At 42.8% G+C, this 52,888-nt stretch overlaps 1 protein-coding gene across 2 annotated transcripts; it reads right to left on the reverse strand.

The window, feature by feature from the left end:
• Nucleotides 1-3,416: 3,416 nt before the first annotated feature.
• Nucleotides 3,417-52,661, reverse strand: LOC128686935 (uncharacterized). 2 transcript variants are annotated; one of them, XM_070082619.1, is made up of 12 exons: nt 52,586-52,661; nt 50,513-52,080; nt 26,616-27,761; nt 26,027-26,184; nt 21,955-22,726; nt 20,871-20,968; nt 15,385-15,529; nt 14,664-14,807; nt 12,723-12,923; nt 12,099-12,194; nt 9,944-10,162; nt 3,417-5,994 (listed from the first exon to the last, which is right to left on the reverse strand). In XM_070082619.1, the coding sequence occupies exons 3-12, from the start codon at nt 27,733-27,735 to the stop codon at nt 5,948-5,950; spliced, it is 3,000 nt and encodes a 999-aa protein (XP_069938720.1). In that variant the 5' UTR covers nt 27,736-27,761; nt 50,513-52,080; nt 52,586-52,661; the 3' UTR covers nt 3,417-5,947. The 2 variants fall into 2 exon arrangements, with proteins under 2 accessions (XP_069938720.1, XP_069938719.1); XM_070082618.1 differs by lacking the exons at nt 50,513-52,080; nt 52,586-52,661 and adding an exon at nt 30,086-30,213.
• Between the last annotated feature and the right edge of the window lie 227 nt (nt 52,662-52,888).

Genomic DNA, 52,888 nt, shown 5'->3' on the forward strand with positions numbered 1-52,888 from the left:
AGACTGATAGATCGATGCAAGAGAGAGTATGAGTGCGAGGATCAAAATGGGTGGGAGAACCCGTATTTAAAACATGGAGGGGGTGAGAGGCGAGAAAAGCCTCCAACTGGATGCCACATGAGTCGCAATGAGACCCCCCAGAGGAAATGGTGGGCATTAAAATCACCAAGTAACAGAAGTGGTGGTGGTAAGGATGAAACAAGAAAGGCAAAGTCTGGGATAGAAAATGCTCGAGAAGGAGAGAGATATAAAGAACATATTGTAAACCACTTATTCAAGTGGATACGGGCTGCAGTGTAATGCAGCGAGGTATGGACAAATAGTTGACAGTACGGAATATCATTGCGTAGAAGAAGGGCACTTTCATTAAAGGTCCCATCTGAGAAAGGATCCGAAGAATACAATAAATTATAGCCTGAGATAGGTTGGAAAACAGCCGAGTGTAATTTTGGTTCTTGTAAGCAAGCACCAACAGGGGAAAACCTGGAAAGCAACATCTGAAGCTCACCCCGATTACCCCTGAGGCCGCGGATATTCCACTGTAAATAGGCCATGATTGGCGATGAAGAAAATACCAGGAATCTGTAGGTAAAGGCACCTACGGACTAGAGGGGTTAGAAAAGTCAATGTGTGGTGGCATTGGAAGACGTTCAAGTAGCGAAGGAACGGAGCGTTGCGAAGAATGGGGTTGTGAAGATGGAGGAGAGGGAAGAGAAGGAACAGGAAGTGAATCAGTGTCCATTGAAGGTTTAGTCTCTGCAATATATTCTGAAATCGCTTCAAGTGTTTCAGAATTCAAAGATGTATGGGAGACCATATTGGAGATAGAAGGAGGAGGGTGAGTAAAGATTGGGACAGTAATGGACTGTACCAAAGTAGAGGGGGAGGGAAGAGTGTAAGGGACTGGAGATGAAGTGTGGGGGGGACAGAAGAGGCAGAAACCTGGGAGGTGGCAGAAGAGGGAGAAACTTGGGAGGGGACGGGGGTGGAAGGCATAGTACGAGGAGGAGGGTGAATCTCCACACTTGTAATAGAGCCAGAGAGAGGGGAAGAACTAGGTACAGAGACTGGAAAGGTAAAGTGTGGTGGTGGAAGAAGGGAAGGAAGGGGCAAAGAAGATTTGAGCAATGTGGATTTTTTGGACTTCTGAGAAGTAGAGGGGCGATTGGTATTAGGTGTCGTACGAGGTCTTGTCGATACTGGGGCTTGTGAGGAAGGACGCGAAGATGTGAGAACAGACTGAGTTGTAGTCGGGACGTCAGAGCCAAGGACAGCAAAAGGATTAGATGCCGTAGTGGCTATGGGAGGGGTAACAACAGAGGAGGCTGCAGAAGATGGGACCCCAGAAGTGGGGGGATGTTTGGAAACACGAGAATAAGAAACACGAGGTAGTCTCCCTTGGAGGCGGAGATGAGTAACTGCCATAGCATAAGGGAGACCTTCTGCCTCTTTGAGGCAACGGATTTCACGTTCATTTTAGACCTGGCAACGGCGGGAGTACGAAGGGTGAGCTTCATTACATTTAAGGCAAGATGGAGGTTGACTGCAAGATGTATTAGAATGGTCGTCGGCACCACAGACTGGGCATTCGGCAATAGATCTGCAATATTTCGCTGGGTGACCAAAACGCCAGCAATTTCTACATTGTTGCGGTGTAGGTATCACCTTTCGAACTTGTAACCGATGTCCCGCGACATATACAGAGGACGGGAGTTCTCGGCTGTCAAAAGTTAAATGAGCCACATTGCAAGGGTAACGTCTCCGACCCCGGGCAGGAAGGACATAAGTGTCTACTTTGAGGATTGGGAGATCCTGGAGCTCCAGCTGTTCAAAAATGTCATTGCCACACAACTGGAAATTCTGTTGGACTATGGTATGGGGCAGAATGACAGTACCACAACAAGAATTGAGAGAAAGATGGTTTTCAATAGTGATAGGAGTAGTATCGATATTCGAAAGGAGAGAAAGATCATGAGCTTGGGTAGCATTCTGGACAGTGACGATGCGCGTACCGCTCTTGAGAGCATGAAATGAAATATCTCTACCAACATGACGCAGGAGCGCTTTGCCAATACTATGGTCAGAAAGGTAAGCAGAAGAAGAAGTCGGTCTTAAAGTAAAGAATTTAGTCCATTGTGTGGTCCGAAACTGATCGAGGAGAGGGAGTGCTTGACGTGTCGGTCTTTTCCGAGTAGAATGGGAAGGTAACGAAGGAGCATCATCAGGAGATTGACATTGGCGTTTAGGAGTAGGACTGGAGTTGGTCCGGCGTGAAATGGGCGGGCGATTCGAAAATTGCCGTACCGTAGAGGGAGAAGCCGGAAGCATAGTCAAAGGAGAGCGGAGTTCAGACAAATCGAAGGAGTCAGTCGAAGCCCCGGTACCTGAAGCGGGTGAGGAAACAGCATCAGCAAGAGGTACAGGGGCATCAGGAGTGTCCGAAGAGTGGTCTAAACACAAGGCAGGGTCAGAATGGGGTGCGGTATCAAGAAGGAGCCCGGGGGTAGTGGGTTGATGGACTAGGGCTGCCATGGTTAGGTTACTCCTTTGCTTTTTGTTTTTAAGAAAAAAAAAGAAGAAAAGAAAATAAAAATAAAAAAAGAATAAAAAAAGGGGGGAGCGGAGAGGAATAGTTCCCAGGAGGAATGAAAGGGCCGGAAATCTCCCTCCGCGCCCAAGAGGACCTCAGCACCGCTAGTAGCGCAGATGCAGCATGGAACCCGTGCCATACCCTACCCTTCATGCCAGTAAACCAGCAATCCGGGATAGCAACCTCACATCTGCCGAGCTACCTCGGTGGACAAAAGAGGGCGGCCGGATATCCGCCACAAAGCATACCTCCTTCGGCCACCACCCCCGGAATCCGAAAGGTGGCTTCCAGAGATACACCCCTCGCCCGAAAGACACCCAAAGCTACTCCGGGATACCGGAGAGGGATTGGGACATCCCCAGGCAATCCAGATTCCACGGCAAACTACGCCACCGCCAAGAACCTCAACGGAATGGGATGGACCCTGGTGTCCTTTCCCCTACCTAGGAACTAGCGTGCCTGTGGGAGAAATCCCAAAGGCCAAAAAGAGGAAGGGCAAAAGGGAGGGGTGGGGAGGAGGAGGAGGAATGGAAAAAAGGGGAGGATGGGATAGGGGAGGGGAGAATGGGGGGTAATTAGGTTCGGTCTGAGGAAGAAGATCGACAGGGCTAATTCCTCAGACCAAGAGCCTCTTCACCACGCCAAGGAGCCCCCCTTGAAGAGGTGTAAACAAAGAGCATGAAAAAAACTGCATTTCTTAACAGCATATCATGTGGCTCTCTAAGGCCTATCACCTATTAATGAGATCAAGTAACCAAGCCTGCCCAGCCTCATTCAATGAGCTCTAAAGCTTTGTATCATATGCCTGAATAATTTAAATAAAAAAAGCCTAAAGCACATTTTACTTAGCAGTTTTATATTTTTCAACAAATGATAAATTTCAGATAATTTGACATATTGCTTAACCTTTCTGCTAGGTAAAAAGAGCATCCATGAAATATTATTTCACATAAACCTAGTAATTATAAGACTATAAGATGATTTATTTATACAAGGCATCTTACACATGATCTGAACATAAAGGCACAGTTCACAGCCAAAAATACCTAGTTACTGTTAACCTATTTTCCTCTAAACCATAAGTCATGTTAATAAAAAAAATTGCAGTTGCACTCCTGACAAGAACGTAAGTACAAGAAGGAGCAATACAATGCTATGCTGTAGTCCACCTTATAATCTTCAAACATATACATGGCACCTCGTAAGAAAATGAAGAAATGAAGAAACGAATATCAAGAAACATCAGCACAGAGTAATGAAATAAGCCAAATATTCTTAATACAGTGGACCCCCGGTTAACGATATTTTTTCACTCCAGAAGTATGTTCAGGTGCCAGTACTGACCGAATTTGTTCCCATAAGGAATATTGTGAAGTAGATTAGTCCATTTCAGACCCCCAAACATACACGTACAAACGCACTTACATAAATACACTTACATAATTGGTCTCATTCGGAAGTAATCGTTATGCGGGGGTCCACTGTATTATATTTTCAAAAATGGTAAATAATGGATATACAGTATTAACAAGTAAACAAACATTGTAGTAAAATTTAACAATTTGCATACCAACCCAATCATCTAATTTAGCCTTTTTAAATTAGCCTAATATTGTAATGCCTAACATTTGTAGTACCAGCTTAAAGTCGGTACATCATCATTTAACACAAATACATTTGTTTCACGATATGCCACCTGATTTTTGGGGTTATAGCAAAAATGAACAAACCTGGCTTCTTTGGCAATTATTATTATTATAAAAAAACAAGCACCAAACCTACAAGGGTCGCTTCTTCAGCAATATAATTCTCAGATAAGCAAAGTCGGCAAATTTTAGATAAAAACCATATGTGCTGCACATCCTTATTTTTGATATAGAACTTCAGGCTCTACATAAAAGTACGTAATTGGTCTCAACCTTTTTCATAATACGCAAAATTTTAGCTTCTTAGATTTAAAAGTATAATTGTAGATGACAGACACTGAAAGCCATAACTGGAAACCTTATTCAGATGATGATGGACTAAAATTCTCAATTACTGCTTTTAGTGTATCATCATGACTAGTACCTAATGCCATAGTGGTAAATTTGCTCATCCATGAGTCTCTCTCATCCCACTGTAAACATTCTATATTTCACTACTTGTGAAGTGACTTTGTGATCAATGCAGTTATTACAGCATTATAATTATTTTTTTTTACAACAAACCGGCCATATCCCACCAAGGTAGGGTGGCCCAAAAAGAAAAATGAAAATTTTTCTTTTTACATTTAGTATTTTATACAGACGAAGGGGTTACTAGCTCCCATTATTATTATTGCAATATTATTATTACTATTATAATCAAAGGAAAGTGCTAAACCTATAAACATTTAGAATATTATTCCCCGATGTATTGTTCATACTGGCTATATGGCTGAGCAAGAAAGCAGAACGGTTCAATATTTAAAAGATCTGAATACAAGGACCAGCATGCCTGCCAAGTTTCCGCTTCCAGATCAGCTAATGTCTGAACACTTTGTTATTAGTACTAAGAATTCTCTATCACTGGATTTAAACTTATCTGCAAGATGTAAAAGATAAAAAACAATCTTCATCATTGTATTCCACTTCCCCAAACAAACACGGTAGTAAATCTCTGGTGTAGTGCTCAACGCTTCAAGTAATTTAAAGCCAATTTTAAAATATAAATATGCAACATGTATGACTATATATTTTGATCTTATAAACAGAATTTTGAAGTTGTATTTTTTGCTTTCAGTCCAATAAATTAAGTGTTATATAGTGTCATACAGCCAGACTTAAAATCAGTGGCCTAGGTACAAAAAATTAAATATTTGCGATATTACCTATACATCGTTACATTTGCATTGCTTAGAAGAATACGAGTACAAGCTGACAGGATGTTGTGTCTGCATGTTCTACACCTAGTCTCTCTAAGGCAATGAAAATGATAAATATTTGACAATGTACCTTATGTGATATTAAAAATGGTATCACACCATCAGCTACTACATGGATCCTCCACTAAACCTAAATATTAAAATGAAATGTGGATACAATAATGCTGTGTAGTTGCAGATGTTTTAGCATGAGGTCATGAATGCTCCGGAGAGAAAATTTTAGTACATTAATATATTCATGGGGAAGCACTAAACCACTAGGGGTCACAGCACCTGAAGAATGGCAGGCAATCAGGTTTGATCCAAGGAAATGGAGGGTAGCTTCAATTCTTTGGATCAAGAGCCCTACACTAGCATCAAGACACCTCCCATGTAGGAAAAGGTTCAGCATAACTTTGGATGAGCTAAGACAATGCAGGACAGTGTACCACACTGAGGTTTCCCGGCATTGTTTACACCCAGACTTTTTTTCTTATCTTACCGCTCATGTTGCCACCACCTGAAATATAAATTGTAATATTGTATTTAATATCCCTTTAGCCTGTTACAATTTAATCTACTTATTTTACTCAGTTCAAGATGCAAAACTATTTCTCTTCATTCTCTGTTCACTAATTGTTCACCTTTTATCTGCAGCAGCAGTCTAATGTCCTTAATTTAAAAGATTATTATATTATTTTTTAACTTTAATCACCTGCCAAGATGGGTGATTCAAAGAAGAAAACACATTCATCAACATTCACTCAACTGCTATCTTTACAGATGTGTGCTGACATCACAATCAAATTATTACCACTTATTATTATTATTAAAATTACTGTTACATGTGTAATATAAAGAAGAGAAGAGAAGATGTAAACTAGAGATGGGAAGGAAGAAGGATATGGAAGGATGGAAATAACTGGAAAAGGATGGGGAGGAGGGGAAGAGGAGGAATCAAGGCAAGTGGCCCAACCACCTTGGGACATGTGGTACAAAAGTACTGGAGATGTCGATAGAGAGGCTTGACTGATGTCATTGCTTGGCTCCCTAGGAGAGGATGGCGAAGGCAGCGGTAGGAGCTGGGAGTGTCAGAAGGCAGCAAGCAGGATGAGTTGGTTATGGTCTTAAACCGTTTATCAGTGCGGTAAATTGTTTTCGGGAGAGTTGTATCACACTTATGGGAGAGCTGTAGTAGTATTCGTTGGTTTGGAGTTGGTGGAGTATCTGGTTGTAGGTAGGGAATGGTCTTTCTTCGCTTTGGTACGATACAGTGTTGTCTTGGAGATGTTGGACGAGTTCTAGGCGAGTCATGCTTGCAGGGTACAGCCTCGTGGTGTAGAATACGAGTCCTTTGTGTTTAACCCGTGGTGTTCCAGGTAATCGACGTGAGCTAAGTAGAGAAGGCGGTGGTGGAGTAGAGGAAGGTGGTGTTGCTTCGTTTTCAACTTCAGTAGACGAATTAGAAGGTGTTTCTGGTGGTAAGGCTTCTGATTAGTTGGATTCAGTGAGAGGTGGTGGTGGTGGAGGCTTCTCATTGGTCGTTGTTGGATTGGCATCACTAGTTGGTGGTGTTGATGGAACTTCTGCAGAAGAGTTGGCGATTAAGTTTTTGGTGAATTTGAGAATTTCTTCAGAAGGTGGAGATGCTGAAAATGTAAATGAAGGCATGTTATTTAATGCAAATAACTCGTTGATGGTAGAGTTAAATGATCCAGGTACAGCCATGTTTTGCATATGAGCGTATAGTAGACAGTAGTGAATCTTCGTTACGTCACATGTTGGAGGAGTGATGGTAGTGGTGGTGGTGGAGGCGGGCTGAGTAGATGCTTGAAGTAATTTTGTAGTGTCTGCTTGTATTTTTGCAATTGCTGCATACGTTGGAGTGTTGCTAGTAGGTTATTTCTTTGCTGCATCTTGTGTTTTCTTCATAATATCCTTTCTTGTAGGACATTTTGCTGCCAGTGTATCGTGATCATTACTCTTGCAGTTTAAGCACGCTGGTTGTGTTGGAGCAGCAGCGGTGCAGGAACTGAAGGCGTGTCCCTCACTACCACATGTAGTGCAGAACTTCTTGTCTTTTACTGGACATGTTTTGGTGGTGTGATGGTATGAATAACAGTTCCAGCAATGTTGGATGTAGTGATATCTCTCTGCTTCAATGTAGGTAGGGCTGATGTAGTAGTAGTAGACAGCAAGACCTTCGTTCAGTGCAGTGGCAGCCATGTTCACGTCGGTGAAGGTGACCTTGATCATGGACGTTGCATTTGGGATTTTTGTAATGCTGTCAACAGTAGCCCAAGTATTTTGCGTCTCGATGGATGACTTGAGTTCAGCAGGTGTTTGAGACGTCAGAATCTTGTCCAGTTTTTTTAGGAATACTGATTTCCTTGCCCTGAGGGCAGGAGATGACGTAACAGTAAACCCTTGAGTAGTAAGAGTAGTAAGAGTGATGGCTTCTGTAGTGAGTAGCTTCTCTGCTTCAGCATCATCGTGACAACAATGAATGCTTCTTTCAGTGACAATATGGTGTTGAATTTTACTTCCAGTGCTCCCTGAACAACAGTTGCAAGAGCAATCTTCGTTGAATCATCAACGGTACCATTTCTTGGTTTGATCTTTACACGATTTGCGTAGCTCATCGTGTAAGTAAAGGTGAAGACGATGCAGGTAAAGGTTCCCCTCCCCAACGGGGATCGTAGGGAGACAGAGTAAGTAAGGAGAGCTGCTATGACCTGCCTGGGCGAGAGTCAAGAGCAGAATCACGCTCCCTATACAGGCAAAGACGAAGAGTCACAGAGCTGCTGGGGGGCCAGTATATTTGTTAGCAGCAGACTGATGAATAAAGGTAGTTGAAAAAAGACTACTTAGGCCAAGAAAAGTGTGAGAGAGAGAGACAAGTTAACACAATGTTGTGTTTCCCTCTCTTCTGTAATATAAATGAGTGCTAAAACTTCTCCTTCATTCAAAAGCACTGCAAGTTTAGAAAAAATCTGAATGTTGAGAGTTTTGTGATTATTTATCTATGCAACTATTAATGAAAAGTTGGTAATAAGTCAACCAATTTCATTATTATACAAACAGAAATTACTCCACAGGGAAGTGGAACAGAATTCTTCCTCCATAAGCCATGTGTGTCATAAGAGGTGACTAAAATGCCGGGAGCAAGGAGCTAGTAACCCCTTCTCCTGTATGCATTACTAAAGTTAAAAAGAGAAACTTTTCTTTTTCTTTTTGGGCCACCCTGCCTCGGTGAGATATGGCCCGTTTGTTGAAAGAAGAAAGAAGCAGAAACGAGTTTAATGTTAAGCAAAGTTGCTCACTGAAATTCACAATGGCCTGAGAGGAACCCTTAAAATCATGTGTTGTGGGATCAGCTTCAAAATGATTCTGAGTTCAGTGAGTGTGCAGTACTCTGATTTTGGAAGAGATTTGTCACTATTTAAAAATATTTTTGTTTCTATTAAGGCAGTATTAATTACATGTGTTTTTTATGAACAGTATTTACTGAAAAATGTATAGCAAATAAGACACAAACAATCAGGAAATTTGCTCCATACCTTCAATAACTTTACAGAAAATTTAATATTCTACTGAATGCTCTTGCAGTTTTATGTTCTTAGTTCATCAAGCACTACTCACATTAATAACAAAAATATATAGCATATGAATACTTGGTAATAATTTTTACTACTCTAACATATTTGATCCATTATCATAAAACATATACTGCACTGCATTTACAAAAAAAAAAAAAAAAAGAGAAACTTCAAATATACAGTAAACCTATAATGAAAACCTATAATGACTGTACTAAGGAGTTATGTTGCAAGTATTGCAGTTTTTTAACACTACAGCTGTCTCCCACAAGGGTAGGTGACCTGACAAAGAAAACATTTTTTCACTTGCACTCAATTACTGTTTTGCCAGAAGTGTGCCAACACAAAATTTCAGATGACCCTCCAGACTACACCTCCACCCCTCATTCAGGGTGCAGGCACTGTACTACCTACCTCCAGAGCTTAAGTCCAGTTAACTGGAACCCCTGAATCCTGCTCACACTCCAACAGCACTTCAAATCATAAAAATCACTTGCCTCACTCACTCCTATCTAAAATGTTCACATAAGCCTTGTGGCTGCCAAAGTCCCTAGCACTCAAAACTTCCTTTGCCCCCCTTCCTCCACTTCCAACCTATCTTAGGATGACTCCTACTCCTCCTTTCTTCCACCCTAGATTCACATGCCCTTCAAGTAATTCTATTTTTTTCCATCCTCTCTAAATATTCAAACCACCTTAAACTCTCCTCAGACCTCTAAATAATACTTTTTGGTAACTCCACAATTGAAATGATAATGAAATCAGATTTACAAATCCACCATTATAATATAAATTACTGTTCCAAGTCTTCTAAACCAACTAGCTTCAGAGGGTTCAAATAACACAAACTTCCTTACTGGTAATACTTACGCCTGCGACACCAGCGACCCGTGTAGCCTTCATGGCAGTAACAGGTAGTTTTCTTGCAAGTGCCATGGCGGCAGCGTCTGGTGCAACGTGTTGTAGCTGATGCTTCGACGTTTTGTCCCAACACCACTTCACAATGATCACCAGCAAAACCACGTGGGCATCGACACTTGTTGACATCGCGACAACGACCACCATTGATACAAGGGATCACACACTTACCTGGGGATTATTACTGACTGAAGAATATGCTGCTGCATAAAACCATTTTGAAAGATGCATATCAAACTGATTTAACTCATTAATTTGGTGAGTCATATTAGATTTCATTTGCAAAGTTTTCTATGTACAGGAGGGTTCTGCTTATATGGCGAGTTAGGTTCCAGGCTATTGCTATAAAGAGAGTCACTTTTTTCTTTTCACTGCATATAAATGCTTGATAACACATTTACATTATCATATATTAATTAAAAGAGCAATAGAACTAAGAATAAAAAGAGATAAGTAAATGCACATACAGTACACTCATTAACATAAGAACATAAGAAAGGAGGAACACTGCAGCAGGCCTGTTGGCCCATACTAGGCAAGTCCTTTACAATCCATCCCACTAACAAAACATTTCCCCAACCAATTTTCAATGTCACCCACTCATATGCAAGTCCCACTTAAATCCAACCCCTCTCACTCGTGCATTTATCCAACCTAACTTTGAAACTATCCAAGGTTTTAGCCTCAATAATTACTTACTTTAAAATATTTGTAGTCTTAATATAGGGTGAAAGATGAGTAGAATTTACTGTAGAAAGTCAGGTGGTGTGATAGCCCACCTGGCTACCATGTTTAACAATTATGTTTATTTGTTTTAATTTGTTTATGTGATATGTAGTGTTTTATATAATTTTGAAAAAAAAAAAAAGTCACAGATGGATTAATGAAAATGTTTACAACATAATATATGACATTTAAAGCACCCCAGAGTGATTATTATTATTATTATTGCCATGGATACATCTTGCTCACCAAGTTTAATAATTTCTAACTTGGCATTTAAAGTAAGAGGCTTACAGCCTCTCTTTTATCACAACTATCCTTAGATGCCATCATAAACGAGAGAGAACAAGAGAGTGAATGGGTGATGGGCGGTCAGACGAACGCACATTAACACCCATCTACTTTCTGTTGATACATGTTCATTTCGCATTATGCATGCATTTGTGGAGCTTTTTTTTTTTATCTTCAAAATACAAACACTTTACATTGTGTACAAGCTGTCATGTTGGTGCAGTAGAATAAATAACAGCAATACTCCCTTTCTCATGCAACACACCCCATTTGGAGTGAATAATGCTATGAGTGAAGACACATGAAAGGAATATTTTTCTACAGTTACCCTCAGTAATACTTTACTGTAAACAGCTTCTCACAGATTGATTAATGAAAATATCTATGATAATATACAACATTTAAAGCACCCAAGAGCAATTATTATTACTATTATTATGCTTACTGTGTCAACACTAGTGAGACACTAGGTTAATGAAGAGGGTGTACAAGCCTGGGGTGGAAGAAAGAAGGGGATGGGGTTATCCCAAGAATGGTTGGAGGAAAAGGCTACAAGAGACTTTGAGCTTTAGGATCTTGAGCATTAAGCAGGCTTGTGTAAGTAAGTTAGATAGGAGTGAATGGGGACAAGTGGTTTTTAGTAGACATGTTGCTCAAGTGTAAGTAGGAGAACTTTTATGGAGGGATTCAAGGAAGCCAGTTAACTGGACTCGAGTCTGGAGGTGGGAAGGGCAGTGCCTGCATGCAAAGGAAAAGTAGGAATGTTGTAGTCAGAGGAGTAATCTGACTGTGATGTCAGCACACTTCTGAAAATACAGTGAGTGAGTAAATGTTGGTGAAACTGTTTTCTTCTTTGGGTCACCCTGCCTTAGCAGGAGGCAGCCAATGAATTAAAAAAAAAAAATAGTTTTAAGTGCTAAACCTATAGGGAATATAATGTGCCCAAGTAATGGGAGGGAATAATTAGGTTTGATCTGAGGAAAAGGAGGGTAGCTCAATTTCCTAACCTCAATAGCTCTTCCCCGGCATTAAGGCACACCATTGAAGAGTTCTAGTCTCTGAATCTGCACATTACAACAAAAACCATACTTACTAAACTCGCATCTGTTGCCATAGTAACCTCTGCGACAGTCACAGGTATCCTTCTGTACACATTTTCCACCGTTCTGACACTTATCTTGGCATATTCCTGAAAGAATAAACTTTTTTCAGGATACAGTAATGTGTCAAGTTTAAAAGAAAAGGACAACAGATTTCTCACACATCTCAAAGCCCATTCAAAACCAACTTATTTTTATATATCACGGAAAGAAAGCAACAAAAATTAGAAATGGATGTACAGCACTTCTAAGCTTATGCTACCCACTGCATGTACAATACTAATACATGTATATCTTGCATACCAAATTTCATGTTTACATAGTCTGTTCGGATTATAGGGTAGAAATACTCTGTCAAGTTAATTACTGTAAGAGTTTGATTATGTTATGAACAGTTTCTGATACCTATATATATCTGATGGACACAGTTTTTAATATATTCCTACTATCAATTTCCTCTGATATAACAGTACATTCATCACTGGTGGTCTTCTGGAAAGAAAAGTCTTGAAAAAAGGACAAATGTTTACACCTTTGAACTGGTATACAAAATAGTCAAAAAAGTCATTGCTGAATTACCAGCTATCAAACAATTGCTGAAAATATAAATCTCTCACCTCCTTCGCAATGACGACCCTGGAATCCAGGAGGGCAAGAACAGCGGCCTGGCGTAGTGCAAGTTCCACCGTTCATACACTGGGGGTAGCAGAGTGCAGTGTTGCAATACTGCCCCATGTATCCTTCAGGACACAGGCATCGCTGTCCTTCATCACAAACTCCTCCATTCTCACATTTTTGATCACACTCAGGATCAGGGCCTATTAAGGGCATTATTTATCATATTCTGCTGATCACAAAAAAACAAAATTAAGCAATGATATATTTGTCAGTGAGCAAGTTATTTCTGATGTTAATGCTATGCATCTAACCATGCACAAATATAAAACCTACATTTATGTTAATAAAAGTTAGCCGTTAGAATGGGTACAGTTTGCCTGAGCACAAGCGTATAAGTATACATTTTTTAATTTTATTTGGGTTGAAAGTGCTAAACCAGCAAGGGTCATACAGTACCTGGGAAATGGAAGGTAAACAGGCTCAATCCACAAAAGAAAACAACAATTCCTTGAATCAAGAGCCCCTTAACAGTATCAAGGAACCTCCCTCAAGGAGAATATACAAGACTTACAAATATGCTAATATAGAACAGAAAGTGTTGTGCACACACTGTGGTTGAGAGCAATCATTCCTCACACCAAAAATGCACACTTTTAAATATTTTCTTTGTTTCTTCAAGGGTATACCATGATTCTCGTGAAGATCTTTCGGTCTAAAGAATTAAAAGCTAACGGTACCCCTCCCTTTCCTCAGATGAAAAGAGATCATCTCCCACTCCTACCATTCCCTAGGTGCTGTGTAATCTATATGTATTTGATCAAAAGCTTTCCCATAGATATAATGAGAAATCTCTGTCTGTTTATTTTAGGTTAGGCTGTTTTATGACAGCTTAGTTTTACCAAATAGAACAAGGTAAATTCAATGTTCTAAGAACTCTGCAAAAATCAATCTGATGATCACTAAATTAACATTAATGATCACCTCCCAAAACAAACACATACACACACATACAAAAAAGTGTGTATACATGACAATTTTGATGACCCTCTGAACAGTAAGATCCCTACCCCTCATTTGGAGTGCAAGCAATGTACATCTCTTTTTAGAAGTACGGCTAACTGGTTTCTCTGAATCATTTGTTACTTTGCTCACGTACCAACAGCATATCAGAATTTTTTTTTTTTTTTTTCAACAAGTCGGTCGTCTCCCACCGAGGCAGGGTGACCCAAAAAAGAAAGAAAATCCCCAAAAAGAAAATACTTTCATCATCATTCAACACTTTCACCACACTCACACATTATCACTGCTTTTGCAGAGGTGCTCAGAATACATATATATAAAAAAACCTGTCTCTGCTCACTCTAAGATGCTCATGCATACCTGATAGATGCTCAAATCTCTACCACTTACATCTTTCATTCCCCTCACTCCAACCTTTCCTGGGACGACCCCACTGCCTCTTTCCTAACACCCAAAACCTATTTTAGGTCTTTTGGATTTTTTGACCAACTCCCTAAAAATTATGGGATACAGTAGTGTATAATGTACATACAGTATCTGTATATAATTAAACAGTAATAAGCAAATTACATGTTAAGCAATGAGGTGTTTGTGAAGCACGAGACGGCACCTGAAGAAGGTTGTGTCATTAAATAACCATTCATTTTGTATAGTGTGAGGATACACTGCTGAAAAAATCTCTAGTAGTGCACTTTACAAAAAATAAAGCAACTTCATTTACTTTAATTTAGTACAGCAATACAAAAAATTAAGATTTAAATAAACTCAATGTGAAGCATATTTCACCAAGTAAAATTTTAATACATCACTAAGCAAGCTACATACATGCCACTACACATTCTCCAAACACATACATACTGCACCTGTCTTTCAAAACACATGCACACACTTATCAAACTGCCTAAACATATTAAACTGACCTATTTGGGTACATTCCTTCCGTAGCTTGAGTCTCAAGGGAGTACCTGGTAGTGGTCTGCCAAGACGTGTCTGGATGAGAAGACCAATACCAAAGGTGGCAATCCCTGAAGCATTTCCAGTACAGTGGATCTTCACAGAGAATACTGCAAATTGTAGGTATCTCAAATAAAGAATAAATTTTGAACCTATCAGTTAAAATGCCAACCACCTCTTAAAAATGGAAAGAAAATACCTGTATCACATATATGTACAACACTGATGCATGAAAATTTAAAAAAAAATTTTTTTTTTTTTTTACCATACTGAGCATTTCCCACCAAGGCAGGTTGTATCAAAGAAAACACATTCATCAATCTTCCTTTAACAGCTGTCTTGCCAGAATTATATGGACATCATAATGCCAGTGATCCACAACACGTGTACTCACACCAATCCTGTAATTTATCTATTTTACAAACTTGCAGAAAACACACAGCTTTCAGTATTGCATATTGCAATATACTTGAAATTTTTTATCCAGGCATATTGCAACAGTACCAAAGTACCTTGTGAAATACTCCTTTACAGAGGAATCAAGGAGCTATTTCTCAAAGCTGTAACATTTTTCTTCCTTTTGCTGTTCTAAAATACTAACTGCAAGAATAAATAGTGTCTCTTTTCTTTATAATAGGCCTTTAATGTCACATTCAAGAAATACAAAAGTTTGTTTTTTATTGTTACCTTTAGGTTTCTTGGGCACCCGGCCATGAGTTGGCAGTGACAAGACAGGCACCTCGAGCACAACCTCGTCCTGCGAGTAAAGACGATCAAAGGTATAGTAGTACCTCTTGCTGCCAGCACTCCAGGTGAAGTTCACATTCTCCACCTGAAGCCAAATGGAGGGATTTGAGCTGCAGTTGTTGAGGCAAGGACGCATGTTGAAGTAGAGATGCTGGCCCTGACCTCCCCTATTTTGTTCTTATTTAACTGATACAAGTGCCTCTGAGTATGCTGTACACTGTGAACCAAAATCAAAAGTAAAAACTACTTTGAATACTAGAAAAAATACTGAACTATGAGTGTAAAACAATTTCAATACACTATTTTGTGCAGTACACTAGGAAGACAAAAGAAATGGTACTGTAGTTTGTATTTAATTTTTTTTATTTCTTTCTATCTAATCAATGCTTATATCTATTTTGATGCACTTGCCTTATTTTAACATTTGTTAATTTTACATTATTTCACAATTCAAATTCCTAATTAGTTAAAATTATTTCATTAATAGATATACAGTGGACCCCCGCCTTACGAACGCATCGCGTTACGTTAAATCCGCCATACGAAGCATTTGAACACAAAAATTTTGCCTCACCTCACGATAAAAAACTCGCCCAATGTGACCAAACCTGTCCGTTCAGCCTGAGTGCCTCAGCTGCCCTGCCTTCATTGTTTACAATCCAGGGTGGCCAGTTGCATGCATACATTCGATACATTTTGTATTATTAAATTGTTTATAGTGCTTGTAACTGCTAAATAAGCCACCATGGGCCCAAAGAAAGCTTCTAGTGCCAACCCTGTGGTAAAAAGGGTGAGAAATACGTACTATCGTACCACGATCAGCTGCTGCTGCACCACCATCAGCTGTTGCTCCACCACCGTCAGCTGTACTACTCGAAGATGTGGAGTGTGTGTTGTTGGTGTGGCTTAACGGGAAACAATTACTGAGAAACAATTAACCCCAGATGGTTAGCCACCCAGGATAACCCAAGAAAGCCAGTGCATCATCGAGGACTGTCTAACTTATTTCCATTGGGGTCCTTAATCTTGTCCCCCAGGATGCGACCCACAACAGTCAATTAACACCCTGGTGAACAGGAAAAAATGCCTGGAACTAGTGCTCATATTGGTGAATTTAAGGCCAGCAAAGGTTGGATTGAGAGATTTAAAAATTGTAGTGGCATACACAGTGCGATAAGGCATGGTGAAGCTGAAAAATTCCAACCCCAACAAGCGTTCAATTGTGACGAAACAGGCCTATTCTGGAAGAAAATGCCAAACAGGACCTACATTACTCAGGAGGAAAAGGCACTCCCAAGACACAAGCCTGTGAAAGACAGGCTAACTCTCATGTTTTGTTGTAATGCTAGTGGGGATTGCAAAGTGAAGCCTTTACTCATGTATCACTCTGAAAATCCCAGAGTGTTCAAGAAAAACTGTCATCACTCATCAATACTCTTTAAAGGTAAGTGTCATTTTAACATTTATTTATATAGTTAGTGTGCATGTCTCATTCTTTTCTTTGTAGGGAAATGTATATTCCATGAGAAAATTTTTTTTTTAATGCTTTTGGCTGTCTGGAAACGGATTAATTGGATTTCCATTATTTCTTATGGGGAAAATTAATTCGGCTAACGATAATTTTGGCTAACAATGAGCTCTCAGAAGCAGATTAATATCGTTTGGTGAGGGTCCACTGTATTTTCCCTATTTTCATGTGTTATTTTTCATGTGTTATTCACCCTGCCTCGGTGGGAGACGACCGACTTTTTTAAAAAAAAAAAAAAAAAAAAAAAAAAAAAAATTATACATTACTGTACACATCAGTGCTAGTGCTCTGTTACCATAATTTGTCTAAAGCACATCAAATTGTCTATAATGCATAATGAATATTCTTGAATATTCATATCTGGACATAATTAAGAACAAAATTATTTAATATATAGTCCAGCAGTGAGTGAGAGTGTGAGTGTGTGTACTCACCTAATTGTACTCGCCTAATTGTGGTTGCAGGGGTCGAGACTCGGCTCCTGGCCCCGCCTCTTCACTGATCGCTACTGGATCCTCTCTCTCTCTCTGCTTCCTGAGCTTTGTCATACCTCTTCTTAAAACTATGTATGGTTCCTGCCTCCACTACTTCACTTGCTAGGCTATTCCACTTGCTGACAACTCTATGACTGAAGAAATACTTCCTAATGTCCCTGTGACTCGTCTGAGTCTTCAGCTTCCAGTTGTGACCCCTTGTCCCTGTGTCCCCTCTCTGGAACATCCTATCTCTGTCCACCTTATCTATTCCCTGCAGTATCTTGTATGTCGTTATCATGTCTCCCCTGACCCTTCTGTCCTCCAGTGTCGTCAGTCCAATTTCCCTTAACCTTTCCTCGTACGACATTCCCTTGAGCTCTGGGACTAGCCTTGTTGCAAACCTTTGTACTTTCTCTAACTTCTTGACGTGCTTGACCAGGTGTGGGTTCCAGACTGGTGCTGCATACTCCAGTATGGGCCTAACATACACAGTGTACAGTGTCTTGAACGATTCCTTATTAAGGTATCGGAACGCTATTCTCAGGTTTGCCAGGCGCCCGTATGCTGCAGCGGTTATTTGGTTGATGTGTGCCTCCGGTGATGTGCTCGGTGTTATGGTCACCCCAAGATCTTTCTCCCTGAGTGAGGTCTGTAGTCTTTGTCCACCTAGCCTATACTCTGTCTGCGGTCTTCTTTGCCCCTCCCCAATCTTCATGACTTTGCATTTGGCTGGATTGAATTCGAGAAGCCAGTTGCTGGACCACATGTCCAGCCTGTCCAGGTCTCTTTGCAGTCCTGCCTCATCCTCGTCCGATTTAATTCTTCTCATCAACTTCACGTCATCTGCGAACAGGGACACTTCAGAGTCTATTCCTTCCATCATGTCGTTCACATATATCAAAAATAGCACTGGTCCTAGAACTGACCCCTGTGGGACCCCGCTCGTAACAGGCGCCCACTGTGATACCTCTTCATGTACCATGACTCGTTGCTGCCTCCCTGTCAGGTATTCCCTTATCCATTGCAGTGCCCTCCCTTTTACATGTGCCTGATCCTCCAGCTTCTGCACTAATCTCTTGTGGGGAACTGTGTCAAAGGCCTTCCTGCAGTCTAGGAAAACGCAATCTACCCACCCCTCTCTCTCGTGTCTTACTTCTGTTACCTTGTCATAAAACTCCAGGAGGTTTGTGATACAAGATTTGCCTTCCATGAACCCATGCTGGTTTTCATTTATAATCTTGTTCCTTTCCAGGTGTTCGACCACTCTCCTCCTGATAATCTTCTCCATGACTTTGCACACAATACATGTCAGAGACACAGGTCTGTAGTTTAGTGCCTCGTTTCTGTTTCCTTTCTTAAATATGGGGACTACATTAGCTGTCTTCCATTTCTCAGGTAGTTGCCCAGTTTCAAGGGATGTGTTGAAGATTGTGGTTAGAGGCACGCACAGCCTCTCTGCTCCTTCTCTAAGGACCCATGGGGAGATGTTGTCTGGTCCCATCGCCTTTGAGGTGTCAAGGTCACTTAAGAGCTTCTTCACCTCCTCCTCAGTTGTTCGTATGTCATCCAACACTTGTTGGTATATTCCCTCTTGATGTTCCCTTCTGTGCTGTCTTCCCACAGCCCTTCCTGTCTCTACTGTAAAAACTTCCTTAAATCTCCTGTTCAGCTCCTCACATACCTCCTGATCATTTCTTGTGAGTTCTCCACCTTCTGTCCTTAATCTGATCACCTGGTCTTTGACTGTTGTCTTCCTCCTTATGTGGCTATACAACAGTTTCGGGTCAGTCTTGATTCTCGATGCTATGTCATTTTCATACTGTCGTTGGGCCTCACTCCTTACCTGTGCGTACTCATTCCTGGCTCTGCAACTGATCTCCCTATTTTCGTGTGTTCTCTGCCTTCTGTACTTTTTCCATTCTCTATTGCATTTTGTTTTTGCCTCCTTACACCGTCGGGTAAACCAGGGGCTCGTTCTGGTCTTCCCGTTGTTACTGTTGCCCTTGGGAATAAACCTTTCCACTGCCTCCTTGCATTTTGTTGTTACATATTCCATCATTTCATTTACTGGCTTTCCTGCCAGTTCTCTGTCCCACTGGACCTCCCGCAGGAAGTTCTTCAACCCTATGTAGTCCCCTCTTTTATAGTCAGGCTTTTCCCATTCAACTCCTGTTATTCTCTCCACTTGCAGCTCTACTATGTATTCAAAGCACAGAACCACGTGGTCGCTAGCTCCTAGGGGACTCTCATACTTGATGTCCTCAATGTCTGAGCTGCCCAGGGTGAACACAAGGTCCAGTCTTGCTGGTTCATCCTCCCCTCTCACTCTGGTAGTGTCCTTAACATGTTGGTGCATGAGGGAGGGAGGGAGAGAGAGAGTGTGAGAGAGAGAGAGAGAGTGTGAGAGAGAGAGAGAGAGTGTGAGAGAGAGAGTGTGTGTGAGAGAGAGAGAGTGTGTGAGAGAGAGAGAGAGTGTGTGTGAGAGAGAGAGAGAGAGAGAGAGAGAGTGAGAGAGAGAGAGAGAGAGAGTGTGAGAGAGAGAGAGTGTGTGAGAGAGAGAGTGTGAGAGAGAGAGTGTGAGAGAGAGAGAGAGAGTGTGAGAGAGTGTGAGAGAGAGTGTGAGAGAGAGAGAGAGAGTGTGAGAGAGTGTGAGAGAGAGTGTGAGAGAGAGAGAGAGAGAGAGAGAGAGAGAGAGAGAGAGAGAGAGAGAGAGAGAGAGAGAGAGAGAGAGAGAGAGAGAGAGAGAGAGACCAAGACAAGTAGAATCTTTGAGTTTAGTACATATCCGTTTTTCTTTATAATCTGCTAGTTTCTTGTTTAATGTCAGAGAACCCTATCAGATGCATACATTATTCCAGGACCTGCAATGCACAGCACCAAGCTTTCCTCTCAGTTACTCTGCCATCATGGAATTTATTCCTCTGTAAGCCAGAAACACAGCAGGTAATATATGAAGACCCAATTTTCCCCTTTACCCTTTATTTTTGTATGCATGCAACACTTAGCAGGATCCCAAACACTACTGTTATTACCTTTGATTTTATCTGATCATAAAACTTTCACATACACAATATCTCAAGCTATACTGCTTTATGGAAACTGTTTACTCCCTGTGAATGTATGGTAGGGAGGCTGCAGAGGAGGACTGCAGGTTGGTTGCAGAGGAGTAGTGTAGGTTGGTTGCAGGAGTGCAGGTTGGTTGCAGAGAAGGGTAGTAGGGAGAGTACTATGAGTAAGTGACAGGGAATTTTTACAGGAAAAATATTCAAGTAAAAATAACTTACACCAGATGAAAAGATGAAACTAGAAAATTATAAAAGAAAGTAATTAAAATTAAAAACAAACGAAACACATAAATGGCATAACAAAGGAAAGAGGGTGAGGACAAAGCACAAATCATAACACAAACTTAAACAACTTACCTCAGATGGGATGACAGGCAGCTGCTTCTCAAAGTTGGGATCAAGGATGTAGGGCAGAACTCGGCCATTGTGGATGGCATATATCTCCATCATGTAACCTGTTATGACACAGTGACTTCAAACTATGTAGGATCTCTAGTCAAGCTTAGAAAAAAAAAAAAAGCAAACTAAGTGTGAAAGACAAACATACAAATAATGAATATCAACACAATCACAAAATCCAGAGGAAGAATCATGTGAAATACTGTAATATAGTCACAGGGTACAGCATTTCACTGCTTAATCCACAATCAAGTCCTGTTGTAGATCTTATTAATAAAGCTACTATGCTCTAAATGTTCCCAAGTCCACATACAGGTACTCCTCAACTTTTGATATTTTGACTCTACGATGGTACAAAAGCAATTACACTTTGGAGATGAAACTGAAGTTAGCTACCCAGCATGAAGTTGGCAAGTCCGTAATGTGTATTCATTTGCTTTTCAATACTGGTATTCAGTACCAGTAATTATTTGTTAATTTACTTATTCAGTGACAGTACGACCTTTCCTCACTTAGCGACGTACTCGTTTACCGATGACTTGGACTTACAATGGGCTCTCTGACCAGTATGCCTACCTAAATACATGTAATGTGTATTAGAGCTGATTTCCTCTATTCTATTTACATATTACAATATACAGTACACTGCTGTATAAACATTTAAAAAATATACCAGAAATGTTATAAATGGTACAAAGGTGACATTAAAACAATATAGATGGTTGACACAAACCCACTACCATTATGGTATGCTCCTCACTTAGTGACGAATTCGTTTACCAACGTGGTCTTAGGAATGGAACTCCATTGTTGAGTGAGGAGAGGCTGTCATTATTTACTTACTTATTTAGCAAATCATATTCATATTCAACTTACGATATTTTTGACTGATGATGGGTTTATTGGAACATAACCCAATTTTAAGTCAAGGAGCACCTGTACATTTAGAGTACTTTAGAGTCTTTTGTGTTGCTTCGATACAGTGCCAGATTAGACACATTTATATGCATGATGCGATAAAATATAAATGAAGGAAACTTACCACTAAATATCTTTACTTGTTTTCTATCTATCCATAGTGAAAAATCTCTGTTGTGCTCTTCCTGTCCACGATTCTTTCGTCTGCGATCCAGGCGTCTATATTCACGCCCTCGGCGCATCCGTCCCTGTTTGCTAATTTTACTCTTACTCTTTTGCTCTTTATCACTGTTAACATTGGTGCTGATTTTACCTTGGAGAGAAGTGTTAACACCTAAGTTTTCATCTCTTTTGTTACTGGTCACTTTGTTGCTGCTGGTTGTGTTGTCACTGTAACTTCTGTTCTCTCTCACTGTAGTGATATCACTCATGTTTACTACATTACTCAGATGTGAATCTTCATTCATGGTGTCAGTTCTTGCACTACGTTTAAAAATGCAATTTTTGTTGAAGCTTTTAGTACACTTGTTATCAAGCAATCTTAAACTACCAGCATTTGTCATTCCTGCCTCATTATTAGGTACAAGAACATCTCTAATATTATTCATCTTTAAAAGTGTATTAGTTTTGCTCAATGAATTATTGCTGCTGTTCAGGACTTCACTATCCACATTAAAAGTTTCATTATTACTGTGTTGAGAATTACCGTTTTTCAGTAACATGTTCTTAGCATGATCAGAGATGACACCTTCACTCCTGACTCTGTTAGGCTCATTAAAACTTGTAAGCCTACTGTTCATATTACTGAAGGAGGGTAGGATCCTTATATTCTTAGTAAGGTAGAAATACAGCGACTTTCTTCCATTACTCTTGCATGTGCTTCCATTGCAATTTTTCTGAAAAAATATAAAAATATAACAAGTTTAAAGGAAAAGTAGAGCACTAAAGTTTAGTCACTATCATCTGCATCAACATACTTGTTAAAAAAAAAAGTATGATACTGTATACGTACAGTGGACCCTCGACCAGCGATGGCATCGATTAACGATAAATCTGACTAGCGATACATTTTATCGCAAAAATTTTGCCTCGATTAGCGCTAAAAAACTCGACCAACACTATTGGTTCCGTCTGAGACGCATGCACTTCTGGCCAGTATTTAGAAGCCAGCCAGCCAGCCACCGCGGTTGCTTCCAAGCATACAATCGGAACGTTTCATATTATCACAGCCTTTTTAGTGATTGCACCTTCAAAATAAGTCACCATGGGCCCCAAGAAAGTTTCTAGTGCCAACCCTACAGCAAAAAGGGTGAGAATTACTATGGATATGAAGAAAGAGATCATTGCTAAGTATGAAAGTGGAGTGCGTGTCTCCGAGCTGGCCAGGCTGTACACAAAACCCCCAATCAACCATCGCTACTATTGTGGCCAAGAAAACGGCAATCAAGGAAGCTGTTCTTGCCAAAGGTGCAACTATGTTTTTGAAACTGAGATCGCAAGTGATAGAAGATGTTGAGAGACTGTTATTGGTATGGATAAACGAAAAACAGATAGCAGGAGATAGCATCTCTCAAGCGATCATATGTGAAAAGGCTAGGAAGTTACATGACGATTTAATTAGAAAAATGCCAGCAACTAGTGGTGATGCGAGTGAATTTAAGGCCAGCAAAGGTTGGTTTGAGAGATTTAAGAATCGTAGTGGCATACATAGTGTGATAAGGCATGGTGAGGCTTCCAGTTTGGACCAAAAAGCAGCTGAAAAATGTGTGCAGGAATTCAAGGAGTACATAGACAGTGAAGGACTGAAACCTGAACAAGTGTTTAATGGTGACACTGACAATGTTGTGAAACACTTTAGGAATGTCATAAAGGAACGGGAGGTACAGGCCTCTATGGGCAGATATGTTGTGCGACAGAGGTCCAGTGACTCTCAAGCTGGTCCTAGTGGCATTAAAAGAAGAAGGGAAGTAACCCCAAAAAAGGACTTGCCACCTCAAGTCCTAATGGAAGGGGATTCCCCTTCTAAACACTAAGACCATCAACACACTCCCCTCTTCCCATCCCATCAATCATCACCAGATCTTCAATAAAGGTAAGTGTCATGTAACTGTGCATGTCTTCTTCAGTTTGTATTAAAATTAATATTTCATGTGTTAAAAATTTTTTTTTTCAATACTTTTGGGTGTCTTGCACGGATTAATTTGATTTCCATTATTTCTTATGGGGAAAATTAACTTGACTAACGATTATTCTGACTAACGATGAGCTCTCAGGAAAGGATTAATAGCGTTAGTCGAGGGTCCACTGTATATATATACAGTACAGTATATATATATATCCACAGGGGATATGCTTCAAGGACCTGCCATGGATATCGAAACCATGGATAGTAGCAAACTCTATATAGTATGTATAAACATTTAAAAATATACCAGAAATGTTATAAATGGTGCAAATGTGACATTAAAGCAATATCTAAAGATGGTTGATACAAACCCACTACCAGTATAGTATGCTCCTCACTTAACCCTTTCAGGGTCGACAGGCCCTCTCAGAGACTTGTTCTCAGGGTCGGCCAAATTTAAAATAAAAAAATTATTTTTTTTTATGAAAAGATAGAGCATCTTTTCCTGATCATAATGACACCAAAAGTATGAAATTTGATGGAAAACTTAAGGAATTATGCTCTCGCGAAGTTAGCAGTCTAGACGATGTTTATGCATCGACGATTTTGCCCACTTTGAGCCCTATTTTCGGCCAATTCCAGTGTACTTGACAAAAATCATAACTATTTCGCTAGAACTCCAATTTTTCTATCGAATGAGTACAAGAAACCACCCATTTACCGATTTCAACTATCCAATACAGTGGTCAGAATTTAGCAATTTTGCCAATTTCACACAAATTTCAAAAGATGCCAATTTCCGAATAGGGTCCAGAATAAACAAGAAAGACATTCCTGGCACTAAAATAACATTTCCTCTGTTCATTAGTCACATCCCCAGGCTCCTCTTACATTCTTTTGCTTTCCACTTTGAATTTTTATTCTCAAAAAAATAATAGAAGATTTACTGCTATTCAGACTACTGCATTGGTGTAGAAATGGTATAAATACTATCAGCGCACTTGTGAAAGAATATTAGACTCACCAGTTGACGTGTATTGGACGCATAGCATGATTTGTTTACTTTTGAACTTTGGTAAAAATCGAACATTTCTGCTACTTTGAGCGCAATTTCAAGGTAGTTTTCTTTGTAAAACCAGTCAAAATCATCTCAATTTCTGTAATATGTCTTCCATTCTATAAAATGAGACCAGGAAAACTAGAATACAACAATAAATACCATACGAAAATACGGTGCGAAGTCGCTGTTTTAATCCAAAAACACGGTCAGTTTTTTTTTTTCTCATTACGCACCGTGTGCTGCAGGATTTTTTTGTACCACACACACTGACCACATAGACCCATTCTTTCATATATAGGCCCACCAGCTTTCTCTCACTAGATTTGAGGGCGCTAGAATTTAGGCGTACTAGTACGTCAAAAACCCTGGTGCATAAGCCGTACTAGTACGGCCGAAACCCTGAAAGGGTTAAGGACCAATTCGTTTACTGACCTACCTTTAGGAACGGAACCCAGTTAAGTGAGGAGAGGCTGTATATGTATAGGCATTTTTATTTATTTATTTATTTATTTATTTTTTGCAGCTGGGGGATTATTTTCATATGCAAGCCCTAAACCTATATGGGTCATATAGGACCTGGAGAATGGGAGTTAATCAGGCTTGATCCAACAAATGAGAAGGTAGCTCCAGTTACTTGGATAAAGAGGCCTACATGAGCAACAATATGCTCTTCTTGAAGAGCACACTGGGAAAAATGGAGTGATGATTTTTTTTTTTTTTTACACAAATCAATTTTCACAGGCTAAGAGCTGTTATCCTACCTCAGCTCATTTCAAAGCCCAGTCCAATCTAAAATATACCACCACTCCCCAGGATGCAACCCACACCAGTTGGTTAACACCCAGGTACTTATTTACTGTTAGGTGAACAGGGACAGCAGGTGTAAAGAAACATGACCAACATTTCCACCTGTACCAGGAATCGAACCCTAAGCACACTTCGAGTGACCCACGTGGAAACATCTCTTAGTACCTCAAGCTTTTAACACTTCCTTCTAACAGTCATACTCACTGGAGTTGTGAGAAATGAAGGTGATTGAAGAGTATGATTTAACACTGACACTTGTTCTGCTTTCTCCACAGATATCTGGCTTAATGGTATGGATGTCTCTACACCAACATTGGAAGAAAGGGGCACAAGTGGAACTCGAGCTTTAATTTTGCGAATGTCTGCAAAGGATTACATATTTTAGTCACACGAGATTAATTAGGAGCACCCACTATCATGGCTCATTAAAAAGTAGCTCTAAGTTACTCTTTATTGTCAATGGAACTATAATCCTTAGTAATCAAAAGCTAATATTGATTTTACTGATACGTAGTTTCAACTACTGATTAATAACAACAGCCTAGGTAAATTCAATGAATTTTCTTTATTAGCAGCTCTTCTGATTTGATCTCACTACTCACTCTCTCAATCTTTGTTGCATTCTGAAGCTTAAAATGCTGTTGCCGAGCATTACTCAAGCTCAAAAGCTGATTTTAAAAGATATTCAAGAAATATTTCAGAATACAGAGATTAAATTAACTCATTGCAAATAATGTGTTTTATTCATTTAGAAATTCAGATTTAACACAAAATTTTGAAGCATCAAACAAACCTGAGGATCTCTTCAGCTTCTGTTGCCACCCATCCTTCTGTGGATCCACATGGAATTTTGGTGTCTGTTTGTTGATAGGTGACTGTATCTGGTCAATTTGTGCTTTGATGTCAATTGGTGCTGTGGCCTTTAGTAAATGAGTGATCATATCTGTGGAGGTTTGTGGCTTTAGTTTCTCTGTAAGCACCTGTGATATTTGTTTGCTATTCTCAGAGGATGTTAGTATCTGTACTTCTTGTTCCTTAATCGTGGACTTCTGCAACTGTGATAATTCATCTTTTAATTTGATGGGTGACTGCATCTTTAGACTGTGTTTACATTTATTAGTGTCTTTTCCAGAGTGCAACGTCAGTTTACTACTCTCTCTCTCTTTTTGTGGTCTATCTTCGTTTTTGTTTATGGGTGTTTGTGTTACGGGCACGAGTAGATGTTGTGTCTGTACATGTGTTGTCAAAATTTCATCATAATTTTCTATTGGTTCTTGTGGTTGAGCATTTTCTATGGGTATACGATTCCATTGTATTGGCTCATTACGATTTGTGCTTGGTCGAGAATTTGAAATCTGTTTGTCAGTTTCTTTATTTATTTGCACTTGTACCTGGTTTCTGTTAGTGTATGGCCATAATAAAGGCTGTGCATGCCTAAAGTGGACTTGTATTGAATCTTTCATATACTTGGCTTGAGGTGTACCTGTTGGTAAAGGTGGAAAAGTTGGTTTCATAATGCTTGAATGAATGCACATCCACAAGTGGGACTGCCAAATCTGATTCCACGAACTTGTATAAGTGTGTGTTTTGTTATCTTTGTTTGTCTGTAATAATGACAAGAACAATAAGAGGTTGTCCTTGGACTGTAGTGTTGGGTAGTAATTATCAGACTGCTGACATTGCAAAATAGCATGAGCTATGTTAGGGAAATTAATAGAAGGCAAAGGTGATGCTGGAGAGGTAACAGGTGTGGTTTGTATGGTAGAGGTGGATATGGAGACAGAATGAGGTGCTAGTGTGTGACCAAGAGGCGAGGGTGCAGCTGGCAGCGAGGGTACAGTAGAGTGCACTGCAGGCGTGGCGTCAGAGGGCGTGAGGACTACAGCAGACAAAACCACAACCAGGTGTATCATGGTGATGCCTCATGTCTCCCACAGCTCTGGAAATAGATGAAAATTGTTGTTAGACAAGGGATTTCACCATATAATGCACTATTCTAGACCTAGAATGAGAAACATGACTCATACTTCCTCAGAACTCTGTGCAGTTATTATTGTATTATGAAATATCATGGGAAGCACTACCCTATAATAACCTGTAAGAAACTGCCTTTGCACCTGGGAAAAAACATGTTATATTACAGTGGACCCCCGGTTAACGATATTTTTTCATTCCAGAAGTATGTTCAGGTGCCAGTACTGACCATATTTGTTCCCATAAGGAATATTGTGAAGTAGATTAGTCCATTTCAGACCCCCAAACATACACGTACAAATGCACTTACATAAATACACTTACATAATTGGTCACATTGGGAGGTGATCATTAAGCGGGGGTCCGCTGTATTTGCTTCAAGATGTCAGCTGGAGAATGTTTATGAATTTAAAGTACGGTACTGAGTATGAAGAAGCCTGTCACAACAACTGCTGTTAAATAAATAAAATCTGTATCTGTTTTATTCAAGCAACTGTGCAATAATAATTATTATTATAACCATGGGGGAGCGCTAAACCCGTAGGACTATACAGTGCATGTGGGGGTGATGGAAGGTTTTCAGGCTTAATTCAGGGAACTGGAGCATAGATCCAATTCCCTAGATCAAGAGCCCCTCACCAGCATCAATGAACCTCCCTTGAGGGAAAATGTGCAATAAACTCTCAATATATTGAACCTCAGACAAACAAAATCCACTGGATAAATTGTACATTTAAACTTATTTCCATTGTTCATTGCAGTACATCTGTAAGTTGTGTGTACATTACCAATGTACATTATGTATACAGCATGGTGTGCCAAGGCCTTGGTATTGGTATAGGCCTTTTCTGATGGTATCAGTATCTGCCTAAAACTGAATGTTGGTATTAACAAAAATTTTGGCACTATCCCATCTCTACAGTAGTTTTTAAATGCTTTTCCTGTGATTTTCAACAAGATCTTGTTTTAACTGACACTAAGAATCTTCCCTATGAGGCCATTACATCAAAAATTTACATTTATTTTTGTACTTATTGTAATAATTAATAATATATTCATGTATATAATCAATTTTCATGTATCTGATACATGTGTTAATTTTTTTGTTAATTAATATATTTATATAACACTTTTATAAGGCTTTTGATCAGTATTTTTCCAGGAATGAAATTTGCAAATCTTTTATAACACAAATAACGACCATACTATCCACTCAATGGGGAAAATGGTTATTTGTTGTGAGAATTGTTTATTTAGGTTATAATCAATTATATTCTTTTGATTATTATGTAAATTCTTTTAAGTAGATTTTGTAATGGAAACAATAATATTTTGGACAAATTGGAAAGAAGCTAAAATCTGACAAGTTAAATAATGTAACCTAACGAAGACCTGTCGGAAAATTGTCACTTAGGTTAAGTCAGGTACCTGGAGATACCTGGAGAGAGTTCCGGGGGTCAACGCCCCCGCGGCCCGGTCTGTGATCAGGCCTCCTTAGGTCAGTGTCCCAGGATGCGACCCACACCAGTCGACTAACACCCAGGTACCTATTTTACTGATGGGGAACATAGACAACAGGTTGAAAGAAACACGTCCAATGTTTCTACTCTGGCTGGGAATCGAACCCAGATCCTCACCTTGTGAAGCGAGAGCGTTAACCACCAGGCCACCAGAGCCCTATATACCTATATACTTCACATTATGTTTGGTTATGTTAACCAAAAAGGCATTTTTCTATAGGCCTAGAAAAGTCAGTGTATTTAGGCACTGGTACACGTAAGTACAATTATCATACATAGTGTAAATTACTTAGCATAACCCAAAAAGTCAGTCAAAATGACTTTTTGGGTTATCTTGGGTTAATTTGCACACAAGTTAGTAATTCACAAGACACTTGTGGAAAATTAGTGTACTGAACCATGTTCGTGGGGGAAGTGTTAAACCCGTAGGGGGTTAGTAACTATATTATTTAGGCACTGATACACATAAGTACAATTACGAGTGTAATTTGCCCAAGAAAACCCCAAAAAAGTCGGTGACTTATTTCCACTGGGTTAAAGACCACTGGGACAGCGAGGTAATAAAGTTGGCACTGAAAAAAGCGTTGCTTTAATCCCTCGGATCCAGAGCCCTTCACCGGCATCAAAGCCCCTTCCCCCCTATCCCCCTGTTTAAGGTGCAAATGCAAGTTCCTCCTAAAAAATATAAATGCAATTCAATATTCGCCCTTAAACACACAGCAGCTGCCTTAACACCAGTTATTTAGGAGGAGTCAAGGGTCATACTGACCTTCAGAACCAAGTGTTGTGGTCACCAGGGTCACTGAGAGTGCCACAGTGCCTCCACAGTGTCACAAGAGACAATATAACACCAGGTTAACACTTCTCCATTGTGGGTTCCCTGCTGCTGCTGGGCAGGCATGACGTCATTGTGACGTCACTCATCAGCATTCATATCTAAATTTTTATTGACATAATAATATCCTTATTTACTACAAGTACAAGGTTTACAGACCATAGCTGACATTAATGACATATTACTATATAGAAAGCCGCTTGTTATGCTGAGCATTTCCCGCAACGTAGGTCAGTTTTGTCCCCAGGATGCGACCCACACCAGTCCACTAACACCCAGGTACCTATTTTACTGATGGGTAAACATAGACAACAGGTGGAAAGAAACACGTCCGATGTTTGTACCCTCCCCGGGAACTGAACCCGGAACCTCGCCGTGTGAAGCAAGATCTTCACATAATAATATTTTTATTATTAGATACTGGTTGCCTTTTTTTTTTCTTACCGGAGTTAAGACAAGATTTTGTTAGAATTTTTAACCCCGAAGGGTTAGCCACCCATAATAACCCAAGAAAGGCTGTACGTCATCGAAGGACTGTATCTTATTTCCACTGGGGTCCTCAATCTTCTACCCTCCAGGATGCAGCCCACACCAGTCCACTAACAGTCCCTTACAACATGTAAGGAAATGCGTCGAATGTTTTCGCTCCTACCGGGAATTGAACCTGGACCCAGGGCCGGATTTATAAGGGGGCAACTGCCCCGCCCCCCTCTGCTAGAGGGGCCCGCCCAGACAAAGGACTTCCTTTATAACAAAATGTAATAATAAAAAAATAGTTTAATTAATAAAAGGAATTAACAAATGAAGTGTGTGTGGGGAGCATCAGAAAACAGAAGGAAAGGCTGCCCCCACCCCCTCTCCCTTAGAATAACTTGACTTAACTATTTCTGGTTAGCATCAGTTTAGAGGTAAATGACCAAACCATGAGGTCAGAGGTGACCAGGGTGAGGGGAGGGAGGGAGGGAGTGTGAGTGTGTGCGAGTGTGTGTGAGGAGAGATGCTGTGTGTCCCACTAACCACAATCTTCAACACATCCCTTGAAACTGGGCAACTACCTGAGGTATGGAAGATGACAAATGTAGTCCCCATTTTTAAGAGGAGACAGAAACAAGGCACTAAACTACAGACTAGTGTCACTGACGTGTATAGTATGCAAAGTCATTGAGAAGATTATCAGGAGGAGAGTGGCGGAGCACCTGGAACGGAACAAGATTATAAACGATAACCAGCACGGATTCATGAAGGCAAATCCTGTGTCACAAACCTTCTGGAGTTTTATGACAAAGTAACAAAAGTAAGAAACGAGAGAGAGGAGTGGGTTGATTGTATTTTCCTGGACTGCAGGAAGGCCTTCGACACAGTTCCTCACAAGAGATTAGTGCAGAAGCTGGAGGATCAGGCGCATATAACAGGAAGGGCACTGCAATAGATCAGAGAACACCTGACAGGGAGGCAACAAGAAGTCATGGTACGTGATGAGGTATCACAGTGGGCGCCTGTGACGAGTGGGGTCCCACAGGGGTCGGTCCTAGGACCAGTGCTATTTTTGGTACATGTGAATGACATGATGGAAGGGATAGATTCTGAAGTGTCCCTGTTCGCAGATGATGTGAAGTTAATGAGGAGAATTAAATCAGATAAAGATCAGGCAGGACTACAAAGAGACCTGGACAGGCTGGAGATGTGGTCCAGCAACTGGCTTCTCGAATTCAACCCCGCCAAATGAAAAGTCATGAAGATTGGGGAAGGGCAAAGAAGACCGCAAAGACTGCAAACCTCACTCAAGGAGAAAGATCTTGGAGTGAGCATAACACCGAACACGTCTCCGGAAGCACACATCAACCAGATAACTGCTGCAGCATACGGGTGACTGGAAAACCTGAGAATAGCGTTCCGATACCTTAGTAAGGAATCTTTCAAGACACTGTACACTGTGTACGTCAGGCCCATACTAGAGTATGCAGGACCAGTTTGGAACCCACACCTGGTCAAGCACGTCAAGAAATTAGAGAAAGTGCAAAGGTTTGCAACAAGGCTAGTTCCGGAGCTCAGGGTAATGTCCTACGAAGAAAGGTTGAGGGAAATCGGCCTGACGACACTGGAGGACAGGAGGGTCAGGGGAGACATGATAACGACATACAAAATACTACGTGGAGTAGATAAGGTGGACAGAGACAGGATGTTCCAGAGATGGGACACAGAAACAAGGGGGTCACAATTGGAAGCTGAAGACTCAGGCGAGTCACAGGGATGTTAGGAATCATTTCTTCAGTCATAGAGTTGGCAGGAAGTGGAACAGTCTAGCAAGTGAAGTAGTGGAGGCAGAAACCATACATAGCTTTAAGACGAGGTATGACAAAGCTCAGGGAGCAGAGAGAGGACCTAGTAGCAATCAGTGAAGAGGCGAGGCCAGCAGCTGAGTCTCGACCCCTGCAACCACAATTAGGTGAGTACATGGACAGTGAAGCGCCACCATGTGATTCAGACCCAACCTTTTGGTTTCCTGTCACAGAAAACCATGTCCCATTATGGTCAACTGCCACCATATAGACATGCCGAAAGCGTGACACCAAAGATATAAATACACATCACCCTCCCACCAGTAACAACTAACTACTAACCCCCGACCCTTCCCCTAACGACCTTCCCCCTCCCCACAAACAACCAATGACGTCATCACTCTCCCCCTGGTCAATGGCGCCATTTATCCATGGTGGTCAAGAATAGTGGCGCCACTAGTCACTCCTCTGCCATCCACCACACCATCAACACCTCCAGCTCTTCCAGTTCCATCAACCTGTGGTAATTTAAAAAACTTGGATTACTCCAATTTCATGGTAATTTTTGATAGATCAGCTCTGAAAATATTTTAGCAATATTTCTTTCTATAAAATGTTGAAGGAAGCATTCTAAATACATAGTAAGACTTCAAACTATTGATGACTGCAGTTCATACTTACCTTTGCAGACATTTTGGCGTGTTGCTGCTGGTGATGACATCTCTGAAGACTTGCAGCTGCCCACAACACGGACTTCACCACACAGCAGCTGCCCACAACACGGCCTTCACCACACAGCAGCTGCCCACAACACGGACTTCACCACACAGCAGCTGCCCACAACACGGCCTTCACCACACAGCAGCTGCCCACAACACGGCCTTCACCACACAGCAGCTGCCCACAACACGGACTTCACCACACAGCAGCTGCCCACAACACGGACTTCACCACACAGCAGCTGCCCACAACACGGACTTCACCACACAGCAGCTGCCCACAACACGGACTTCACCACACAGCAGCTGCCCACAACACGGACTTCACCACACAGCAGCTGCCCACAACACGGACTTCACCACACAGCAGCTGCCCACAACACGGACTTCACCACACAGCAGCTGCCCACAACACGGACTTCACCACACAGCAGCTGCCCACAACACGGACTTCACCACACAGCAGCTGCCCACAACACGGACTTCACCACACAGCAGCTGCCCACAACACGGACTTCACCACACAGCAGCTGCCCACAACAGGGACTTCACAACACAGCAGCTGCCCACAACACGAACTTCACCACACAGCAGCTGCCCACAACACGGTCTTCACCACACAGCTGCCCAAAACAAGAACTTCACTACACAGCTGCTGCCTACAACACGGACTTCACCAAACAGCAGCTGCCCACAACACTGACTTCACCAAACAGCAGCTGCCCACAACGCGAACTTCACCACATAGCAACTGCCCACAACACGAACTTCATCACATAGCAGCTGCCCACAACACGAACTTCACCACACAGCAGCTGCCCACAACACGGACTTCACCACACAGCAGCTGCCCACAACACGGACTTCACCACACAGCAGCTGCCCACAACACGGACTTCACCACACAGCAGCTGCCCACAACACGGACTTCACCACACAGCAGCTGCCCACAACACGGACTTCACCACACAGCAGCTGCCCACAACACGGACTTCACCACGCAGCAGCTGCCCACAACACGGACTTCACCACACAGCAGCTGCCCACAACACGGACTTCACCACACAGCAGCTGCCCACAACACGGACTTCACCACACAGCAGCTGCCCACAACACGGACTTCACCACACAGCAGCTACCCACAACACGGAATATCGTCAACCTACAAGATTCGATAAACTTAAGAGCATTAATTAAAATTTAATAAATAAACTCTTTCTTTATCACAGCAATGTTCAAGAAACACAAAGTAAACTTTGAGAGAAGCCTCAACTGCTGTATTTGTCAGCAGGACGACAACATTCACACAATTCGGGAACTTTAAGCTCGGGGAAAAAAAAAAAAATATACCTACCCCAACCCTACTAACAATAGTAGTAATGAGGCGGACAGCCTCAATACTGCCATTATTAGTAGTTTGAGGTACGATACATTTTTAAATTTTATGACTTTGTGTCCACTTCCTGACAATAGGAAGTGTTGCGACGCTGGGCAGTACAACGCTGTCTTCAAACACATGCTATTTGTGGCAAATTATATTTAGCTGAATGTATCATTATATACATAATTATTTATAATTATCTTTTCATTTACTGTTATCAGAGTTACATAGACAAGTAGGAATTTGGGACACCTAGGTCGCAAAAAATGTCCCCCTTCGATACCTACCACTGTCATAACCACAAGTTGCTCTGGACCTATTAATTATAAATGATTTGTATCATCGGGAATGCTGGTAAATATATAAATTTGTGGACTGTATATTAAATTAAAAAATGATTATAAATACACATTTATATAACATAGAAGAAGAATTAACACTCACCAATTTGACTAGAGATTAATGTGTCATGTACAGGACCCCCCCTTTTGCCTACATTTATGAAAATTTTACTGGCCAGAAATTAAACAAATCAGACAGCTTATCTGAGGTTCCTGGAGTTGTTCTGTCGCCTGATATCTCAAGTTATGCAGGATTGCACATCCAACAATTTCGCCTCCTATTTGAGACGTGTCAGCCCAATTTTAACCTCTAGAGCACGAAAATTCCTTCCCATTACACTAACGTTGTATCCAATTCAAAAACCAAAATGGTGACTGTCCCTTCTCCCAAGGCTCAGTTTCCCATTTTCTATGACATAAATGTTATTAAATACAGTATGGCCATCTATATTACCTGGAGTTTACCTGGAGAGAGTTCCGGGGGTCAACGCCCCCGCGGCCCGGTCTGTGACCAGGCCTCCTGGTGGATCAGAGCCTGATCAACCAGGGTGTTACTGTTGGCTCCACGCAAACCAACGTACGAGCCACAGCCTGGCTGGTCAGGAACCGACTTTAGGTGCTTGTCCAGTGCCAGCTTGAAGACTGCCAGGGGTCTGTTGGTAATCCCCCTTATGTATGCTGGGAGGCAGTTGAACAGTCTCGGGCCCCTGACACTTATTGTATGGTCTCTTAACATGCTAGTGACACCCCTGCTTTTCATTGGGGGGATGGTGCATCGTCTGCCAAGTCTTTTGCTTTCGTAGTGAGTGATTTTCGTGTGCAAGTTCGGTGCTAGTCCCTCTAGGATTTTCCAGGTGTATATAATCATGTATCTCTCCCGCCTGCGTTCCAGGGAATACAGGTTTAGGAACCTCGAGCGCTCCCAGTAATTGAGGTGTTTTATCTCCGTTATGCGTGCCGTGAAGGTTCTCTGTACATTTTCTAGGTCAGCAAATTCACCTGCCTTGAAAGGTGCTGTTAGTGTGCAGCAATATTCCAGCCTAGATAGAACAAGTGACCTGAAGAGTGTCATCATGGGCTTGGCCTCCCTAGTTTTGAAGGTTCTCATTATCCATCCTGTCATTTTTCTAGCAGATGCGATTGATACAATGTTATGGTCCTTGAAGGTGAGATCCTCCGACATGATCACTCCCAGGTCTTTGACGTTGGTGTGTCGCTCTATTTTGTGGCCAGAATTTGTTTTGTACTCTGATGAAGATTTAATTTCCTCGTGTTTACCATATCTGAGTAATTGAAATTTCTCATCGTTGAACTTCATATTGTTTTCTGCAGCCCACTGAAAGATTTGGTTGATGTCCGCCTGGAGCCTTGCAGTGTCTGCAATGGAAGACACTGTCATGCAGATTCGGGTGTCATCTGCAAAGGAAGACACTGTGCTGTGGCTGACATCCTTGTCTATGTCAGATATGAGGATGAGGAACAAGATGGGAGCGAGTACTGTGCCTTGTGGAACAGAGCTTTTCACCGTAGCTGCCTCGGACTTTACTCTGTTGACGACTACTCTCTGTGTTCTGTTAGTGAGGAAATTATAGATCCATCGACAGACTTTTCCTGTTATTCCTTTAGCACGCATTTTGTGCACTATTATGCCATGGTCACACTTGTCGAAGGCTTTTGCAAAGTCTGTATATATTACATCTGCATTCTTTTTGTCTTCTAGTGCATTTAGGACCTTGTCGTAGTGATCCAATAGTTGAGACAGACAGGAGCGACCTGTTCTAAACCCATGTTGCCCTGGGTTGTGTAACTGATGGGTTTCTAGATGGGTGGTGATCTTGCTTCTTAGGACCCTTTCAAAGATTTTTATGATATGGGATGTTAGTGCTATTGGTCTGTAGTTCTTTGCTGTTGCTTTACTGCCCCCTTTGTGGAGTGGGGCTATGTCTGTTGTTTTTAGTAACTGTGGGACGACCCCCGTGTCCATGCTCCCTCTCAATAGGATGGAAAAGGCTCGTGATAGGGGCTTCTTGCAGTTCTTGATGAACACGGAGTTCCATGAGTCTGGCCCTGGGGCAGAGTGCATGGGCATGTCATTGATCGCCTGTTCGAAGTCATTTGGCGTCAGGATAACATCGGATAGGCTTGTGTTAATCAAATTTTGTGGCTCTCTCATAAAAAATTAATTTTGATCTTCGACTCTCAGTCTGGTTAGCGGCTTGCTAAAAACTGAGTCATATTGGGACTTGAGTAGCTCACTCATTTCCTTGCTGTCATCTGTGTAGGACCCATCTTGTTTAAGTAGGGGCCCAATACTGGACGTTGTTCTCGACTTTGATTTGGCATAGGAGAAGAAATACTTTGGGTTTCTTTCGATTTCATTTATGGCTTTTAGTTCTTCCCGCGATTCCTGACTCCTGTAAGATTCCTTTAGCTTAAGTTCGATGCTTGCTATTTCTCTGACCAGTGTCTCCCTACGCATTTCAGATAGATTGACCTCTTTTAGCCGCTCTGTTATTCTTTTCCGTCGCCTGTAAAGGGAGCGCCTGTCTCTTTCTGTTTTACATCTACTACTCCTTTTTCTTAGAGGAATAAGCCTTGTGCATACATCGAGTGCCACCAAGTTAATCTGTTATAGGCATAAGTTGGGGTCTGTGTTGCTTAGTATATCTTCCCAGCTTATATCGGTTAGGACTTGGTTTACTTGGTCCCACTTTATGTTTTTGTTATTGAAGTTGAATTTGGTGAATGCTCCCTCGTGACTAGTCTCATTATGTCGGTCTGGGGCTCCACGCATACATGTCTGAACCTCAATTATGTTGTGATCCGAGTATATTGTTTTTGATATGGTGACATTTCTTATCAGATCATCATTGTTAGTGAAGATGAGGTCTAGTGTATTCTCCAGTCTAGTAGGCTCTATTATTTGCTGGTTTAAATTGAATTTTGTGCAGAGATTTAAAAGCTCGTGTGAGTGTGAGTTTTCATCAGAGCTGCCTCCTGGTGTTATTACTGCAACAATATTATTTGCTATATTCCTCCATTTTAGGTGCCTTAAGTTGAAATCCCCCAGGAGCAAGATGTTGGGTGCAGGAGCTGGAAGATTTTCCAGACAGTGGTCAATTTTTAACAGCTGTTCCTGGAATTGCTGGGATGTTGCATCCGGAGGCTTGTAGACTACCACAATGACTAGGTTTTGGTTCTCGATCTTTACTGCTAAAACTTCACTACATCATTTGAGGCATTAAGCAGTTCTGTGCAAACAAGTGACTCTGCAATGTACAGGCCAACCCCCCCCCCCCTTTTTTGCCTGTTCACTCTGTCACATCTGTATAGGTTGTAACCTGGGATCCATATTTCGTTGTCCAAGTGATCCTTTATGTGGGTCTCAGTGAAAGCCGCGAACATTGCCTTTGCCTCTGCAAGCAGTCCACGGATGAAAGGTATTTTGTTGTTTGTTGCTGGCTTTAGACCCTGTATATTTGCAAAGAAGAATGTCATCGGACTGGTGGTATTGTTGGTACTGGGGGGGGATTTTTTTTCCGGCATTAGTATCTGTATCTGTTGGTTTGGAGTGGAGGCCATCGACTGTGGTTCCACTCCAGGAATGACTGGATTTGGTGTACGATTTCTGCCGTTTCCTGCCAGTTTTTTTTTTTTTTTCCTTCCTGGCACTCTCCAGTGTTGTGTCTTGTTTAATTGCCGCAGAATCCTCCTGCTCCGTAATATAAATTACAACCTAGTCAAACCTACTCCTAATATCCCTTAGACGCCTATATTTAACTGGAAAAAAATCTTGATGCTTTCATCGACTTGTCCCGAGAGTTTATCCCCCCCCCCCTCCTTTCAAACTTTTACATGCGTGCTCATTTACCCAAATAAAATTTCCCATAACTAGATATACTATCCATAGGGTTTTTTACACAGCTTGTATCAAACCTGATTGCCTAACATTCCCCAAGGAAGGGGAGGGTACTGGCAGTTGCTTGTATCAAGATACCTTAAATAACAATAAAAGGCACAATACCGTGACTGGAACGATACACAAATAACCCGCACATAAAAGAGAGAAGCTTACGACGACGTTTCGGTCCGACTTGGACCACTGACTTTGTAAATGGTCCAAGTCGGATCGAAACGTCGTCGTAAGCTTCTCTCTTTTATGTGCGGGTTATTTGTGTATCAAGATACCTTCACTAGTACAAAGACACCCCTTGAAGGGCATCCAAATTTAACATGAAGGTAGTTAGGATCATTATGACAACATTGTATTTTCCCTACACTTCCACGTCCCTCATAGCACACTAGGCTAACAACCAACACTAACTGGTTAGATAAACCATAGAGGCCTGCCGTATACCAGTTTCCTAACACACACTACTGTGCTAGCCTGAAATCACAACCTACCTTACCTACCAGTTATGGCTGGCATCCTAGGCACAACCTGAGGACCACTACATTCAAGCCCCCACACTACCTCTATTTTTATGGGTTTCTAACCCAGTAGGGTTAATTATCCTATTCTCGCTAATAACAATCTCATTCACCCCCCTAACTATACTCATCAGCATCAGATGTTAGTGAATCCTTCTTACAGACTAACACTTCACTTCAGATCAGAGTTTTTCATTATTTTCATCATTAACGTCTGCTGTCAGAAGCGTTAGACTTCAATAATTACAATCAAACCAACTGCAATTCTGAACGCTAATACTTTTATATTCATAGGAACATGAACGTCGCTTAAATTTTCCAAAATGATGAAATTGTGTAAACTCAATGAATCAATATTTAACTTGACACAGTTTGGCCAAAGGCATAAAAAACGTAGAACACCCACCACAACCACTACCCAAGCCCGAAACCCACCAACATCCCCACGGAAACCATGTGCAATAACAGACTGCAGACAGCTACTGAAGTCGTTGGTGGGTTCCCAGGCCAACAGTTCTACGTAATCTATGCCTTCAGGGGAGATTACTCTCCCCTGCTATATGCATTCATAATGCATATAGCAGATGCTCCAGTTCTATTCTTAACCTACCTAAATATATAAAACTACTTACAATACACTTATGGAAACCAACAATGGAGAAGCAATTCGAGATGATCTTTTGGTTTCTCTTGGACGAGTATCAAATCAGACCAAGGGTCAAAAAGTAGAACAGACCACAAGACAGGTCGCAAAAACCATGGACGGGGGGGAGGGGGGGGGGAGTGAAATTACAAAGGAAGTCAGGCGACCAAGTTTCAAAGAAACAGTAGTGGTGGTGGTCTAGACAGTGAGTGTAATAACAATAGTAGTATAGGTAATACTGGTAAGATTTGCGGTAATACTAATGGTGGTAGTATTAGTACTGGGAATAATAGAAGTGCTGGTAGTCAGTCTAGCAGTATGTGCAGGTAGTCGTGGAGGTAGTAGTAACATTAATAGTAACTAGATTCATGTCGAAATAGTGTAGGTACAAAAAACAGTGGGGAAATTGCGACAAGTTAACCTTCAATAATAAAGTTCAACAGGAGCTTAGAACAGACATGAAAAGAAATTCCAATATTCCTGTTGGGCAATGCTAGGTAAGAAATTAGAACTAAATAAAAAGTCTGGCTAAGAGACTGACCGTCTCTTATCAAGGTTGGAGGGTAGAGCTCAAAATAAACTCTCCAGTTCAGTGTCCAAGACTTTATCACCTCTGTAGTCGACAGATAAAGCCTACTCCCCAAGCGAAACATTTCACGATCAATGATAACTGTCACAATGACTTACACCATTTATAATGTGAAAACATAATAAAAGTTAGAGAAATCTTGTCCAGGAAAAAGGTATCAAAACTAAAGTTGTCTCAAAACAACCCAGGTTATACCAAACTTCTAAAGTTTCCTCCCCAAGTGTCAGTTTTGTGAACTTAGTAAACAAAGCAACATTAGACTTGCCAAAAACAAAATACGTAGAACACCCACTGCAACCACTACCCAAACCCTGGAACCCACCAACATTCCCTTAGAAACTATGTGCAGCAACAGATTCCACACAGCTACTGAAGGTCGTTGGTGGGTTCCAAGACCCACAGTTCTACGTAGTCTATATCTTCGGGGAAGATTACTCTCCTCTGCTATATGCATTCATAATGCATATAGCAGATTCTCCAGTTCTATACCTTACCTATCCTACTTAACACCACCTAATTCTGCAAGGTATTTTGATAGTAGAAACTAAATAATTGTAGACGTGCAAAGTATTATATACACACACAACTATGCAGCATATTCCAGGTATAGGCCTTACTAATTTGCAGAGCTGTGGCGGGGCAAGAGTGATGAAGGAAGGTAAAGGTAAGATCAAGGGAGGTCTAGGCGAGATCAAGGGGGTCTAGGTATGATCAAGGGGGGTCTCGGTATGATCAAGGAGGGACTAGGTAAGATCAAGGGGGTCTAGGTAAAATCAGGGGGTCTAAATAAACTCAGGTCTAGGTAAAATCAGGGGAGTCTAGGTAAAATCAGGGGGGTCTAGGTAAAATCAGGGGGGTCTAGGTAAAATCAGGGGAGTCTAGGTAAACTCAGGGGGTCTAGGTAAAATCAGGGGGGTCTAGGTAAAATCAGGGGGGTCTAGGTAAAATCAGGGGGGTCTAGGTAAAATCAGGGGGGTCTAGGTAAAATCAGGGGGGTCTAGGTAAAATCAGGGGGGTCTAGGTAAAATCAGGGGGGTCTAGGTAAAATCAGGGGGCTCTAGGTAAAATCAGGGGAGTCTAGGTAAAATCAGGGGGGTCTAGGTAAAATCAGGGGGGTCTAGGTAAAATCAGGGGGGGTCTAGGTAAAATCAGGGGAGTCTAGGTAAAATCAGGGGGGTCTAGGTAAAATCAGGGGGGTCTAGGTAAAATCAGGGGGGTCTAGGTAAAATCAGGGGGGTCTAGGTAAAATCAGGGGGGTCTAGGTAAAATCAGGGGGGTCTAGGTAAAATCAGGGGAGTCTAGGTAAAATCAGGGGGGTCTAGGTAAAATCAGGGGGGTCTAGGTAAAATCAGGGGAGTCTAGGTAAAATCAGGGGGGTCTAGGTAAAATCAGGGGGGTCTAGGTAAAATCAGGGGGGTCTAGGTAAAATCAGGGGAGTCTAGGTAAAATCAGGGGGGTCTAGGTAAAATCAGGGGGGTCTAGGTAAAATCAGGGGGGTCTAGGTAAAATCAGGGGGGTCTAGGTAAAATCAGGGGGGTCTAGGTAAAATCAGGGGGGTCTAGGTAAAATCAGGGGAGTCTAGGTAAAATCAGGGGGTCTAGGTAAAATCAGGGAGGTCTAGGTAAAATCAGGGGGGTCTAGGTAAAATCAGGGGGGTCTAGGTAAAATCAGGGGGGTCTAGGTAAAATCAGGGGGGTCTAGGTAAAATCAGGGGAGTCTAGGTAAAATCATCGGGGTCTAGGTAAAATCAGGGGAGTCTAGGTAAAATCAGCGGGGTCTAGGTAAAATCAGGGGGGTCTAGGTAAAATCAGGGGGGTCTAGGTAAAATCAGGGGGGTCTAGGTAAAATCAGGGGGGTCTAGGTAAAATCAGGGGGGTCTAGGTAAAATCAGGGGAGTCTAGGTAAAATCAGGGGGGTCTAGGTAAAATCAGGGGGGTCTAGGTAAAATCAGGGGGGTCTAGGTAAAATCAGGGGAGTCTAGGTAAAATCATAGGGGTCTAGGTAAAATCAGGGGAGTCTAGGTAAAATCAGGGGGGTCTAGGTAAAATCAGGGGGGTCTAGGTAAAATCAGGGGGGTCTAGGTAAAATCAGGGGGGTCTAGGTAAAATCAGGGGGGTCTAGGTAAAATCAGGGGGGTCTAGGTAAAATCAGGGGGGTCTAGGTAAAATCAGGGGGGTCTAGGTAAAATCAGGGGGTCTAGGTAAAATCAGGGGGGTCTAGGTAAAATCAGGGGGTCTAGGTAAAATCAGGGGGGTCTAGGTAAAATCAGGGGGGTCTAGGTAAAATCAATCAGTCTACAAAGTCTCAGTAAATATATATACTGTATAACCCAATATCAAAACAAATCCCCCCCCCCCCCCCCCAAGAAGCTCTAATACAGACTCTGGAGTCGTAAGCGCTAAACCCACAAGGTACTGTGGGTTTAGCGCTTTGAAATATTTTTGGAACTTCAAAGCATAAAATTACTTGGCCGGTCGTCTACAACTTTGCCAGGTCCTCCACAACTTGGCCAGGTCCTCTACAACTTGGCCAGGTCCTCTACAACTTGGCCAGGTCCTCTACAACTTGGCCAGGTCCTCTACAACTTGGCCAGGTCCTCTACAACTGGCCAGGTCCTCTACAACTTGGCCAGGTCCTCTACAACTTGGCCAGGTCCTCTACAACTTGGCCAGGTCCTCTACAACTTGGCCAGGTCCTCTACAACTGGCCAGGTCCTCTACAACTTGGCCAGGTCCTCTACAACTTGGCCAGGTCCTCTACAACTTGGCCAGGTCCTCTACAACTTGGCCAGGTCCTCTACAACTTGGCCAGGTCCTCTACAACTTGGCCAGGTCCTCTACAACTTGGCCAGGTCCTCTACAACTTGGCCAGGTCCTCTACAACTTGGCCAGGTCCTCTACAACTTGGCCAGTTCCTCTACAACACTACTGAAAATAGGAAGATGTGGTTAATTCCACATTTCTGAGGAATTGCTATTAATTTTTCCGGCTATAATATATTCTGCCTAAGGAAAATTTATCCCGTCAAGTGAACGTAAAATTTTGGCTGTGTGGTTTTAAAAATAGGTTAGACAAATGAGTGATTGAGAGTTGGACCTGCCTAACATGGGCCAATAGATCTGCTTCAGTACTCCCTATGTCTTAATAATGGATATGCCTGATTTAATAGGTCTTCCTTACACCCGGCATCAAGACCTCTACCATTACCCTCACCACACCCGGCATCAACACCTCTACCATTACTCTCACCACACCCAGCATCAAGACCTCTACCATTACCCTCATCACACCCTGCATCAACACCTCTACCATTACCCTCACCACACCCAGCATCAACACCTCTACCATTACCCTCATCACACCCTGCATCAAGACCTCTACCATTATCCTCACCACACCCAGCATCAAGACCTCTACCATTACCCTCACCACACCCAGCATCAAGACCTCTACCATTACCCTCACCACACCCGGCATCAAGACCTCTACCATTACCCTCATCACACCCTGCATCAACACCTCTACCATTACCCTCACCACACCCAGCATCAACACCTCTACCATTACCCTCATCACACCCTGCATCAAGACCTCTACCATTATCCTCACCACACCCAGCATCAAGACCTCTACCATTACCCTCACCACACCCAGCATCAAGACCTCTACCATTACCCTCACCACACCCAGCATCAACACCTCTACCATTACCCTCGCCACACCCAGCATCAACACCTCTACCATTACCCTCACCACACCCAGCATCAACACCTCTACCATTACCCTCACCACACCCAGCATCAACACCTCTACCATTACCCTCACCACACCCAGCATCAACACCTCTACCATTACCCTAACCAAACCCAGCATCAACACCTCTACCATTACCCTCACCACACCCAGCATCAGCACCTCTACCATTACCCTCACCACACCCAGCATCAACACCTCTACCATTACCCTCACCACACCCGGCATCAAGACCTCTACCATTACGCTCACCACACCCAGCATCAAGACCTCTACCATTACCCTCACCATACCCAGTATCAACACTTCTACCATTACCCTCACCACACACATCATCAACACTTCTACCATTACCCTCGCCACACACATCAACACTTCTACCATTAATCTCACCACACCCAGCATCAAGACCTCTACCATTACCCTCGCCACAACCAGCATCAACACCTCTACCATTACCCTCACCACACCCAGCATCAAGACCTCTACCATTACCCTCGCCACACCCAGCATCAAGACCTCTACCATTACCCTCACCACTCCCAGCATCAACACCTCTACCATTACCCTCACCACACCCGGCATCAAGACCTCTACCATTACTCTCACCACACCCAGCATTAACACCTCTACCACTACCCTCACCACACCCAGCATCAAGACCTCTACAATTACCCTCACCACACCCGGCATCAACACCTCTACCATTACCCTCACCACACCCGGCATCAACACCTCTACCATTACCCTCGCCACACACAACATCAACACCTCTACCATTACCCTCACCACACCCAGCATCAACACCTCCACCATTACCCTCACCACACCCAGCATCAACACCTCCACCATTACCCTCACCACACACAACATCAACACTTCTACCATTACCCTCACCACACCCAGCATCAACACCTCTACCATTACCCTCACCACACCCAGCATCAACACCTACCATTACCCTCATCACACCCAGCATCAACACCTCTACCATTACCCTCGCCAAACCCAGCATCAACACCTCTACCATTACCCTCACCACACCCAGCATCAACACCTCTACCATTACCCTCACCACACCCGGCATCAAGACCTCTACCATTACCCTCACCACACACAACATCAACACCTCTACCATTACCATCACCACACCCAGCATCAGCACCTCTACCATTACCCTCACCACACCCAGCATCAACACCTCTACCATTACCCTCACCACACCCAGCATCAGCACCTCTACCATTACCCTCACCACACCCAGCATCAGCACCTCTACCATTATCCTCACCACACCCAGCATCAACACCTCTACCATTACCCTCACCACACCCAGCATCAACACCTCTACCATTATCCTCACCACACCCAGCATCAAAACCTCTACCATTACCCTCACCACACACAACATCAACACCTCTACCATTACCCTCACCACACCCAGCATCAACACCTCCACCATTACCCTCACCACACCCAGCATCAATAACTCTCCCATTACCCTCAGTGCACACAACATCAACACCTCTACCATTACCCTCACCACACCCAGCATCAAGACCTCTACCATTACCCTCACCATACCCAGCATCAACACCTCTACCATTACCCTCTCCACACACATCATCAACACTTCTACCATTACCCTCACCACACCCAGCATCAAGACCTCTACCATTACCCTCACCACACCCAGCATCAACACCTCTACCATTACCCTCACCACACACAACATCAACACTTCTACCATTACCCTCACCACACCCAGCATCAACACCTCTACCATTACCCTCACCACACCCAGCATCAACACTTCTACCATTACCCTCACAACACACAACATCAACACTTCTACCATTACCCTCACCACACACATCAACACTTCTACCATTACCCTCACCACACACAACATCAACACTTCTACCATTACCCTCACCACACACAACATCAACACTTCTACCATTACCCTCACCACACACAACATCAACACCTCTACCATTACCCTCACCACACCCAACATCAACACCTCTACCATTACCCTCACCACACCCGGCATCAACACCTCTACCATTACCCTCGCCACACACAACATCAACACCTCTACCATTACGCTCACCACACCCAGCATCAACACCTCCACCATTACCCTCACCACACCCAGCATCAACACCTCCACCATTACCCTCACCACACCCAGCATCGACAACTCTACCATTACCCTCACCACACACAACATCAACACTTCTACCATTACCCTCACCACACCCAGCATCAACACCTCTACCATTACCCTCACCACACCCAGCATCAACACCTACCATTACCCTCATCACACCCAGCATCAACACCTCTACCATTACCCTCGCCAAACCCAGCATCAACACCTCTACCATTACCCTCACCACACCCAGCATCAACACCTCTACCATTACCCTCACCACACCCGGCATCAAGACCTCTACCATTACCCTCACCACACACAACATCAACACCTCTACCATTACCATCACCACACCCAGCATCAGCACCTCTACCATTACCCTCACCACACCCAGCATCAACACCTCTACCATTACCCTCACCACACCCAGCATCAGCACCTCTACCATTACCCTCACCACACCCAGCATCAGCACCTCTACCATTATCCTCACCACACCCAGCATCAACACCTCTACCATTACCCTCACCACACCCAGCATCAACACCTCTACCATTATCCTCACCACACCCAGCATCAACACCTCTACCATTACCCTCACCACACACAACATCAACACCTCTACCATTACCCTCACCACACCCAGCATCAACACCTCCACCATTACCCTCACCACACCCAGCATCAACAACTCTCCCATTACCCTCAGTGCACACAACATCAACACCTCTACCATTACCCTCACCACACCCAGCATCAAGACCTCTACCATTACCCTCACCATACCCAGCATCAACACCTCTACCATTACCCTCTCCACACACATCATCAACACTTCTACCATTACCCTCACCACACCCAGCATCAAGACCTCTACCATTACCCTCACCACACCCAGCATCAACACCTCTACCATTACCCTCACCACACACAACATCAACACTTCTACCATTACCCTCACCACACCCAGCATCAACACCTCTACCATTACCCTCACCACACCCAGCATCAACACTTCTACCATTACCCTCACAACACACAACATCAACACTTCTACCATTACCCTCACCACACACATCAACACTTCTACCATTACCCTCACCACACACAACATCAACACTTCTACCATTACCCTCACCACACACAACATCAACACTTCTACCATTACCCTCACCACACACAACATCAACACCTCTACCATTACCCTCACCACACACAACATCAACACCTCTACCATTACCCTCACCACACCCAACATCAACACCTCTACCATTACCCTCGCCACACAGAACATCAACACTTCTACCATTACCTTCACCACACCCAGCATCAACACTTCTACCATTACCCTCACCACACCAAACATCAACACTTCTACCATTACCCTCACCACACCCAGCATCAACACTTCTACCATTACCCTCACCACACACCAACACTTCTACCATTACCCTCACCACACACAACATCAACACTTCTACCATTACCCTCACCACACACAACATCAACACTTCTACCATTACCCTCACCACACACAACATCAACACTTCTACCATTACCCTCACCACACACATCAACACTTCTACCATTACCCTCGCCACACACAACATCAACACTTCTACCGTTACCCTCACCACACACATCAACACTTCTACCATTACCCTCACCACACACAACATCAACACCTCTTCCATTACCCTCACCACACACAGCATCAAGACTTCTACCATTACCCTTACCACACCCAGCATCAACACCTCTACCATTACCCTCACCACACCCAGAATCAGCACCTCTACCATTACCCTCACCACACCCAGCATCAACACCTCTACCATTACCCTCACCACACCCAGCATCAACACCTCTACCATTACCCTCACCACACCCAGCATCAGCACCTCTACCATTACCCTCACCACACCCAGCATCAACACTTCTACCATTACTCTCACCACACCCAGCATCAACACCTCTACCATTACCCTCACCACACCCTGCATCAACACCTCTACCATTACCCTCACCACACCCAGCATCAACACCTCTACCATTACCCTCACCACACCCAGCATCAACACTTCTACCATTACTCTCACCACACCCAGCATCAACACCTCTACCATTACCCTCACCACACCCTGCATCAACACCTCTACCATTACCCTCACCACACCCAGCATCAACACCTCTACCATTACCCTCACCACACCCAGCATCAACACTTCTACCATTACTCTCACCACACCCAGCATCAACACCTCTACCATTACCCTCACCACACCCTGCATCAACACCTCTACCATTACCCTCACCACACCCAGCATCAACACCTCTACCATTACCCTCTCCACACACAACATCAACACTTGTACCATTACCCTCGCTACACACATCAGCACTTCTACCATTACCCTCACCACACACATCAACACTTCTACCATTACCTTCACCACACACAACATCAACACTTCTACCATTACCCTCACCACACACATCAACACCTCTACCATTACCCTCACCACACACACTATCAACACTTCTACCATTACCCTCACCACACACAACATCAACACTTCTACCATTACCCTCGCCACACACATCAACACTTCTTCCATTACCCTCGCCGCACACAACATCAACACTTCTACCATTACCCTCGCCACACACAACATCAACACCTCTACCATTACGCTCGCCACACACATCTACACTTCTACCATTACCCTCGCCACACACAACATCAACACTTGTACCATTACCCTCGCCACACACATCGACACTTCTACCATTACCCTCGTCACACACATCAACACTTCTACCATTACCCTTGCCACACAACATCAACACTTCTACCATTACCCTCACCACACCCAGCATCAACACTTCTGCCATTACCCTCACCACACCCAGCATCAACACCTCTACCATTACCCTCACCACACCCAGCATCAACACTTCTACCATTACCCTCGCCACATACAACGTCAACACTTCTACCATTACCCTCACCACACACAACAACACTTCTACCATTACCCTCACCACACACAACATCAACACTTCTACCATTACCCTCGCCACACACATCAACACTTCTACCATTACCCTCGCCACACACAACATCAACACTTCTACCATTACCCTCACCACACACAACATCAACACTTCTACCATTACCCTCGCCACACACATCAACACTTCTACCATTACCCTCGCCACACACAACATCAACACTTCTACCATTACCCTCGCCACACACAACATCAACACTTCTACCATTACCCTCACCACACACAACATCAACACTTCTACCATTACCCTCGCCACACACATCAACACTTCTACCATTACCCTCGCCACACACAACATCAACACTTCTACCATTACCCTCGCCACACACAACATCAACACTTCTACCATTACCCCCGCCACACTAAACTATCTCAGTATAATTATTAACTCGGTATATTAACACAATTACACGATCAAGTCAGGATGACATCTATGACATTTTTATTAGGGTATTTATACTCCCCCAGGATGCGACCCTTACCAGTAGGCCTGCTCATGGCCAGTAGGCCTGCTGCAGTGTTCATGTCTTATGTGAGCAGTTCCAATGGATATAAGGGAACATGCCCACTTCTGCCCGGGATCGAATCCCGGTTCTTCAGTTGACACCACTACCAACTGAGCCATGATACATCACTTATATATTTCATCTCAGCTTCCTACAATCTTGCAGGATGGATATAGACATAATAAATATATTACGCTAACTAAAACTTCCTAAAATATAATCAGTCTTCAATTCTCAGTTTTACAACCCATTTCTCCAATTTTTATTTCCACCTCATTTAAGGTAACATATAGAACACATTCCTCATTATTTCCTGGCCAGAGATTTCATCTCTGGTCGGGAGATAAACTAATACTTCCCACTAAGTTACTTTTGATATCAATTACTTACAATCTTTCCTATACTCTCCCCACCACCTTCCCACCTAATACAATTACTATCTGCTTCAATAACCAAACTCTAGTGGACTTATAACCTGGAAATACCTTACACGTGGGCCCCGCCCACCTCAAACGAAGTCTCCAACTGCTGCATCTCCATATAACACAATGTTATGGGTCAGACCATTTGCTAGTGGTTGTCTCCACCCCTCAGACTGGTCAATGTTGCTGTGTTGATCAATGTTGCAGCAGCCAGGCACAGCACTCCTCAGACTGGTCAATGTTGCTGTGTTGATCAATGTTGCAGCAGCCAGGCACAGCACTCCTCAGGCTGGTCAATGTTGCTGTGTTGATCAATGTTGCAGCAGCCAGGCACAGCACTCCTCAGACTGGTCAATGTTACTGTGTTGATCAATGTTGCAGCAGCCGGGCACAGCACTCCTCAGACTGGTCAATGTTGCTGTGCTGATCAATGTTGCAGCAGCCAGGCACAGCACTCCTCAGACTGGTCAATGTTGCTGTGCTGATCAATGTTGCAGCAGCCAGGCACAGCACTCCTCAGACTGGTCAATGTTGCTGTGTTGATCAATGTTGCAGCAGCCAGGCACAGCACTCCTCAGACTGGTCAATGTTGCTGTGTTGATCAATGTTGCAGCAGCCAGGCACAGCACTCCTCAGACTGGTCAATGTTGCTGTGTTGATCAATGTTGCAGCAGCCAGGCACAGCACTCCTCAGACTGGTTAATGTTGCTGTGTTGATCAATGTTGCAGCAGCCAGGCACAGCACTCCTCAGCCTGGTCAATGTTGCTGTGCTGATCAATGTTGCAGCAGCCAGGCACAGCACTCCTCAGACTGGTCAATGTTGCTGTGTTGATCAATGTTGCAGCAGCCAGGCACAGCACTCCTCAGACTGGTCAATGTTGCTGTGTTGATCAATGTTACAGCAGCCAGGCACAGCACTCCTCAGACTGGTCAATGTTGCTGTGTTGATCAATGTTGCAGCAGCCAGGCACAGCACCCCTCAGACTGGTCAATGTTGCTGTGTTGATCAATGTTGCGGCAACCAGGCACAGCACTCCTCAGACTGGTCAATGATGCTATGTTGATCAATGTTGCAGCAGCCAGGCACAGCACTCCTCAGACTGGTCAATGTTGCTGTGTTGATCAATGTTGCAGCAGCCAGGCACAGCACTCCTCAGACTGGTCAATGTTGCTGTGCTGATCAATGTTGCAGCAGCCGGGCACAGCACTCCTCAGACTGGTCAATGTTACTGTGTTGATCAATGTTGCAGCAGCCAGGCACAGCACTCCTCAGACTGGTCAATGTTGCTGTGTTGATCAATGTTGCAGCAGCCGGGCACAGCACTCCTCAGACTGGTCAATGTTGCTGTGCTGATCAATGTTGCAGCAGCCAGGCACAGCACTCCTCAGACTGGTCAATGTTGCTGTGCTGATCAATGTTGCAGCAGCCAGGCACAGCACTCCTCAGACTGGTCAATGTTACTGTGTTGATCAATGTTGCAGCAGCCAGGCACAGCACTCCTCAGACTGGTCAATGTTGCTGTGCTGATCAATGTTGCAGCAGCCAGACACAGCACTCCTCAGACTGGTCAATGTTACTGTGTTGATCAATGTTGCAGCAGCCAGACACAGCACTCCTCAGTTACCACACCTGAAACAAAACATTCACATTATAACCATAAACATTACACATTTATAGGTAAACATTACCATATAACAAACTAGTAACATTACTGCCTGATATATCCATTAATGTTTAATATAGTAAGTAAAGTTATCTTTTTCTTTAATAAATATTTCTTTCACATAAACCTGATGACCAACAATTTGTTAACATGGAAGTCTATCTGGATCACAAGGCGCAAGTTCCTTGGATCAAGAGACCTTCACTAAGTTATTTTCCAGTAATGGAAAAAAATAACCCAGAACTGGATACACCTTTATGCGTTATGTGACGTCTAGTGTGAGAGTTATTGTTTGATCAGAGGAAGGGAAGTAGCTCCAGTTCCTCGCATCAAAACCCCTCTACTAAGGTCCATCAGCCCCCCCCCTCCCTCTCCAAGACAGACCCAAAAGAAAATTATATTAAGACTATTAAAATATTAATAATTTGGTGACCAAGAGCTGCAGCAAACACGTCACCAGACAATACTTACGTATTGTCTGGTAAAGCCGGCGGGGGCGACAGGAGGAGGATCAAGACGTCTATCCTGTGCGACCACTGAATTTCAACTGACCTTTAGTGACCTTGAGGTTGGTCACTGTCCTGATCTTCACTATAACACCATCACTGATAATTTGACTAACTCTGACTACCACCACTAGATGGCACTATTACACCACCACTAGATGGCACTACTACACCATCACTATCAGTACTACTCATGGTGGAGCACTCAACCCGTGGGGGTCATGGACCACCTGGGAGGATAACTTCACTCCCAGGTGACATAGATCAC

This window comes from Cherax quadricarinatus, chromosome 7 (assembly GCF_038502225.1).
Source record: "Cherax quadricarinatus isolate ZL_2023a chromosome 7, ASM3850222v1, whole genome shotgun sequence".
Lineage (NCBI taxonomy): Eukaryota > Metazoa > Arthropoda > Malacostraca > Decapoda > Parastacidae > Cherax > Cherax quadricarinatus.

Coding starts and splice junctions, on each gene's coding strand:
- LOC128686935 (XM_070082619.1), bottom strand. CDS start 27,735: ATGATACACCTGGTTGTGGTTTTGTCTGCTGTAGTCCTCACGCCCTCT. Junction 12,924..14,663: donor GAAGGAATGTACCCAAATAG/GTCAGTTTAATA, acceptor TGCCCTTAATAG/GCCCTGATCCTGAGTGTGAT. Junction 5,995..9,943: donor GGGTCGCTGGTGTCGCAGGC/GTAAGTATTACC, acceptor TTTATATTTCAG/GTGGTGGCAACATGAGCGGT.